Genomic DNA, 60,948 nt, shown 5'->3' on the forward strand with positions numbered 1-60,948 from the left:
CTAAGTATTCACCCGATCCGACCAGGGTCGCACGACGGCATACGACGCCAGTGCACCAAGGAGGAACCGAGCAGAGGGACCAGGTGCTACTCCAGGACAGACCCCGGACACGGCTGTTGACCCACACAGGGGAATACAGGAACAGGCTGGTAGGCTGGCACACAGACTGGTGGGTATAGGCAGGCACGACTGGTATGCAGACAAGGAGGCACTAGCAGGTAGGAACACAGGCGGGATAGGACCCAGTACACACCGGGACACAGGAACAATACAGGCAGAGGGTTACAGGCAAGCACAGCTAGAGTGCAGACAAGGCTGAGCAGGGAGGACAGGGCTCTGTTCACACGGAACAGACAGGAAGGGAAAGACAGAGCCAGATACTCACACAGTACTTGCAGAGACAACAAGCAGGAGTTAGGTACGAGTTCAGACTCTGCAGAAAAAGGAAGGGAACGGACATAGAGGCAAAACAGGTAAAGGACAGGAGAGAGTTCAGACTGGAACTGAGTGTACGGAGGAGACCGACACTGCAGAGGGATACAGGAGCGGGTCTGGGAATACGGCCCCAGAGAGGCGGAACGAACAGGCAAGGAGCGTGTTCAGACAGGACAGACCAGACGCAGGAGCGGGTCTAGGAAATCGGCCACTAGAAGGCGGAACGAACAGGCAAGGAGCGTGTTCAGACAGGACAGACCAGAGAACACAAAAAGGACACAGTTCAGACACGGGAGCTAATACCGCAGAGCAGGAGACATACAGGACTCAGTTCAGACACGGGAGCTGAAACCGCAAAGCAGGAGACATACAGGACTCAGTTCAGACACGGGAGCTGATACCGCAAAGCAGGAGACATACAGGACACAGTTCAGACACGGGAGCTGATACCGCAAAGCAGGAGACATACAGGACTCAGTTCAGACACAGGAACTGATACAAAAAGCAGGAGACGAGAGACGGGACCTGGCACCTTCAGAGTGCAAGCACACACTGAAGGAAACACTATGCTCAGGCAGGGATAGAAGGGAGCTGCTGAGCTATATACCAAGTGACAGACAGCAATAGGCTGAGGACGCACAAGGGGTGTGACCCACAGCAGGTACAAAAGGCAGGAAGTGATCGGGCGCCGCCCTTAAGCAGCAGAAACAGACACAAACAGACAGCATGGAGGGAAGCCAGAGAGACATTCTGGACAGGAGATCAAGTGCGCCCTCTTGCACAGTGGGAGATGGACCACCATGCAAGGACGCCGCCAGGTATGTTACAGGGCTTACCATGACAGAGCGGGACACTTCGGTTGGAAGAAACTGGAGTTCCTACTAAGAGGAAGGTTCTTTTGGGTCGGCATGAGAGGAGCTGTAGAAAAATGGTGCAGAAACTGTGGCCCTTGTCACCTAAGGAGGAAGGACCGTGCCAGCCAGAAGACACCCTTGAGGCCCATCGTCACCACGCAGCCTCTTGAGCTGGTAGCTCTGGACCACGTCAAATTGGCTCCAAGCCGGTCTGGATACATCTATGCCCTGACAATCGTGGACCACTATTCCCGTTTTCTAGTGGTGGTCCCGGTAAAGGACTTGACAGCCCAAACAGCGGCCAGAGCCTTCCAGCAATATTTCTGCCGTCCACACCGGTATCCGGAACAGGTCCTGACAGACCAGGGTCCAGCGTTCGAGGCTGAAATCTTCCAAGAGTTCTGCAACCTCTATGGCTGTAAGAAGATTCGTACAACGCCTTACCACCCCCAAACCAACGGGATGTGTGAGAAGATGAACAATATAGTCATTGATCTCCTGAAGACGTTGCCCCTGGAGGAACGCAGCCTGTGGCCAGAAAAACTGCCGGACCTGATAGACCTATACAACAATATCCCGGTGAATGCTACAAACTGCACCCCGGCTTACCTGATGCGAGCTAGACCAGGTAAGCTGCCCGTAGACCTGGAGATGGGAGTCCTAATACCTGAAGACACCTCCCCAGATGCGGACTGGGATACGGAAAGGCAACTGCAGTACAAGAAGGTACAGGAGAGTGTGGAGAAGAGCCTGGCCCAGGTGAGAGAGAGGCAAGAAAAACTCTTCAATCAGCACGCCCCTTCTGGTCCCCTAGAACCTGGTGAGCAAGTCCTGAAGCGGAAGAGAAGGCTACATAAGTTGGACGACCAGTGGGAAAGGGAACCCTACACCGTACTGCAGTCTGACCACGACAACCCAAAGGTGTGAGTAATCACCAAGGACGGAGGAGAAACCACTAGCACCGTCTCCAGAGACCACTGTTATGTTCTGCTACCAGAGCTAAGGAAAGAGAGGAGATCTGTCCCTACGATAGAACTCAGCTTTATCCCTACGATGTAACAGGAGACCTGATCCTGCGATCAGACCTGCTAAAGTCCTAAGCTAGTCTGTACGGAGACCTATAGATGTGGAGAAGGAATCCCTACAAGTACTAAGGACTGGGAGGAGAATGGACACCTCCTAACAGAAATAGCAGCAGACAGACGAACAAACAAAATATATAGAACACAGAGGTCCGTAGACCAAGCAAACTAACAGAGTTAGATACAGAGCACAGGCTAGCTAGAAAGTAGTTATACAATGAAGTCCAGCAAAGCCAGAAGGGCGGAGCAGGATTAAATAGGCCAACAAGGTCATGTGACCAGCAAAGGAAAAAACCTAAGAGCAAGGTTCTAACAGTACCCCACCTTCTAAGAGGATCCTCCGGATCCCCTAGGACCAGGCTTATCAGGAAATCTCCTGTGAAACGCTCTGATAAGTCTGGACGCGGAAACATCATCCGACCTCACCCAAGAGTTATCCTCGGGTCCGAAACTTTTCCAGGCCACAAGATACTGCAAACTACCTCTATACCGTCTAGAGTTAAGGATGCGAGAAATTTAATATTCCCCGTCCTCCACCACCGGAGGAACAGAGGCAGAGGCGTCACAATCCGATACAACAGCTTTTTTCAACAGAGAGACATGAAATACCGGATTAATTCTCCAGGAGGTAGGAACCTCCAACCTAACAGCAGATTGGTTGACAACCTGAAGCACCTTGAAGGGCCCTACAAACTTGGGACCCAATTTCTTAGAAGGAATCCTCAACCGCAGATTCCTAGAGGACAACCAAACCATGTCACCAACAGCGAACAAAACCTCCTGTCATTTCCTATCAAAGTAGTCTTTAGATTTTCTGTTGGCCTCCTGAAGATTACCACGCACATCCGTCCAAACTCTCTCCAAATCACCGGAAAAATTCTCCTCCTCAGGCACGGCAGATCCCAACTTGGAGAACGACCCAAACGACGGATGTCTCCCAGAACAACAAAAAAAAGGCGAACAACCAGCAGAAGAAGATGTATGATTGTTCAGAGCAAATTCAGCAAGTGGCAGAAACTCAGACCACCCCTCTTGATTGTCTGCCACAAAACAACGCAAGAACTGCTCAACATCCTGGTTTTTCCTTTCTGTCTGGCCATTAGATTCAAGATGATATCCGGACGAGAACGACAAATGAACTCCCAACCTGTCACAAAAGGCACGCCAAAAACGAGCCACGAACTAAGGACCCCTATCAGAAACAATGTCAGTAGGAACGCCATGAAGTCTGACAATTTCCTTGACAAAGGCCTTAGCGAGAGTTTTAGCGCAGGGCAGTTTGATGAAGGGAACCAAGTGACACATCTTGCTAAAACGGTCCACGACCACCCAGATGACAGTAAAACCCTCAGAGGGGGGAAGGTCAGTTATAAAGTCCATAGCCAAATGTGTCCAAGGAGCACTGGGAACCTCCAAAGGACAAAGCAACCCCGCAGCAGGAGTATGTGAGGACTTAGATCTAGCACATATAGTACATTGACGCACCCACTTAATGACTTCCTTCTGCCATCCAGGCCACCAAAAACTGCGACCCACCAGTCTCTTGGTCTCAGAGATTCGGGGATGACCTGCCAACCGAGATTCGTGACACTCAACAAACAAATCTCTCCTAAAGGTCCCAGGCACAAACAACCTCCCATGGGGAGTGTTAGATGGGGCATTCTCCTGTGCTTTAAGAATCTCATCTTCCAAAACGGAGTCCAAAGCAGCTATCACAACACCTTCTTGTAAAATGTTCTCCTCTTTCTCAGCACCGACTATGGGAGAAAAACTGCGAGACAAGGCATCCGCCTTAACATTCTTAGTACCAGGGATGTAAGTAACGGAGAAATTAAACCGCGAGAAAAACAGTGCCCACCTAGCCTGACGGGCATTCAGGCGCTTGGCAGCATCAAGATATATCAGATTTTTATGATCCGTAAGAACCTGAACGGGAAATTCCGCACCTTCCAAGAAGTGGCGCCAGTGTTCAAATGCGAGTTTAATAGCCAATAATTCCCGATTACCAATATCGTAATTCAGTTCAGTCTCCGAAAATTTTTTTGAAAAAAAGGCACAGGGATGTAATCCATCCCCGTTATCCTGAGACAATACTGCGCCAACCCCCACAGAGGAAGCATCCACCTCAACCAAAAACGGCTTAGTCACATCAGGCTGCATAAGGATGGGAGCAGAGGTGAACCTCTCCTTGAGATACACAAAAGCTTCAATGGCCTCAGAAGACCACTGAACCGCATCAGCACCTTTCCTGGTGAGATCGGTCAGAGGTTTGACAATACTAGAAATTTTTTTTATGAATTTTCTGTAATAATTGGCGAAACCTAAAAACCTCTGTATCGATTTCAAACCAATAGGCCTAGGCCATTCCTGTACAGCTTGAACTTTAACCGGGTCCATCTCAAAACCTTCGCTGGAGATAATGTAACCCAAAAAACTAATTCTCTGTACAGCGAACTCACATTTCTCCAGCTTAGCAAAAAGCGAATTGTCCATTAATAACTGTAATACCTCACGTACGCTCCGCCAATGAGACTCCAGATCCGGCGAATAAATCAAAATGTCATCCAAATACACAACCACATTTTTGCCGATCAAAGGTCTAAGGATGTCATTAATAAGATTCTGAAAAAATGCAGGAGCATTAGTAAGACCAAAAGGCATAACCAAATTCTCAAAATGACCCACAGGAGTGTTAAAAGCAGTCTTCCATTCGTCACCCTCCTTCATGCGCAACAGATTGTATGCCCCCCGAAGGTCAATTTTAGAGAACCACTTGGCCCCCACTAACTGGTTAAACAGATCAGGAATCAATGGCAGTGGGTAAGGATTGCGTACAGTAATTTTGTTAATCTCACGAAAATCCAGACAAGGACGTAAACCGCCGTCCTTTTTTTTTACAAAAAAAAAATCCAACCGCCACAGGAGACTTAGAGGGCCTAATGTGACCGGCGGCCAAACTTGTCTGTATATATTCCTCCAAAGCCTTTCTCTCAGGAATAGTAAGGTTAAATAAACGACTTTTAGGAAGAGTCGCTCCAGGGACAAATTCAATGGTACAATCATAGTCTCTATGGGGAGGCAAAACCTGTGATTCCTTCTCAGAAAAAACTCTCCAAAAATCCTGAATAGGAACAGGCAATTCCCCCCTATCCACAGCTGCAATACGCCCGTTACAACACTTGTCATAACATTTATGGCTCCAGGATTTAATTTCATTGGTAGACTAATCCAGTACAGGATTGTGCAATTTTAACCAGGGCAATCCCAACACCACCGGAGAAGGCAAGTTATTCAAAACTACCAAATCCAATTTCTCATGGTGAACACCATTAATAGTGAGGGGAAATTCACAGACCTTGAGAGTAACATTCTTCAAAGGGGAGCCATCCACAAAAACCACAGCAATGGGGGATGACAAAGGTTCGGGTTTTAAATTGAGTTTTTCCAAGAATCCCCCATCAATTACATTCAGAGTAGACCCACAATCGACAAGCACCCGAAATTCCATTAATTTTTCCTGAGCAATAGTGGAAGCAGCTAAAAATACACCCTTGGAATTTAAACAGGCAATACGGGCATGACTGACCATTTTTTTTTCTTTCTTCATACGAAGCACACAGCTTTTAATGAAATGACCAGAATTTCCGCAATAGAAACACAAACCTTCAGAAAATCTGCGGTCTTTTTCTTGAGAGCGAGGTGCCATCGCTCCAATCTCCATCGGCTCTCCACTGTTAGTACTCACATTTATATGACCAGAAACTGACATAGCAGAGGATTTGCTCTCATTAACCCTTGCACGCAGTCTCCTATCCACCCGTATAGCTAATTGCATAGCCTGTTGCAAATCTTCAGGTGTGGGATAAGCAATTAACAGGTCTTTAACCCTTTCACTAAGCCCTGCCAGAAACAGACTCTTCAGAGCAGAATCGTTCCACCCTATTTGAGTAGACCACCGACGGAAATGAGTACAATATTTTTCCACATTACCTGATCCCTGTCTCAAACGTCTCAACTCAGTCTCAGCAGATGAGACACGGTCAGGATCATCATATAATAGCCCCAAAGCAGAAAAAAAACTATCCACTGATCTAAGGCATGTATCACTAGGTAGCAAAGAAAAGGCCCACTCCTGAGGTTCTTTGCACAAAAGTGACATTATGAACCCTACGCGCTGGGATTCATCCCCAGAGGACCTGGGTCTCAAACGAAAATACAATAAGCAAGCATTTTTAAATGAAAAAAATTCTTGGTGTTCACCAAAAAATAAATCAGGCAAACATACCTTAGGCTCCAAGAAATGTGCTCCAGAACAGTTACTCACGTGCTGATGGCGCTCGGCCACCTCCAGAGAGAGTCCCTGCAGGCATTTAGCCAAATCCTGAACCGACACCATGATGGAACAGAAAAATCTTTCCTTAGAGAATTTGCGGGCTGGACTTACTGTTATGTTCTGCTACCAGAGCTAAGGAAAGAGAGGAGATCTGTCCCTACGATAGAACTCAGCTTGATCCCTACGATGTAACAGGGGACCTGATCCTGCGATCAGACCTGCTAAAGTCCTCAGCTAGTCTGTACGGAGACCTATAGATGTGGGGAAGGAATCCCTACAAGTACTAGGGAGCAAAATGGACACCTCCTAACAGAAATAGTAGCAGACAGACGAACAAATAATATATATAGAACACAGAGGTCCGAAGACCAAGCAAACTAACGGAGTTAGATACTGAGCACCGGCTAGCTAAAGAGTAGTAATACAATGAAGTCCAGCAAAGCCAGAAGGGCGGAGCAGGACTAAATAGGCCAACAAGGTCATGTGACCAGCAATAGAAAAAACCTAAGAGCAAGGTTCTAACACTAGGTCGTCGAGTTTTCTCTAACCCTGCCCCCAGTTCCAGCTTTTATAGGGGCAGCCAGCTCCCCCTGCTGGCCTGGGACAGGAGGTGCTGTATGCTAATTGTCCCTAACCAGGGGACCTCCCTCCTGCTTTCAGAAACAGATTATTGTTTGTGGCATCCAGGCCTGGGGTGACACACACACACTGCTCTATATTTAGTATGATGCCCCCACTCCTCCATATATATAGCATGATGGTCCCACTGCTCCATATACAGGTGCATCTCACTAAATTAGAATATCATCAAAAAGTTAATTTATTTCAGTTCTTCAATACAAAAAGCTGTCTTTCAGCTCATCTGCATTGTTGGGTCTGGTGTCTCTCATCTTCCTCTTGACAATACCCCATAGATTCTCTATAATAGATTCTCTATGGGGTTAAGGTCAGGCGAGTTTGCTGCCAATCAAGCACAGTGATACTGTTGTGTGTAAACCAGGTATTGGTACTTTTGGCCGTGTGGACAGGGGCCAAGTCCTGCTGGAGAATGACATTTCCATCTCCAAAAAGCTTGTCGGCAGAGGGAAGCATGAAGTGCTGTAAAATGTCCTGGTAGACGGCTGTGCTGACTTTGGTCTTGATAAAACACAGTGGACCTACACCAGCAGATGACATGGCTGCCTAAACCATCACTGATTGTGGAGCCTTCACACTAGACCTCAAGCAGCTTGGATTGTGGACTCTCCACTCTTCCTCCAGACTCTGGGACCTTGATTTCCAAATGAAAATTGGAACTCTAGGACCTTGTGGAGTGTGTCAATGACTGCCTTCTGGACATCTGTCAAGTCAGCAGTCTTCCTCATGATTGTGGAGCATACTGAAACAGTATTGAAGAACTGGAATAAATTAACTTTTTGAAGATATTCTAATTTAGTGAGATGCACCTGTATATACTATGATGGTCCCACTGCCCCACATACATATAGTATAATGGCCCCACTACTCCATATGTAGTATGATGGACCCACTACTCCAGATATATAGTAGGATGGCTCCACTGCCCGATCATTTAAAAAAATAAAGTTTATTCTCACTTAATCCTGATTCCCTAAATCACGGCCTCTGTCTCCTCTTCCATGGCGGGACTGCAGAGCAGAGCGATGCAATGATGTCATCGAGCCACCTACGTGAGTATGCTGACATCTCGTTAACCGCAGGCCTATGGCGATCTGTGGCATATGAAAGAGATAGTGATAGGGCAGGGAGCTTGTGTCCCACTGCTTTATCATGCGACGCCTCTGCATAAGAGACATTAGGGCTACATTAGCTACGTCACAGAAGACACTGGAGCTGGAGTATATAGAATAGGAGACACTGGGGCTGGCGTATATTCATCACAGGATACATTGGGGCTAGAGCATATACATCACAGAAGAAGCTAGAGTATATAGAATAGGAGACACTGGGGCTGGCGTATATTCATCACAGGATACATTGGGGCTAGAGCATATACATCACAGAAGAAGCTGGAGTATATAGAATAGGAGACACTGGGGCTGGAGTATATAGAATAGGAGACACTGGGGCTGGCGCATATACAGTTCTGCTCAAAAGTTTACATACCCCGGCAGAATTTTTCCTTTCTTGGCCTTGTTTCAGAGAAAATGAATGATAACAAAAACACTTTTTCTCCACTCATGGTTATTGGTTGGGGGAAGCCATTTACTGTCACATTTCTGTGTTTTCTCTTTTTAAATCTTAATGACAACTAGTGATGAGCGAGCATGCTCGCTACTGCTCGGTGCTTGCCCGAGTATCTCACTGCTCGAGATGCTCTGCGCTCACCGAGTATTTCCGGGTTGGTCGGGCGGGAAGTCGGGTCCACTCCCTGCATGTTTGGCGCTCTTTACAGAGCCAATGAACATGCAGGGATTGCCTGCCATGCACTGTAATGCCATAGCCATGTTGGTTGTGGGCATTACAGTGATTGGCTGGCCGCACAGCGTCATCAGGTGTATATCTGACCTGGCGCCGCCATGCTCATCACAGTCACTCCGGATCAGACAGTGTAGGGAGAGCTGCTGCTGCGTTAGGGAGAGATTTGATCGTGCATTAGGTAGTGTAGTGAGAAAAACCGCACATTGCACATATCCATCCTAACAAACAGTTCTTCTGAGGACTAATCCATCTGCAGAGATATCAGGCAGGCAGTGTATATAGGCAGGCAGGCAGGGTATATAGCAGACTGCAGTGCATATAGCACAAGAGGCTCCATTCCAATTCTGCCTTCTGCTGCTGTTAGATATTTCTATACAAAGGCCCAGGTCTCAGGGGCCAGGAATACTTTTCTTTGGATCTTAATCCTCATTATTTGCTTATAAAGCAATCCAGAGAACACCGTTTTTCTGCGCCATTTGCTTGTTGGCACTGCAGAATACAGCCAGGTCCTTTCCATATTAGAGCGCTAGAAATCCAGCTATTTAAAACTGTGTTTTCTCCGTCACACGGATCACATATACGTTGTCAGAAAATACTGCCATTTCTGGCCTCCATTTTTTCAGTGTGTCAGTGAAGCAATTCACAGCAGTTTGCTGTTCACACTACTTACCTACAGGCCAGGTATTTAAAACTCTGTTTTCTCCATCACACCGATCACATATAACTTCGCTTCAAACTCAGTCATTTGTAGTGAGCGTGGAAGATACTATCCTCCATTTAAAATGGGCAAGGCACGTGGCAAGGGACGGGGAACTGGACGTGATGGTAATGGTGCATGCAGAGGCCGAGGACAAGGCCGTGGGCAAGCCGAAATTGTGCCACAACAAACACCCACATCTTCTCGTCTGACCTTCCTGTCCCAATTTCTAGGGGACCGCAGCACACCACTATTGAACCCAGATCAGTGTCAAAAGGTTGTTGGTTGGATAGCGGATAATGCTTCCAGTCACTTAGCCACCACCACCACCACCACCCTGTCTTCCACACGGTCAAGTCTCAGTAGCCATGAGTCTGGACCTCATATTCCTCACCCTGATCCTCCTTCCTCCCACCATGCCGAGTACCCAGAGACAACTGATCCCACACTTGGACAATCTGAAGAGCTGTTCACTTTTCCATTTATAGATTCGGGCCTCTCGCCCGGTCCACTTGAAGCGGGGCAAGAGGAGATCGCGTGTAGCGATGCCCAAATATTTGAGCAGCCACAGTCACATGAAGGCGACGGTGGGAAACTGTCACAAGAGGTGGACGATGATGAGACACAATTGGCAGAAAGTCAGGAATAGTACCAGGGTGCAGATGTGGGAGACGAGGTGGTGGATGATATAGTAACTGACCCAACATGGCAGGAGGACATGCAGAGCAAGGACAGCAGCACACAGGGGGAGGGAGGCAGAGCACCCCAACAGGCAGGAAGAAGCAGTGTGGTGGCCGCAGACAGAAGGCAGGCTACCGTTTCCCGTAACACCAACATGAAGGAAGTTGCCACTACAACTGTTAGGTCTTCCCGAGTCTGGTTGTTTTTTAAAGACTCTGCCGATAACTCCAAAAAGGCCATTTGCATCACGAGCCAGACCAGCATCAGCAGGGGTGGCAAAACGACCAGCCTGACCACCACCAGCATGATCAGGCACATGGCAGCAAAGCACTCGACTTTGTGGGCCGAACACCAGGGTCCAAGAACAGTGTCTACAGGTGGCACCATTGCTTCTTCTGCTGTTGTGCATGCAAGCCAATCCCCTGTCCATAGTGCATGAAAAGATGCCTCCTGCCCTGCACCTGTCATTGCACACTCTCAAGTAGCAGCATCAGGAAGCACGTCCATGTCCTTGTCCCAGCACAGCGTTCAGTTGTTCATACTCCAGTCCTTGGAATGCAAGCGCAAATATGCAGCCAACGTCCCACAGGCCACACTACTAAATTCTCACAATTCACGACTGCTTGGCTCGAAATGTTGCCTTTTAGGCTTGTGGAGACAGAAGCATTCCGCAACCTGATGGTGGCGGCCATCCCTCGGTACTCTGTCCCCAGCCGCCACTATTTCTCCCAGTGTGCCGTCCCCACATTACACAAGCACGTGTCCCAAAACATTAGCCGTGCCCTCAACAACGCAGTTACCGGTAAAGTCCACCTAACCACGGACACGTGGACAAGTGCTTGTGGGCAGGGACGGTACATCTCGCTGATGGCACACTGGGTTAACATAGTGGAAGCTGGGACCCAGTCGGACCTTGGGACGGAACACGTCCTCCCGACGACAAGGATTGCAGGCCCTAGGTCAATCAGGGTTGCCCCCACGGTCTACAGCTCCTGCACCTCATGCTCCTCAGCCTCCTCCTCCTCAGCCTCCATCTCTGAAATGACCACATCAGTCACAAGCTGGAAGCACTGCAGCACTGCCTCGGCCAAGCGGCAACAGGCTGTGCTGAAGCTAATATGCTTAGGTGAAAAACCACACAATGCTGAAGAGTTATGGACAGCTCTGAAAGAGCAGGCAGATCTGTGGCTCAAACCGCTGAACCTACAGCCAGGCATGGTCGTGTGTGACAATGGCCAGAACCTGGTGGCGGCTGTGAGGCGAGGCGAGCTCACACACGTACCATGCCTGGCCCATGTACTTAACCTCGTGGTTCAGCGGTTTCTCAAATCCTACCCGGAGCTGCCGGATCTGCTTGTTAAAGTATTCCGCCTGTGTGCCCATTTTAGAAAGTCACCTACAGCTTCCGCCGCCCTTGCAGTGTTTCAGCAGTGTTTGCAGCTTCTGGCTCACAGACTGGTGTGTGATGTCCCCACACGTTGGAACTCTACATTGCAGATGTTGGGAAGGATTTGTGAGCAGAAGAGGGCAGTTGTTGAGTACCAGCATCAAAAAGGCTATCGGTATTCAGTTCAGACTCCACACATAAGACCTCAGTAGTGGACGTGGATGTCAGACATATGTACCATCCTCCAAAACTTTGAGGACTCCACCAAGATGGTGAGCGGCGATGACGCCATAATTAGCCTCACCATCCCGCTTCTCTGTCTTCTGAAACGCTCTCTGCTCACAATCAAAGATGATGCATTGCAGGCAGAGCACGATAAGATGGAGCAATTAACCATACAGGGTGATTACACACAGCCAAGCCTCATCTCATCCCAACGTGGATTGGGTGACAATGAGGAAGAGGAGGAGGAGGAAGGACAGGAACTAGTTTCATGCACTATAGACGGTGCTATCTGCACAGCTGTCATACCGTCTGTTCAGCGTGGATGGCCAGAGGACAGAGAGGAGGAGGACGAGAGCATGGTCAGTCATCCTCTTGGTGAGGACACGGAAGTCTTGCCTGTTAGTAGTCTGGCACGCATGGCTGAGTTTATGTTATGCTGCCTTTCCCATGACCCTCGCATTCTCAAAATTTTAGGTCATTACTGGTTGGTGACACTTCTAGACCCACTCTACAAGGAGAACTTGATATCTCTTATTCCTGAGGCGGACAGGTGAACAAAAATGAGGCAGTACCAGAAGGCCCTTGTTGCGGAACTATTAAAAAAATTCCCATCTGAAAACGCTGGAGGCAGAGGGCACACTTCGTTCGACAACCAAGGAGTACAGGTGAGAGAGACACAACTTCAATCCAGCAGAGGCAGGGGAACACTGTCAATGTTCTGGGAGAGTTTCCTCAGACCCTCCCATCGCACAGGCCCTGAGGCGCAGGGTACTCTCACAAGGAGTGCAAAGTTTGGGAAGATGCTGAGGGAGTACCTTGCCGTACCGTACCAATGTCCTCCGTGATTCCTCTGTGCCTTATAAATATTGGGTATCCAAGCTAGATATGTGGAATGAACTGGCTCTCTATGCCTTGGAGGTCCTGGCCTTCCCTGCCGCCAGTGTTTTATCAGAGCGGGTTTTTAGTGCTGCTGGTGGAATTATAACTGATAAGTGCATCCTCCTGTCAACTGAAAATGCTGATGACGCGCCCCCTGGGCCTGTGCTGTGCAGGGGTTTACGCGGAGCCGGATCGCTGGGATACTGGGGGTTGTAGTCTCCGTGTGGCGGTGATCCGGTCCGTGCCCAGGATGGTCAAACCAGTGGCAGTCTATTTGTATTGTAATAAGTGTCCGACTACGCCACCCGTGGATTGCGGTCAGTGGGGACCGCCGCTGTGCTGCAGACCGCTGAGGCTGATGTTGTTTGCGCAGCCGAGTATGGGATGACTCCCCACGGGAGAAGTATTGCCTCAGGGCAGCTAATGTGGAAGATGATGGGAGTGATGGTGTGAGGGTCCCAGTGCTAAAGGTGCAGGAGCGGCAAGGAATCACAGAGACGTGAGGTGCAGTTCAGGGTCCTTACTGATGGTACAAGGCAGACCCTCCCGGGAGTACTGGCTAGTATAAGGGGCCTGGTCAGTCTGCGAGCAAGCAGGAGTTCCCCTGGCCAGGTGGAGTTGTAGGCCTCCCCGTTTATCTGCACTCTTCCTGGCTACCTTGCTGTCAGCGGTTACAAGTAGCCCACGTCCCTGAGTATACCGTGTGGTGCTCACCCGTATGGCTGGTGACTTGGGGCCTTCTGTTAGCCTCCGCTCCTGGATGGCGGCGCTGGTCCCTTCTTTGTGACTGAGCCTCCGGACTTCTATGGCCAGAGGACCTGGAATCCCCTGCCGGCTGGTTTCTGCTGTTGGGTGTATATCAGTCCCCACAGCCTCGGACTCCTGTGTCCGGCTTTAGTAACTTCTGCCAGGGTGAGCTATATCTCTGCTCACAGCCCCTGGCCTTCAGCTGCTGCTCCTACAGGGCTCCTGTTCTCACTTTCCCTTTCCAGGCTCTGACTGCTCTGCTTGTTCTGCAGGCTCTGTCTGACCTAATCCCGCCCCAGACCCAGTTTATAAGGGCAGATTCCTCCCCTCCCAGGTCTGGGTGGGCCGTGTTGCATGTTTAGGGCTCCTGACCAGAGAAACCTCCCACTTGCTCTCAGAGATAATATCTCTATTACTGTGGTAACCAGACCCCTGGGGTGCCACATTCCCCCCTAGTAAATTTTAGTACTCCGGGACTAAACACATTTTTAAAGAAACATAAATACAGGGTATAACAATAATACAATAACATATTTACAAGAAACTTTAGTCTGTAGAGGTCACGGCGTGTCCGTAACCGGGTGTCCATATCACCCAAGGTGAAGTTTGTAAAACAAGGGGGTGTCCATGTCACCCAAGGTGAAACTTTAAGCGAAGTAGGGGACCTGTCCAAAGCAAACCCCTTGCGTTGGCCTTGGGCGTGGCTGCAAGGATAGACTAACTACTTTGGGCCGCAAGGAGGCCACGCCAGACAGGTTTTCTCTTCCGCGGCCGTCTTCGCAAGAGGCACCAAGTTGCAACTATCTACAAAACTGTTCCGGTTATCCAGTGTCCATAACCTGTTAGTCCAAATAAATCTGCAGGGTAACTGAGAAACATAATTAGTAACAGGCAACAAACATAAACCATAAACAGTTAACAGATAAATTCACAGTGCATTAGTTTAGATTCTCCAGCGAGCGGGCATCTGACCTCTAGTGACTCTAGTGGACCTACGGAGCTCACTAACTGGTTCTGCACTACAGGGTGTAGGAGGTGTTATGGGCAAGCTGGGCAGCTGTCTGCGCACTCTGTGGCTCACTAGGGGCACGGCAGGCTCACTACTAGCAGAGGGTTGATTCTCCTGGTCTGCTGGTGTGGACTCTTCTACCTCTTGGGCCGGCTGCTCTTCCAGCTCTACCGGTTCCTCTGTAGGCACTTGCTGGGCTGGCTGGAGAAAGGTGAGGACGGGTACCACGACAGCGCCGTTTACTTGTGTCCAAGACCGGGGGAAGTCTCCGAGTATGGTACTGATCATTTCTTCCCTTTCCTCTGCGGGTTGAGGGTTTTCTTGATCTTCTTCAGGGCTTTGCAGCTGCTCGGGACACTTCTTCAGGTGGTCTCTGGAGACAATGGCTGTGGTTTCTCCTCCATCCTTACTGATTACGCAGATTTTTGGGTTCTCATGGCTTGATGGCAGTACGGTGTACGGGTCCTTCTCCCACTGGTCGTCCAACTTGTGGAGCCGCCTCTTCCTCTTCAAGACCTGCTCTCCAGGTACCAGGGGAACAGCGGGAGCATATTGGTTATAAGCCTTCTCTTGCCTTTCTCTAGCTTGAGACAGACTTCGCTCGACGCTCTCCTGCACTTTCCGATACTGCTGTTGCCGTTCTGTATCCCAGTCTGCCTCTGGCGAGGTGTCCTCAGGTGTCAGGACTCCCATATCCAGGTCAATAGGCAGCTTACCAGGTCTTGCTCTCATTAGGTAAGCCGGGGTACAGTTGGTGGAACCTACAGGGATGTGGTTATACAGGTCCACCAGATCGGGCAGTTTCTCAGGCCACAGACTGCGTTCTTCCAGGGGCAATGTTTTTAGCAGATCTATCACCACCTGATTCATCTTCTCGCAGAGTCCATTGGTTTGAGGGTGATAGGGCGTTGTTCTTATCTTCTTGCAGCCATACAGGTTGCAGAACTCCTGGAAGACCTCCGCTTCAAAGGCTGGTCCTTGGTCTGTCAGCACTTGGTCCGGGTACCCGTGTGGACGGCAGAAGTGCTGCTGGAAGGCTCTAGCTGCTGTTTGAGCCGTTAAGTCCTTGACCGGGACCACCACCAGGAACCGGGAGTAATGATCTACGATTGTGAGGGCGTAGACATACCCAGATCTGCTTGGAGCCAGTTTCACATGGTCCAGGGCTACCAGTTCCAGTGGCTGTCTGGTGATGATGGGCTGTAGGGGAGTCTTCTGGTTGGCACGGTCTTTTCTTCTCAGGTGGCACGGGCCACAGTCTCTGCACCACCTCTCGATGGCTCCTCTCATGCCTACCCAGTAGAACCGTTCACGCAACAAGAACTCCAGCTTCTTCCATCCGAAGTGTCCTGCTCCGTTGTGGTATGCCTCCAGAACCATAGCCGCGTCTCGTCTAGGGACCACTACCTGCCAGGTCAACTCATGTGTTCGAGAGTTAACCATTCTCCGGCACAGCTTCTCCCTGTAGAGGAACAGCTTACTTTTCTCCTTCCACAGTTGCTTGGTCTCCTCCGGAGCGTCTGGGTCAAGACTGGCATTGGCTTGGGTCAGCATTTCCTTCACCAAATGGACTGCGGGATCACTGTCTTGCGTCTCCGCCCAGTTGTAGTGGGGCAAGGGATTGAACGTCACGGAGCGCCTGTCCTTCACACGGTGGGAATACAGGGTAATCCCATGACGGTGGAACGCAGGGAGCTCAACTTCTTCCAGATCTTCTGGATCTTCCCCCACGTCCGGTAAGTTCGGCATTCTAGACAGGGCATCCGCGTTGGCATTCGAGCGCCCTGCCCGGTATTTGATGGTGAATTCAAAGTTGGACAGGCGGGTCATCCATCTCTGTTCCAGGGCACCGAGCCTTGCAGTGTCCAGGTGTGTCAACGGGTTGTTATCCGTGTACACGGTGAATTTGGTGGAGGCAAGGTAATGCTTGAAACGTTCGGTCACTGCCCACACTACTGCCAGGAACTCCAGCTTGAATGAGCTATAATTCTCAGCGTTCCTCTCCGTGGGCTGTAGTTTTCGGCTGGCGTAAGCGATTACCCGTTCTTTCCCTTGCTGGATCTGGGACAGTACGGCTCCTAGCCCGATGTTGCTTGCGTCCGTGTGGAGGATAAAGGGCTGGCTGTAGTCTGGATATGCCAGGATTTCATCCCCCGTGAGGGCCATCTTCAGCTGGCAAAAGGACTCCTCTTCCAGCTTTTCCCACCTGAAGGGCAGCTTCTGGTTTTTGGCTTTCCGAGATTGACCTATCAGGAGGTCCTGCATAGGGGCTGCCATTTTGGTGAAACGGGGAATGAATCTTCGGTAGTAGCCTACCAACCCGAGGAACTGCCGCACTTCCTTTATGCTGGAGGGTCTTGGCCAGTCCTTAATCACGGTGATCTTATCAGGGTCGGGAGCCACTCCGTCAGCACTCACCACATGTCCCAGGTACTGCACCTTTGGTTTCAGGAGGTGACACTTGGAGGGTTTCACTTTTAGGCTGTAGTTTGCCAGAGCTTCAAACACTTCTGCCAGGTGTTTCAGGTGGTCCTCGTAGGTCTTGGAATAGACGATGACATCGTCCAGGTACCACAGGACTGTCTCGAAGTTCCGGTGTCCCAGACAGCATTCCATCAACCGTTGGAAGGTTCCTGGTGCGTTGCAGAGCCCGAACGGCATACAGTTAAATTCGCTGAGACCCATCGGGGTGGTGAATGCGGTCTTCTCCCGGTCTGCCTCTGCTACAGGAACCTGCCAGTACCCGCTAGTGAGATCCAAAGTAGAGAAGAAGTTAGCAGATTTTAATGCAGCTAAGGACTCTTCTATCCTTGGTAACGGGTACGCATCTTTGTGTGTGATACAGTTGACCTTCCTGTAGTCTACACACATCCTCATGGTGTTGTCTTTCTTTTTCACTAAGACTAGTGGAGCTGCCCAGGGGCTACAGCTGTCCCTAATTACCCCAGCCTCCTTCATGTCTTTTAGCATCCCCTTGGCGTGTTGGTAGTGTGCAGGGGGTACGGGTCGGTATCTCTCCTTTATGGGAGGATGGTCTCCCGTGGGGATGTGATGTTCTACCCCCGTTACTCGCCCGAAGTCCAGCGGGTGTTTACTAAACACTCTCTCGTACTCTTGAACCACCCGATAGACTCCCTGTTTCTGGTGTGAGGGAGTGGAGTCAGTACCCAAATGCAGTTGCTGACACCAGTCCTCCATTGGTTTCTTAGAGCCGTTACCTTCCTCTGGTTGAGATGGAGGCAAGGGTTCCACGGCCTGTACAGAATTCTGGTTTATGGTGAACAATTTGGCTAGCGTGGCATACCGGGGCAGGTGTACTTCTCTCTCCCCGATATTTATGATGCGAACGGGCACCCTCCCATGGCGTACATCGACCACCCCCCGTGCTGTCAAAATGGTGGGCCTACTGTCTGAGTAGACGGGTTCTACCATTGCTTGGTAGTCTCTACCTCTTAGACCAATAGCTGCCCGGCACCAAATCATCATCTCACTTTTTGGGAGCATGGCAATAGGGAACGGGTCACACATTCTCACGCTACCTATCTCACCACCAGATAGTTCCACCTGTTGCCGCTTCATCAGTGCCCGGATCTCTTTTTGGAGCACACGCTGCTGGCCGGAACTGGCGTTCTTGGCAACCTGCTGTAAAATGAGAATCACCTCTGCAAGACAATTTTCAATCACATTAGTTCCCAAGGTTATTCTAGGGTGACTCTCATGACGGTCTATGTCCACTATAATCAGTCCTTGTGCCGCCAGTTCGACTTTACCGATCTTAATGGTCACCTCTTTGAATCCCACCTGCGGCACGGGCTGACCATTGCTGGCGATGATACTCAGGTCGTCATCTGGGCAGCGGGTTATGTCCGAGTCATTCCAGTACTGCTTAAAGAGCACGTACGAGATGGTGGTCACCTGTGACCCAGTGTCTAGTAGGGCACTCATAGTAATGCCATCCAGTACCACAGGCAAGATTGGATGTCCCCCTACGTATTTATCACGCCAGTTTGATGGGCCTGATGATCTTATGCCTGGGGGTTGGCCCTCTACCCCAGGTTGTGCCCGTTTAAATGACAGTACCTTGCCACATGTCCGGGTTGATTGCAGCGGCGGCAGATGGGTCGTCCGTCCTCATTGTATCTGTCGCTGGGTCTTCCTCTGGCCGGTGGGGTCCTCCTCAGTCGGCGCCACAGGACGTCCTCCGGTCCGGATGCCAGCTGGATCTTTCCTGGAGAAGAGACCTGTAAAGACTGCACAGTTCTGGTTTGCGCGGCAACGCTCTTAGTCAGCTCTTGGACCTGATGGTGCAGGTCTGTAGCCGGGTCACTGTTTAAAGCCTGCGCATCAGCTCCCACAGGCCCTGCAGACAAGGGCGCCGTCTACTGGTGGTAAGTGATAGCAGGGCGCCTGTGGGTCACAGCGCCACCTGGTGCCGGTTCTCGGAGCACCCGGATGGCTCTGTCCTTGAACTGTGCAAAGTCCAGGTCAGGGTCCTGTAAGGCCATTGCCCGCAACTGGGTTCGGTGGGCATTGCACAGTAGACCCTCAATAAATTGTTCAGTCAACAGCTTATCTTCATTTCCCACGCTGTCAGGGTCTGCCTGCTTAATGGCTCTCAGGGCCTCTTGTAGGTTTAGAGCATAGTCTCTTATACTTTCATGTGCCCGCTGTTTGCACCCATAAAATCTTAGTTTTATCTCAGCTGAGGTGCGGGTGTCAAACGTGTCTTTCAGCCGGGCTAGTATCTCTCTGACAGTCCTCTTCCTCCCAGGTGGCCAGGACTTTACCTCCCTTTGGGCTGCCCCGATTAATTGGGCCACCAGGATGCTCACTTTTTGCTCTTCTGTGAGGGGGTACACCTGAAAGAGGCTATCCAGTCTTTCTCTAAAGTCATTTAGAGTATGTGACTCCCCTGAGTACTGGGGTAGCCAGGTTGCCCCCGGGATATAGGGCATGGTGAATGGCATGACTGCTGCAGCGATTGCGCTGGCGGTGGCTGTGGCAGTGGAGCTCCCCTCGGTGTCCGGCATCCTCCTTCCCCCCTAGTGGACCGTGGCCTACCTTGCGATGCTCTTCTTCCGTAGGCCGCGGCTCCGCAGTCGATCGTCGGGGTTGAGGACCTGGCGTCGCGCTCCGATGACGTCAGCGTAACTCTTCCTCCCTTCCAGGACCTTGCGCAGCGTCAGAGCGTGGGGCGGAGCGTGGGGCGGAGCTTCGGATCTCTCGCACTTTCGGCGTCCACGCCCCTCTTCTTCCTGTACGGCGTCCCGAAGATGGCGTCCGAAGGCGGGAAGCAGCTGCGGATGGCGGGAAGAAGGCAGAAGACGGCGGGAAACGGTCCAAGATGGCGTCTGATGGCGGGAATCGGCTCCGGATGGCGGGAAACGACTCCGGACGGCGGGAAACTTCACCACAGGTGAGTTCAAAAGTCTTTTTCAGGCACGCAGTACCCGGTGGTTGCAGGCACGAAATCCTGCCGACTACGCCAAAGTTGACGCGCCCCCTGGGCCTGTGCTGTTCAGGGGGATACCCGGAGCCGGATCGCTGGGATACTGGGGGTTGTAGTCTCCGTGTGGCGGTGACCCGGTCCGTGCCCAGGATGGTCAAACCAGTGGCAGTCTATTTGTATTGTAATAAGTGTCCAACTACGCCACCCGTGGATTGCGGTCAGTGGGGACCGCCGCTGCGCTGCAGACCGCTGAGGCTGATGTTGTTTGCGCAGCCGAGTATGGGATGACTCCCCACGGGAGAAGTATTGCTTCAGGGCAGCTAATGTGGAAGATGATGGGAGTGATGGTGTGAGGGTCCCAGTGCTAATGGTGCAGGAGCGGCAAGGAATCACAGAGACGTGAGGTGCAGTTCAGGGTCTTTACTGATGGTACAAGGCAGACCCTCCCGGGAGTACTGGCTAGTATAAGGGGCCTGGTCAGTCTGCGAGCAAGCAGGAGTTCCCCTGGCCAGGTGGAGTTGTAGGCCTCCCCGTTTATCTGCACTCTTCCTGGCTACCTTGCTGTCAGCGGTTACAAGTAGCCCACGTCCCTGAGTATACCGTGTGGTGCTCACCCGTATGGCTGGTGACTTGGGGCCTTCTGTTAGCCTCCGCTCCTGGATGGCGGCACTGGTCCCTTCTTTGTGACTGAGCCTCCGGGCTTCTATGGCCAGAGGACCTGGAATCCCCTGCCGGCTGGTTTCTGCTGCTGGGTGTATATCAGTCCCCACAGCCTCGGACTCCTGTGTCCGGCTTTAGTAACTTCAGCCAGGGCGAGCTATATCTCTGCTCACAGCTAGTGTTGAGCGATACCTTCCGATATCAGGAAATATCGTATCGGATTGGATCGGGCCGATACCCAAAAAGTATCGGATATCGCCGATTCCGATACCGGAAACCAATGCAAGTCAATGGGACACAAATATCGGAATGAAAATAAACCCTTTCTTTCCTTGTAGGTTAATTCTACATGAAGTAAAACAACTAAGAATAATGTAGAATGACATGAAAAGCCGGCAATTCATCAGCGGCATACACCGGTACCCGACAATTTACAACAGAAAGAATAGAGCTTCACACATAGATTAGATAGATAGAAACATGTCAGTCACATATATATGAAGTACAGTGACAGTGTTGCTTACTGTACTTGTCATTTAGTGTAAAGGATTTATTAAAAAAAATATTAGTGTTTTCGTGCACCGTCTCTTTAAAAAAGCCGGCCGGCAATTCAGCAGCGGTACCCGACAATTTATAACAGACAGAATAGAGCTTCACACATAGATTAGATAGATAGAAACATGTCAGCCACATATATAAGAAGTACAGTGACAGTGTTGCTTACTGTACTTGTCATTTAGTGTAAAGGATTTATTTAAAAAAATAATAGTGTTTTCATGCACCGTCTCTTTAAGAAAGCCGGCCGGCAATTCAGCATCTGTACCCGACAATTTAGAATAGAAAGAATAGAGAATCACACATAGATTAGATAGATAGAAACATGTCAGTCACATATATATGAAGTACAGTGACAGTGTTGCTTACTGTACTTGTCATTTAGTGTAAAGGATTTATTTAAAAAAATAATAGTGTTTTCATGCACCGTCTCTTTAAGAAAGCCGGCCGGCAATTCAGCATCTGTACCCGACAATTTAGAATAGAAAGAATAGAGAATCACACATAGATTAGATAGATAGAAACATGTCAGTCACATATATATGAAGTACAGTGACAGTGTTGATTACTGTACTTGTCATTTAGTGTTAAAATAAAGGATTTATTTAAAAAAAAATTGGCGTGGGGTTCCCCTTAATTTTAGGCTCTAGCGGAGGTTAAGCAGACAGCTGGGGCAAATGTTTGAAGCCTGGGAAGGGGGTAATACCCACGGAGCTTCCCAGGCTACTAATATCAGCCCCCAGCTGAATACCTAGCCTTTACTAGCTATTAAAATGGGGGAACCCCCCAAAAAAAATAACGTGGGGTCCCCCCTAATTTAATAGCTAGCACAGGCTAGGCAGACAGCTGGGGGCTGATATTAATAGCCCAGGAAGGGTGCCATGAATATTGGCCCCCTCCCAGGCTAGAAACACCAGCCGTCAGCCGCCCCAGAACGGGCTGCCCCCAACCACCAGCTGCCTATTTGTACCTAGCCGGACACAACAATATAGGGAAGCCCTTTTTTTCTTAATTATTCCATGAATTTCATGAATTTAAAAAAAAAAAACGTGGAGCTTCGCCCTATTTTTGTGTCCAGCCAGGTACAACTAGGCAGCTGGGGGCTGGAATCTGCAGCGCAGGGAGGCCCAAGCTTTCTGGGCCCCACCCGCTGCAAATTGCAGTCCGCAGCCGCCCCGGAAAATGGCGCGTTCATAGAAGCGCCATCTTCTGGCGCTGTACCCAACTCATCCAGGGCCCTGGTGCGGTGGCTCACTGGGTAATAAAGGGGTTAAGGCCAGCTTGGCATTATCAGCTGGCCCTAAGCCCGAAATTCATGGGGTCACGCCAATATTAGACATGACCACCATGAATTTCTAGTAAAGTATTTAAAAAAAACACAAACACCCAGAAAAAAGTCCTTTAATTGAAATAAACACACAATTCTTTATTGTTCTAAATTAAACCATACTTACCATCACGCCCATTCCAGCTGAAGCCAACGATCTCCTGCAATAAAAGAAAAATAATAAAGCAACCTCATCCTTACCTTTCCATGGCTCCCACGACGGCTCCAGCTCTGCTACATCGAGATGACAGGCTGGACCGCAGCAGAACGCTGCCATCCAGCCTGTCATCCCGCAGACACTGAGAAGCGCAGGCATACTTCCACTCCTCAGTGTCTGGCTGTGACGCCATCCAGATGAGCCGACAATGAACTCGGCTCACCTCATGTACGTCACTGACAGCGTGGGAGAATTCTCCTGCACTCAGCGCTTCAGCGTGAGAATTTTCCCACGCTGTCAGTGACGTGCATGAGGTGAGGTCATGTCCAATGAACTCGGCGCACCTCATGCACGTCACTGACAGCGTGGGAAAATTCTCACGCTGAAGCGCTGAGTGCAGGAGAATTTTCCCACGCTGTCAGTGACGTGCATGAGGTGAGCTGAGTTCATTGGACATGACCTCCGCTCATCTGGATGCCGTCACAGCGAGACACTGAGGAGCGCAAGCATGCCTGCGCTTCTCAGTGTCTGCGGGATGACAGGCTGGATGGCAGCGTTCTGCTGCGGTCCAGCCTGTCATCTCGATGTAGCAGAGCTGAAGCTGTCCTGGGAACCATGGAAAGGTAAGGATGAGGTTGCTTTATTATTTTACTTTTATTGCAGGAGATCGTTGGCTTCAGCTGGAATGGGCGTGACTGTAAGTATGGTTTAATTTAGAACAATAAAGAATTGTGTCTTTATTTCAATTAAAGGACTTTTTTCTGGGTGTTTGTGTTTTTTTTAAATACTTTACTAGAAATTCATGGTGGTCATGTCTAATATTGGCGTGACCCCATGAATTTCGGGCTTAGGGCCAGCTGATAATGCCAAGCTGGCCTTAACCCCTTTATTACCCAGTGAGCCACCGCACCAGGGCCCTGGATGAGTTGGGTACAGCGCCAGAAGATGGCGCTTCTATGAACGCGCCATTTTCCGGGGCGGCTGCGGACTGCAATTTGCAGCGGGTGGGGCCCAGAAAGCTTGGGCCTCCCTGCGCTGTGGATTCAAGCCCCCAGCTGCCTTGTTGTACCTGGCTGGACACAAAAATAGGGCGAAGCCCAACGTATTTTTTTTTTTAAATTATTTCATGAAATTCATGGAATAATTAAGAAAAAAAGGGCTTCCCTATATTGTTGTGTCCGGCTAGGTACAAATAGGCAGCTGGTGGTTGGGGGCAGCCCGTTCCTGCCTGCTGTACCTGACTGGACACAAATATAGGGCGAAGCCCCACATAATTTTTTTTTAATTATTTCATGAATTTCCTGAAATAATTAAAAAAAAATTGACGTGGGGCTTTGCACTATATTTGGGTCCAGCCAGGTACAGCAGGCAGGAACGGGCTGCCCCCAACCACCAGCTGCCTATTTGTACCTGGTTGGACACAACAATATAGGGAAGCCCTTTTTTTCTTAATTATTCCATGAATTTCATGAAATAATTAAAAAAAAAAAAACGTGGAGCTTCTCCCTATTTTTGTGTCCAGCCAGGTACAACTAGGCAGCTGGGGGATGGAATCTGCAGCGCAGGGAGGCCCAAGCTTTCTGCCCCCTGCTGAAAATTGCAGTCCGCAGCCGCCCCGGAAAATGGCGCGTTCATAGAAGCTGGATGCTGTACCTGGCTGGCATACAAAAATATGGCGAAGCCCACGTCAAAAGTTTTGGGAAAAATTAATTAAAAAATAAATAATAATTTAGGGACTGCATCTTTATTAACTGCTCAAATGTCATTTAGTGTTAAAATAATGGATTTATTTTAAAAAAAAATGGCGTGGGATCCCCCATAATTTTAGTCTCTAGCGGAGGTTAAGCAGACGGCTGGGGCAGATGTTTGAAGCCTGGGAAGGGGGTAAAACCCACGGAGCTTCCCAGGCTACTAATATCAGCCCCCAGCTGAATACCTAGCCTTTACTAGCTATTAAAATGGGGGACCCCCCCAAAAAAAATGACGTGGGGTCCCCCCTATTTTAATAGCTAGCAAAGGCTAGGCAGACAGCTGGGGGCTGATATTAATAGCCCAGGAAGGGTGCCATGAATATTGGCCCCCTCCCAGGCTAGAAACACCAGTCGTCAGCCGCCCCAGAAATGGCGCATCCATAGGATGCGCCAACTCTGGCACTTAGCCTCGCTCTTCCACGCTGCCCTGGTGCGGTGGCAGGGGGTAATAGTGGTGGGGTTCATGTCAGCGCCAGCTGCCATGAAGCCCAGGTTAGTAATGATGGGCGTCTATAAGACACCCCCATTACTAACCTACAAAGTGTTAAAAAGAAAAAACACACTACACCCAGAAAAAAATAATTTATTTGAAATAAAACACACAATTTTATTTAATTCTTAGTTTACTAAAAATAATAGTTACCTGTCCACGTTCCTGCGCTGATCTCCCATGCACAGCTGTCACATCTGGAGATGGTGACAGCTGTGCATGGCTGCTGTAAGCTCACGCTGCCGGGAACACGTCCGCTCCCGGCAGCGGGAGCCACTGACTGAGGTCACCGGAGTGCATTCAGGCAGCGCAGCTCCGGAGACCTCCTTTACGGCACTGCTGTACCGTGGGAATTTCTCACGATACAGCAGGGCCGTAAAGGAGCTAACCGGAGCAGCGCTGCCTGAACTCCGGTGAACCCTTACGGCCCCGTCATTCTAGCGGCGGCAGCGGTTCAGAGCGGTCACATTCTATGTGGCTGCTCTGAACTGGAGATCTTCGTGGGACACTCGTGGACTGCTACGGAGGGGTAAGGATAAGGTTGTGGTTTATTATTTTATATTTTATTACAGGAGATCGATGGCTTCGGGGAATTAGGTGTCTTGGTGAGTATAGGTGTAGTTTTTTATTTTTTACTTTATTTTAGGTGGCGATCGGCGGGGACAGGTAATGTATGAACTAATTTCTTTTAGGTAACCACTGGCCACCAATGACATGTATTTAACATTTATTGGGGACACAGTAGGGCAATTTAAATAGCAGGATCAGGCTGATGGGAACTACTGCTCCCATCGAGCTGATCCTGCTGGCAGGAGTGGACGGGGGACAGACATAGGCCGATGGGAGTAGTAGTGTCACATCGGCCTATGTCTGCCTGCACGCACACACCCGCACACACACCGCACACACCCGCACACATCGCACAGACACCGCGCACACCCGCACAAACATCGCGCACACACCCCGCACACACACTAATCATGACGGGTCTGGGAGGTGAGGCTGACCTGTGCGGCCGTGGGAAAGTTCATGTGAGTTCATGCAGTCAAGCATGAACTCACATGAACCCTCTGAGGGCAACGCGGCGACTTCAAATGAACAGCTGATCGGCATCACCTGATACCTCAGCTGTTCATTTGAAATAACCGGCGGGAAAGCGCAGCACAGAACGGGAAAGCCGGCGGTGAAGTCTTTTCACTGCCGGCTTCCCCGCCCGGGTCCTTCACTCCCCGCTCCTTGGAGCTGCGCTCCCCGCCCGGTCCTAACTTACGATCGGGATGGGAGGTGGCGAGGGGAGCGGAGGATCGGGGTGGGAGGCTGCGGGGAAGCAGTATGGGGCTGTGTGATTGTTTAAAAGCCGGCTGCTTTATACCGCCCGCCGGCTTTTAAACAATCAGGAGAATTCTCCCCCGCTGGGATGGCATTCTGATGACAGGCTGGATCGCGCTGCCATCCAACTTGTCATCCTTCACAGACACTGCAGAGCGCAGGCATTATGGGAACTTCCGATTCCGGTATCCGATATTGTAAAAGTATCGGAATTAAGTATCGGAATTCCGATACCGCGAATATCGGCCGATACCCGATATTACAGTATCGGAATGCTCAACACTACTCACAGCCCCTGGCCTTCAGCTGCTGCTCCTACAGAGCTCCTGTTCTCACTTTCCCTTTCCAGGCTCTGACTGCTCTGCTTGTTCTGCAGGCTCTGTCTGACCTAATCCCGCCCCAGACCCAGTTTATAAGGGCAGATTCCTCCCCTCCCAGGTCTGGGTGGGCCGTGTTGCATGTTTAGGGCTCCTGACCAGAGAAACCTCCCACTTGCTCTCAGACATAATATCTCTATTACTGTGGTAACCAGACCCCTGGGGTGCCACACTGACAGGCTGACTCTTATAAAAATGAACAAGGGCTGGATTGGGTTAGACTTCTCAACACCACCGAATGATAGCAGCGTAACATAAACTCAAATCCAGTGTCTTTTCTTGGGAGGTGTATTCCCATGCACCTTTTCACACCCACACATGGGTATACGCTTCCTGATTTTGGCTATTTGCTCTTCTCCTCCTCCTTCTCCTCATCCTCCACCACCATATCACCAGGGTGACCGCGGTCCATGATGCAACACCCACATAATTTTTTTAAAGGGTGTTTGACTCGCCCCTGGGCCGTGGGGCACTCGGAGCCGGGCAATAGGGAGACGGTGGGGGTAGCAGTGGCGACCCGGTTCCGTGGCTCAGGGTGGTCAGACCAGTGGTAGTCCTTTAGCAGTCCTAAGTGATGTCCGACTACGCCACCCGTGGATTGCGGTTATTATGAACCGCCGCTGCAAGGCAGACCGCTGGGGCTGATGATGTATGCAGCTGAGGTAGTGTGACTCCCCACGGGAAGAGTGCAGCCCCAGGGCAGTGTAGTGGATGGTGGGGGTGATGGTGCAGAGAGTCCCAGTGCCGTTAGTGCTGGAGGAGCGAAAGAGTACACAGACAACGTACTGCAGTCCAATGTCTTTTACTCACATTTCATGTACGCCGGGTCACTTCTGTCAGCAATGACCGCCCGAGCCATGCTGCGTCCACCAGGTGAGGGGCTCGGTCAAACCCAGGCAGTTCAGGAGCATGGCACAGGACCCCCTTCAATCCTTTCTCTGGCCTGCCTCACCAGTGACCCACTTTTGTCCAGCTGCCGCGGACTTGTGCGGGTAAACGTGGTTCCCGTTCCCCGCTGTCCTATATGGTGCCTTCCTAGCAGGTTTGATGAGGTGTCGCACCAATAAATGATCACGACCTCCGGTCTTTGGCTGAGGGCTGTTTCTCCTCCACCAACTTGGGATCCGGTACCCTTAATCTGCCTGACCCTTCACCCTGTATTCTCGTGGGTTCTTAGGGTCCCTTCTGCCGTCTTGTTCCTAAGCCCTTCTGTTTCTCTCTTTCTCTTCTGTTCCTTTCTGTTCTTGTTCCTTTCTGTTCCTGGCCTTCACTCTAGGCCTGCCTCGTGGAGCTGGGCCCAGACTGAGCCACAGCTCCCTGTCAGCCCTCTCTGGCTGAACTCCTTCTCTTACTCCACTCACTGATCTTCTCTTCTTCTCTTCTCTCTGTGCTGGCTGGGCCTCAGAGGCTAGGCCCGCCTACGGAGAAGAGCCCCTTGCAGAGGCCCCCACTCCGTCACTTCTTCTCTCTGACTGAACACTGTTCTAAGATGGTGCCCACCTTTTATACCTCCCTCTAGAACATGAGCCCAGGTGACCAGCAACCAATGGGCTCCTATCTACGCTCAGGAACCAACCCCTAACTGCTCCTACATCACTGGGTATTCCTACCCCCTCCCCACTCCAGCCAGGGGCATGGTCTGTTGTGCCTGCATTTCTGTCTAATGGGAGCACCGTTGAGCTGTCCCTCGGAAATGGGGTGACTGTGCTGTATGCAGCTAACTGAACCCTGGTCCATACTCCATCCTTACCCGGGAGTGGAATATCACACCTCTGGCAGAGGTGCAATACCCCTGTAGCGGCCGAGCCCTTGGGGCGCTACATTTTTATGATGCCCGTAAAAAAAACATTTTATACAGTATGTTCATGTATACCCCCCAGGAGTAAATGTTTGTCAGCCCATACACTTAGTGCATGGCATTACAAGTATAGGAGGCCCGCTCCTTTCTAATGGTAAAAAATTTTTATGATGCGCTCCTCCACGTCTCTTCCAAGGGCCATTGAAGTGCCTCCAAATTTTTGGCAGCCCTTGCAGTCACTGCATAGTCCAACACTATGGGAGATTCTCTCCTTTCTAATGGGAATTTGTCATTACTGTGGCCTGGTCTATGTGTCTTTAAATTCTTAGTGGGTTTTTTCCTAAACTTGGTCAGCCGTTGGACTCACTGCATACCCTATAACTGTATAGCAGACCCTCTCCTTTCTAATGGGAACATGTCATATCTTGTTACTGTGGCCCTGCTCTGTGTGTCTTTAAATTCTTAGTGGGGATTTTCCTAAAATCTGTCAGCCGTTGGACTCACTGCATACCCTATAACAGTATAGCGACCCTATCATTTCTAATGGGAATTTGTCGTACCTTGTTACTGTGGCCCTGCTCTGTGTGTCTTTAAATTCTTATTGGGGTTTTTCATTAAAATTTGTCAGCCGTTGGATTCACTGCATACCCTATAACTGTATAGCAGACCCTCTACTTTCTAATGGGAACATGTCGTACCTTGTTACTGTGGCCCTGCTCTGTGTGTCCTTAAATTCTTAGTGGGGTTTTTCCTAAAATCTGTCAGCCGTTTGACTCACTGCATACCCTATAACAGTATAGCCGACCCTATCATTTCTAATGGGAATTTGTCGTTACTGTGGCCCTGCTCTATGTGTCTTTAAATTCTTAGTGGGTTTTTTCCTAAAATTGGTCAGCTGTTGGACTCACTGCATACCCTATAACTGTATAGCAGACCCTGTCCTTTCTAATGGGAGCATGTCGTACCTTGTTACTGTGGCCCTGCTCTATGTGTCTTTAAATTCTTATTGGGGTTTTTCATTAAAATTTGTCAGCCGTTGGATTCACTGCATACCCTATAACTGTATAGCAGACCCTCTACTTTCTAATGGGAACATGTCGTACCTTGTTACTGTGGCGCTGCTCTGTGTGTCCTTAAATTCTTAGTGGGGTTTTTCCTAAAATCTGTCAGCCGTTGGACTCACTGCATACCCTATAACAGTATAGCCGACCCTATCATTTCTAATGGGAATTTGTCGTTACTGTGGCCCTGCTCTATGTGTCTTTAAATTCTTAGTGGGTTTTTTCCTAAAATTGGTCAGCTGTTGGACTCACTGCATACCCTATAACTGTATAGCAGACCCTGTCCTTTCAAATGGGAGCATGTCGTACCTTGTTACTGTGGCCCTGCTCTTTGTGTCTTTAAATTGTTAGTGGTTTTTTTCAAAAATTTTGGCCACCCTTGCAGTCACAGCATGGGCATAAACACTATAGAAGACCCGCTCCTTTATAATGGGAACATTTTTTTTACTGAGACCCTCCTCTATGTCTCTTCAAAGGGGTATTAGGTTGCGTCCAAATTTTTGACAACCCTTGCAGTCACTGGATGTGCAATAACAGTATAGGAGACCCACTTGTTAATAATGGGAACAACAAAGCATAGCCCTCTGATGGCTCTCTAACAATAGCTAGGGCCGACTGCTGGCCTTTTAAGAATAGTAAGGGCCGTCTGATATCCCTATAAAAATAGGCTTTATGACTTTCAGAGTCCCTCCATCATAAATAAAACAGGATGTGTCTGATGTCACCACATTGCCAGATGAGGTTGTAAAATGTTAAAATGACATTTCCCGGTGAATGAATTTGTCATAAAAAAAAAACATAAAAAAACATAACAATAGGATCTTTCTTTAGTATAAAAAACAGCATCACCAATTTAACCTCAATGTAATCACATTGTTCAGCTCATGCACCTCCTCCTCCATCTCCGAAATGACCACATCAGTCACAAGCTGACAGCACTGCAGCACTGCCTTGGCCAAACAGCAACAGGCTGTGCTGAAGATAACATGCTTAATGCTTAATTGACAAACCGCCCAGCGCTGCATAGTTGTTGAAAGCTGTAACACAGCAGCTTGATCTGTGGCTCTCACCGCTGAACATACAGCCAGGCATGGTCGTGTGTTACAATGGGCGGAACCTGGTGACGGAGAAATGACAACCGGGGTAGATACGGTTTCCCTCTATGCCAGTCCTTTCACAGAGCTAAAGAATATGGCTGTGGTGAAATACAACTCCCACTGAGAAGCTGTTTCAGATTGAAAAACATTGTGCCCACCAGAGGATTTGTTTCTGAGGGCTAACCTTTCTCACCCGCTCAAGAGCCCCATAGCAGCTGCAAAGTTAGCGCTATCATGAACTCTCCTGAGGTAGAAGCCAAGGCACACCAGAGAATTCTCTGGTGGGACTGTCCAACCCTGCCGAGAAGCAGTCCTGGCTAAGAAAAGTGTGTGGGAAGATTCCAGGACACTCTATTTTTACTGAGGAGGAAACACACGCAAACATGGGGAGAACATACAAATTTCATGCAGATGTTGTCCTTGCTGGGATTTGAACCCAGGATCCCAGTGCTGCAAGACTTCAGTGCTAACCACTGATCCAATGTGCTGCCGTTCACCCTCTAATATCTAACAGGCTGGAGAAACTTGAACCTACTGCCACTCTATCATCAGCTCCTTTGTGAGAAAATGTATTTGGGCAGCCACTCAGTCTACCAAATAAAATTCCAGAGAAGGAAATTGAGGATGGCTTCGCTACTGGTACTGGGGGCAGTGCTAATACCATGGTGTTGTACCATAGTTTGCTGGAAATATTCCAGGCTGGTAGGAGGCAAGAAAATTCCCACAGAAAAGTACCAGCAGTAATGTTCAGGCCACATTTCAAGTGCAAGCAGCTTTAGAGGACTTCCTGGGAGAAATGACACGCAGGGTAGATACGGTTTCCCTCTATGCCAGTCCTTTCACTGAGCTAAATACAACTCTTATCAAAAAAAGTTGTGGACTGGCTCCGTACCGTCCCTGGCCACATTCACCTGTCCACGTGTTTGTGGTTAGGCAGTCCTTCTTAGTAAGTGCACTGGGTAGGGCATGGGTAATGTTGTGGGACCCGTGCTTGTGGAAGGCGGAGGCGATACCGGGAAAAATACTGGCGGCTGGGGACTAGTGTTGAGCCACCCCCGTAGTGTTCGAGTTCGGTTCGGTTCGTCGAACACCCGTGTGTTCGCCGAACTGTTCGTCGAACTGTTCGTTGAACACCTTCGAACACCGTTAAAACCAATGGCAGGCAAACAAAAACACATAGAAACACATAGAAAACACCTTCAAAGGTGTCCAAAAGCTGACAAACTGTTCAGAAGACACAACTAACACATGGAAAAGTGACAAGTACATATAGTCATGCGAAAAGAAAAGAGGTGGAGGAGTAAAAGGAGGGGGAGACACAGATATAGGCATGTCATGCCCTTCTAAAATCCAAAAAGTGAGAAGCCGACACGTTCAGTCCGCTCCTGCCCGTGCCACCTCCGTGTCGCCGGGTTTGTGCCAGAGCCGCGGTGAACCCTGACGGACAGCCCCCCTCTCCCAATACTGGTGCCTGTCCGCTGGTGGGTCGAGCGAGCCCCCCTGTGGTGGAGGCAGCTCTAAGCTTTTTAATTTAAATTGTCTCTCTAATTTGAATAAATACACTTTAAATCCATTTACAAGGATCTATTGGAGGGCAAGTCTCATGCCAGCAGCCGCGTAATTCCAGCTCCAGTAGCGTCCACTAAAGCTGCTGCAGTTAAAAAGCTTTTATAAGGATCGAGCTCGGCTGTCCACCGCAAGGCATCCTACTGCCAGTCCGAGCCCCTATGCCTTGGGGTGCCTCCTGATGCTCTTCACTGAGTATCCCATGGTCCCGAAGCATTTCCTTTGAAAAAATGAAGTGTCCAAACTACAGGTGGTGTAGCTTGCTTAACAGCCGGGATAATCCGCTGACTAGCAGACCCTGCTACTAGGCACAAAGTATTTCCTGGGCTAGATGCAGTTAAAAATTTGTAATTAGATACTCTCGTTGGATGCTGAGAAAGCATTCCATAGAGTCTCCTGGCACGCCATATATGATTCTCTTAAAAAGCTTGGGGTAGGGGTCTAGGGGACCCTTTTATAGCCAAAATCACGGCCCTGTATCGCAATACGTCACCTAGGCTGAAGATAAATGGAACTGTAGCACCCTGAGGGCTCGGTTGCTACAGAGGTATTGCACCTCACCCAGAGGTGTGATATCTCACTCTCAGGTAAGGATGTAGTGTGGATCAGGACCCGACACCTGCATGCATTACACCACATTGCCGTGGGGCAGGGCGACCAATATGCCCCTGAGATGGGCACGACAGTCCCTGTCCCTGGCTGGAGTGGGGGGAGGGAACACTGAGGAAGGGGAACCCTGTAGTGCAGGAGCAGGGAGGAAGCAGTTCCTGGGTGCATTGAGAAGGGAGTATAAAAGGTGGGCACCATCTTAGTTCAGTGCAGAGAAGTCTGAGCAGAAGTGGCAGGGAGCAGGGGCTCTGCATGAGCTCTGCTCCGGCGGAGGCGGGCCTAGTAACAGAGGCCCAGGCCTGGAAGAGGGAGAAGGAAGGAAGAGGAGCGGAGAAGGCTCCAGGAACGAGGAACGAAGGGATCTCAGGGGTGCGGACGGGCGAGTCGCCACCGCACGCCCGAATCCATCTGCGTGGAGGGGTCAGGCCAAAGGGGGAGACCGGTCCCCGAAACTAGTGGAGGCAGGAAACGACCCTCAGCTAGAAACAGGAGGCTGTGACATTTTATGTGACGCAGCCCCTCGCTACACCCGCTAGGAAGGCACCACATAGGGTCAGGGAAACTGGCGCCAAGTTTACCAAGAGGAGGCCCGAGGCAGCCGGACAGAAGGGTTGGTAAGAAAGGCCAGACAAAGGACACACAAAGGGGGTCCTGTGAAGCACTCCAAAGTTATCTGGGAGTTGTCTGAGCCCCTCACCTGGTGAGCACAGTACGACGTGGGCAGCCGTTACCTGCAGACGTGGTCTGGATAATAAGAACTGTGATTAAAGGCCCTGGACTGCATCACTGACTCCGTGTCATTACTGCTGCTGCCCTGCACCATCACCCCCATCCTCCGCATACACTGCCCTGAGGCTATACTCCTCCCGTGGGGAGTTATGCTACGCTCTGCTGCACCCACAACACCAGCCTCAGCGGTCTGCCCTGGAGCGGCGGTTCACTCTGACCGCAATCCACGGGTGGCGTAGTCGGACATTTAAACATCAAAACCACATAAATAGTTCCGCCACTGGTTTGACCGCCCTGAGCCACGGAACCGGGTTGCCGCCACGGAGACTACAACCACCAGCATCCACCAAAAAGGGTCCGGCTCCGGGTGTCCCAAGGCCCAGGGGGCGCGTCAGAACATTTTCATCACCTTTCACAATCACCAATGGGACAAGGCAGGGATGTTCTCTGTCCCCTCTCTTATACATCCTAGTGATGGAGCACCTGCTCTCATCAATTCGCCATAACCCCAATATTAGGTGGATTGAGGTGGGAGGCACCGAGTACAAGTGCTCTCTGTTTGCTGATGATGTCCTAGTATATATCACTCAATCACATATATCCATCCATGCTGTTATGGCTGAAATAGATCACTTTGTTACATGGTCAAATTTTAAAATCAATGCAGCGAAGTCTGAGGCCCTCGATGTCTCCCTCCCCAAATCCATATAGGATTCCATCCAGTCCAACTTTCCCTTTGCCTGGCCCTCACAGGGTATCAAATACTTAGGAATTCCTATTCATAGAGACCTCTCACATCTATGTTATCTTAATTTTGGGCCCTTTATTGAACAACTCCATACAGACCACGGTTGGCAAGTTAGAACTGTAAGATTCACTACGTGAACCACTGGTGTTTTGTGGAAAAGCACATGTACACTGTGTTCCAAATTATTATGCAAAAAGTGTTTAGGAGTGATAAGGGAAGAATTTGTTTGTTTGTCAGTTAAACTCATTGATGGTGATGTGTGTCAGGGCTCTTTATATCACTGTAAGCAATTGCAGACACCTGTGCTAATTAGTTTGGCAGGTGTGTCCAATGAAAGGCAAGACTACTTAAGAAGGCTGTCTCACATTATTAAGCAGCCTACATTTTCTGCCAAAATGGGAAAGAAAAAGGATGTGTCGGCTGCTGAGAAGCAACAAATTGTGGAGTGTTTAGGTCAAGGCATGACTACAATCAACATTGTGCGATGATCAGGATGAAGTGTCTTGGCAATCAAGAAGTATGTAGCTGATTCACAGTACACACGTGTGCGTGCTGATAAGGGCAAATTGAGGACTCTTTCCTACAGGCAATTACGTCAGGTTGAAAGAGCAGCGGCAAAAAAGCCTTGTCATAGCAGCAGACAAGTTTTTGAAGCTGCTTGTGCCTCCAACGTCCCCCGAACAACAAGATGCAGGGTCCTTCAGAGGTTTGCAGCTGTGCATACGCCATCCTGTCGACCTCCTCTATCCACTTCACACAAGCAGAAACGGCTCCAGTGGGCCAAACATTACATGAAGACTGATTTCAAAACTGTTTTGTTCACGGATGAGTGCCGTGCAGCGCTCGATGGTCCAGATGGATGGAGTGGAGGATGGCTGGTTGATGGACACCCCACGCAAACACGGCTACAGCGCCAACAAGGAGGAGGTGGAGTAATGTTTTGGGCTGGAATCATGGGGAGAGAGATTGTCGGCCCCTTTAGGATCCCTGAAGGCGCTAAAGATGAACTCCATAATGTATGTGGATTTTCTCAAACAGCACTTCCTGCCATGGTTCAAGAAGAAGAACCGTGTATTTCACAGCAAGATCATTTTTCTGCATGATAATGCACCATCTCATGCTGCACATAAAACATCTGCATCTCTGGCTGATATGGGCATAAAAGGGGACAAACTTATGGTGTGACCCCCATGCTCCCCTGACCTCTACCCCATTCAGAACCTTTGGAGCATCATTAAAAGGAGTGTCTATGATGGCGGGAGGCAGTTCACATCTAAGCAACAGCTCTGGGAGGGTATTCTGTCCTCATGCAAAACAATTGAAGCAGAAACCATCCAAAACCTGACAAATTCAATGGACGAGAGAGTTCAGAAGCTCCTTTCGAACAAGGGGTCCTATGTGAAAATGTAACATCACCTAGAATAAAGTTTTGAGTTGAAAACTGTTTGATTTCAGTTTCTAACAACCTGCTAATGCTTATAATTTCAAAAATGACCATTTTTTTGGTCTTTATTAAAATGAAAAGGTTGATCGAAAAGTTTGGGGGATCTAAGAGTGTGGCAACCCAGTAGTCATGATTACTTCGAATTCTGACAATATGAGGGTCATGCTGCAGGTAGTGCAGCAAGAAGGCACTTATGTGTCTTGCGCATCTCGGAGCCCCAAAATTATTTTCCGGGCTAGATGCAGCTAAAAATTATTATTAATTTTAAATCTGGTGAAGCTTTAGTATAGATGGCCTAATAGGATCAGTGCTGCACACTGCTACAAAGCCCAAATTATTTTCCAGTCAAGATACAGATAAACATGATTAGTAATTTTAAATCTGGTGGAGCTTATTATAGATGGCCTAATAGAATCAGTGCTGCACACTGCTACAAAGCCCAAATTATTTTCCAGCCAAGATACAGATAAACATGATTAGTAATTTGAAAGCTTAAAACGGTTGGTAGGGTGATTTTAACCAATCATCAAGCTTTTACTCTCCCCAGGATGACACAGGGGTAGAAAAGTCGTTTCGGATCCATGATTTGTTCATCTTTATGAACGTGAGTCTGTCTACATTATCAGTGGAGAGCCGCGTGCGCTTATCTGTCAGCACACCACCAGCAGCGCTGAACACACGTTCAGACAGAACGCTGGCTGCGGGGCATGACAAGATCTCCAAGGCGTAAGTGGCTAGCTCCGGCCATTTATCCAGATTGGAAGCCCAAAAAGAGCAAGGGTCCAGTGACACAGTCATGGCTTCAATGTTTACTTGGAGATACTCCTGTACCATCGTCTCTAGGCGTTGACTATGTGTCAGCCTTCTTGTCTCCTGTGGCCTTGCAAAGGATGGGCTAAAAAATGGTGAAATGATTCCGCAAAATTGATGTTACCAGCAGATACTGTGGTTCTGTTACGGTTTGAGTGCTGAACACTTGACGGTCCCACGGTTGGCAAGTTGGAACTGTGAGATTCACTACGTGCACCACTGGTATTTTGTGGAAAAGCACATGTAAGATTCTGCAACAGTCTCTGCTGATACTCCTGCATGCGTGCATCCCTTTCTATGGCAGGAATAATTTCTGCAAATTTACTTTTGTACCGGGGATCTAACAGTGTGGCAACCCAGTAGTCAGGATTATTTCTAATTCTCACAATTCGAGGGTCATGTTGCAGGTAGTGCAGCAAGAAGGCACTCATGTGTGTTGCGCATCCAGGAGCACCAAGTCCCTGTTGTGTTGGTGGCGAGGTAACAATCATGCTTCCTTCCTCTGTCCTCTCCCCCCAACCTCGCACAACAGAAATGTGATCAAGGTCTCCCTCATCTGATGAGTCTTCCATCAGTTCGTCCTCCACTTCTTCCTGGGCTCCTGCACCTTCCTCACTAGTTTGGCTGCTACCATGCGCCCTGGTAAAACCATCTCCCCCACCCTCACATGCCTGCTGCCTTGGTGCTGCCGACCGTCTGGACCTTGCAGATGTTAGCCCTTCCGCATACAACTCCTCCTCCTCTACTTCCTCCACCTCCTCTTGTGCCACCACCTGACTCCGAATTCTGTTTAACATGTGCTCCAGCATGTAAATCACCGGAATAGTCATGCTGATAATGGCATCGTCAGCACTAAACATCTTCGTCGCCATTTCAAAACTGTGCAGAAGGGTGCATAGGTCCCTGATCTGAGACCACTCCTCCAGCGTGATTTGCCCCACCTCTGGATCTCGTTGGCCCAGGCTATACGTCAGAACGTATTGCACCAGGGCTTGTCGGTGCTGCCACAGTCGCTGCAACATGTGCAGAGTTGAATTCCACCGGGTAGGCACATCGCATTTTAGCCGGTGAAGTGGCAGGCCCAACGACTTCTGTAGAGATGTAAGTCGCTGAGCTGCGGGATGCGAACGGCGAAAGTGAGCACACAGCGACCGTGCCCTCTGCAGAAGGCCATCTAGTCTGGGACAGTGGGCTAAAAATTGCTGGACAACCAGGTTCAACACGTGAGCCATACAAGGCACGTGTGTGACATTGCCCCGGCGAAGGGCCGCACCCAGGTTTGCAGCATTGTCGCACACGGCCTTCCCTGGTTTCAGGTCCAGTGGAGACAACCATTCATGAAATTGGTTCTCCAGAGCTGACCACAACTCCTCAGCTGTGTGACTCACATTTCCCAGACATTTCAATGTAAAAACCGCCTGATGACGTTGAGCCCTACTGCCAGCATAGTAAGGAGGTGTGCAGGATCCCTTCTGCGCAGTTAGAAAGCTTGTGGCATGACCAGACAGGCGTTGGGTGCAGGTGGAAGACCGAGAGGAGGTTGAGGAGGCAGAAGCAGTGGAGGAACTTTGACATAAAGAGGATTGACGCACAACTCGTGGGAACGGCAAGACTTGGACAGCAGCCCCTTGTCCTGCTGTCACCATAGTTACCCAGTGCCCAGTCAGCGACATGTAACGCCCCTGTCCATGCCTACTCGTCCAAGTGTCTGTGGTGAAATGCACCCTGTCACACACAGAGTTTCTCAAAGAAGCGGTGATGTTGTGTGCGACATGCCGGTGGAGCGCAGGCACACCTTTCTTTGAGAAGTAGTGCCGACTGGGCATCTGGTACTAGGGCACTGCGATGGACATAAGGTCTCGAAAATCCTCTGTGTCCACCAGGCGGAAAGGCAGCATTTCTGTAGCCAAGAGCTTGCAGATGGTGAAATTCAACCTCTTAGCTTTCTCATGGCTAGGAGGAAATGGTCTTTTACTTGTCCACATCTGAGGGACCGAGGGCTGGCTATTGTGCTTAGACGGGGTTGATAAGGGTGTCCCCGGCAAACTGCCGGTCTGTGAGGAAGATGCAGGCGGACATGTTAGGTTGCCTTGATCCAAAGGTGGTGCTATCGATGTCGGACAGCGCTCAACACCAGCTGGTGTTACCACCTCCAAAGAAAATGATGACCTGCCAATCACGCTGGCTGTTGCGGGTAAAGAGGTGGCAGGTCTGCGCCCCAAAACAGGTGTGACTGCTGTCCCCCCAGTCACAGAGGATGAAGAGGCCGCGGATGCACAAGATATGGCAGATGGTGGTTGGCCCGGCCGGCTAGGCCGCATTGTAGCACACTGAGCTTCCCACTGCAACTTATGCTTCATGTCCATGTGCCGGTTCATGCATGAAGTACTCAAACTATGTATTTTTTGGCCTCTACTTAGCTTTTGCTGACAAATGTTACAGATAACACGAGTTGGGTCATCTTTATCGATCTGAAAAAATGCCCAGGCTATGCAAGGCTTAGCACCCATGCGACCTGAAGAGCCACCACGACTTGTGGTGAGAGGCAGAGTTGTGTTTGAGGATGCAGTTGTTGACGTGCTTCCAGTACTACGTCTCTGTCCAGGAAGGCGCAACCTGACCTCGTCGTCACTAGCATCTTCCTCCACCTCCTCTGCTGACCTCATCTCTTGGCTGACTGTGGGTTGACAGTAAGTGGGATCTCCAACCTCATCATCATCACCCTGTGCGTTATCACACCCGTCGTCCTCAGAGCCAACCTGTTCCTGCCCTGACAAAAAACTAAAGTTGTCGCTCCAATCAGGTATTTGAGTCTTATCATCGTCTTCCTCATTGTCCCCACCAACAGGAGTTACAGTTTGGGAATGAGGGTCTACATTATGGTCAGAACCTTCTGCGTCTGGTCCTGGATCCGACTCATAAAGATTCTGGGCATCAGTGCAGATCATTTCCTCGTCTGGATTCACAGAAGCGCTGGAGTCGACCTCTGATTCCCAGGCTATAGTATGAGTAAACAGCTCTGCAGACTCAACCATCTGTTCTACCTCATACTCAGACGGGCAGCTGGAGATTTGGGAGCTGTGAGGAAGCAAGTGCGATTGGGGTGACACCTTTGAGGACTGGAGTATTTGTGATGTTGAAGTTGATGTGGAGGAGAGCCCACTTAAAGGAGCACTTGATATCCGTTGAAGCACCTGCTGTTTTTGTGCCTCATCTGGAATTTGTAGCGATTGGCGTGGCCGTAAGAAAGGGATCTTATCACATTGACCGCTAAAAGAAGTAGACATTTTAGTTTGGCTGGAAGATGGTCTTTCTTCTGCAGATGTTACTGTTGCTTTAACACCTACCCCACGGACACAACCTTTTTCCCCTTCCCAACACGCCTATTCCCCTTTCCACCAGCAGCAGGCCTTTTTCCACTCATTTTGGTGGTTAACTAATTAACAACTCTGGAGTTGTTTGCACAAAAAAACAATGGATGGGAACCGAGCAGAGCTGAGTGGCCAAACTGTGGTATTAGGCCAAAACTATTGGCTGGGTTAGATGCAGAAAAAAATTATATTCAATTTGCAACCTGATGGAGGTCAGTATAGATGGACTAATAGAGAAAGTCCCACACACTGCTAGAAGGCCAAATATTTTTTCAGAGCTAGATGCAGAAAAAAATATATTCAGTTTGCAACCTGATGGAGGTCTGTATAGATGGATTAATAGAACAAGTCCCACACACAGCTAGAAGCCCAATATTTTTTTAGAGGTAGATGCAGAAAAAAATATATTCAGTTTGCAACCTGATGGAGGTCAGTATAGATGGACTAATACAACAAGTCCCACACACAGCTAGAAGCCCAATATTTTTTTAGAGGTAGATGCAGAAAAAAATATATTCAGTTTGCAACCTGATGGAGGTCTGTATAGATGGATTAATAGAACAAGTCCCACACACAGCTAGAAGCCCAATATTTTTTCAGAGGTAGATGCAGAAAAAAATATATTCAGTTTGCAACCTGATGGAGGTCTATATAGATGGATTAATAGAACAAGTCCCACACACAGCTAGAAGCCCAATATTTTTTCAGAGGTAGATGCAGAAAAAAATATATTCAGTTTGCAACCTGATGGAGGTCTGTATAGATGGATTAATAGAACAAGTCCCACACACAGCTAGAAGCCCAATATTTTTTCAGAGGTAGATGCAGAAAAAAATATATTCAGTTTGCAACCTGATGGAGGTCAGTATAGATGGATTAATAGAACAAGTCCCACACACAGCTAGAAGCCCAATATTTTTTCAGAGGTAGATGAAGAAAAAAATATATGCAGTTTGCAACCTGATGGAGGTCAGTATAGATGGCCTAATACAACAAGTCCCACACACAGCTAGAAGCCCAATATTTTTTCAGAGCTAGATGCAGAAAAAAATTATATTCAATTTGCAACCTGATGGAGGTCTGTATAGATGGATTAATAGAACAAGTCCCACACACAGCTAGAAGCCCAATATTTTTTTAGAGGTAGATGCAGAAAAAAATATATTCAGTTTGCAACCTGATGGAGGTCAGTATAGATGGACTAATACAACAAGTCCCACACACAGCTAGAAGCCCAATATTTTTTTAGAGGTAGATGCAGAAAAAAATATATTCAGTTTGCAACCTGATGGAGGTCTGTATAGATGGATTAATAGAACAAGTCCCACACACAGCTAGAAGCCCAATATTTTTTCAGAGGTAGATGCAGAAAAAAATATATTCAGTTTGCAACCTGATGGAGGTCAGTATAGATGGACTAATACAACAAGTCCCACACACAGCTAGAAGCCCAATATTTTTTCAGAGGTAGATGCAGAAAAAAAAATATTCAGTTTGCAACCTGATGGAGGTCAGTATAGATGGATTAATAGAACAAGTCCCACACACAGCTAGAAGCCCAATATTTTTTCAGAGGTAGATGAAGAAAAAAATATATGCAGTTTGCAACCTGATGGAGGTCAGTATAGATGGCCTAATACAACAAGTCCCACACACAGCTAGAAGCCCAATATTTTTTCAGAGCTAGATGCAGAAAAAAATTATATTCAATTTGCAACCTGATGGAGGTCTGTATAGATGGATTAATAGAACAAGTCACACACACAGCTAGATGCCCAATATTTTTTTAGAGGTAGATGCAGAAAAAAATATATTCAGTTTGCAACCTGATGGAGGTCAGTATAGATGGACTAATACAACAAGTCCCACACACAGCTAGAAGCCCAATATTTTTTTAGAGGTAGATGCAGAAAAAAATATATTCAGTTTGCAACCTGATGGAGGTCTGTATAGATGGATTAATAGAACAAGTCCCACACACAGCTAGAAGCCCAATATTTTTTCAGAGGTAGATGCAGAAAAAAATATATTCAGTTTGCAACCTGATGGAGGTCTGTATAGATGGATTAATAGAACAAGTCCCACACACAGCTAGAAGCCCAATATTTTTTCAGAGGTAGATGCAGAAAAAAATATATTCAGTTTGCAACCTGATGGAGGTCAGTATAGATGGACTAATACAACAAGTCCCACACACAGCTAGAAGCCCAATATTTTTTCAGAGGTAGATGCAGAAAAAAATATATTCAGTTTGCAACCTGATGGAGGTCAGTATAGATGGACTAATACAACAAGTCCCACACACAGCTAGAAGCCCAATATTTTTTCAGAGGTAGATGCAGAAAAAAATATATTCAGTTTGCAACCTGATGGAGGTCTGTATAGATGGATTAATAGAACAAGTCCCACACACAGCTAGAAGCCCAATATTTTTTCAGAGGTAGATGCAGAAAAAAATATATTCAGTTTGCAACCTGATGGAGGTCTGTATAGATGGATTAATAGAACAAGTCCCACACACAGCTAGAAGCCCAATATTTTTTCAGAGGTAGATGAAGAAAAAATATATGCAGTTTGCAACCTGATGGAGGTCAGTATAGATGGACTAATACAACAAGTCCCACACACAGCTAGAAGCCCAATATTTTTTCAGAGCTAGATGCAGAAAAAAATTATATTCAATTTGCAACCTGATGGAGGTCAGTATAGATGGACTAATAGAATGATGCTATGCCCAAAAGATTTTACTTCACTAGGTGCAGTAAAAAAATTGGTATTCTATACACAGGTGGTATATCTTGCAACACAGATAGGCTACTCCACTGACTAACACACTCTGCAATAGGCCAAAAAGGATTAGCTTTGCTAGATTCAGCCAAATGCTGTGAAAAAAACTTGCACAGCACTGGCACAGACCTGCCTGGCAAAAACTGATAGGAACTGATGTAACCTAGTCCTGAAAAGGACTGCAATTACAATTAGTCTTTACTCCCACAATCTATCTATTTAAGAGCACAGACCTGCCTGATAAAAGTCGTAGGAAATGCTGTAACCTAGTCCTTAAAAGGACTGCAATCACAACTATTCCCTACTCCCAAGCTATCTGTAGATTTGTGCGAAAATTGGCTTGAAATTAACAAGGTATAGCGCACACAGCAACAGCGGTGCCGTCTAACACGCAGCTGCAGCAGTGAGAAAATGGTGGCGACGGGGAAAATGGCTTGGTCTTATAGGGCAAGGACATGTGACATACACTGCCAATGACACATGCCCTTGCTTGTGTGAAAAAAAGCACTTCGCTCCGTGTGTGCGCTGCTGATAGGCTGACAGATTGCACCTCCCCACTGTAAATGCGGGAAAGAGAAAAAAAAAATGGAGATCTTCATTGTTCCTGCAGAGATCCATCCCCTGCCCCTCCCCCCGCCCCGCTGTACACTCAAACTGCGTATTAACATTAATTTTCATCATTACTGAGAAAAAATCCAGTTATGATTTTGGTGCACGAACAGTTATCGAACATAACCTCGAACAGCCGAATTTTTCTCAAATTGTTCGTGTTCGCCGAACGGCTCGAACACCGCCCAAAACAGCTCGAATTTGAGATTGGCGAACAGTTTGAGTAGAACAACGCTCATCTCTACTCAAGACCTGTAACTTTTTTCTGTGTGCGCATTTTTTGTCCATAGTTATTATTGTATATATTTCGCATTTATAGATCAATATTTTGAGAGATATTTTCTTATATCTGATTATGCATTTATACTATGATCTCATATAATCATGTTATACTTCATGCTTTTCTTAAAGATATACTATATTTATTTTGTCATGGTCAATTAACTTATTTATATATAACTCTGACTTATATATAATTGGCTATCGCCTATACCCCTTAGATATATATATACACATTTGGGATATGCTATTATTGACAGTTTACCCCATTATGCTAGTTTCTTTTTCTCTCCGGTTGTATTTGACTATATATGTCTGTGGACTGGGCGGTACGCATGGCTTCACTGTTCTCTGTGGTGTCCTCACTGACCGTATCAATATGTGCTCCATGACGCGCGGTCACGTGGTTCCCCACTTGCTTGCTGCGTCATGGATCACATGACGAGTTTGCCGTGGATGCGGCGGTGTAGTGGTGATTGCCATGTGTCATGCCACACCCTCCCCACACCCATTGGCGGAGAGACTACACACCCCCTTTTCTATTGGCTCAAGGGTTTCTAAACCCTACCCACCTTCATTGACGCCACCTCCTGACGAAGGCAGCCGTGCTGAAACGCGCATTAGAGTGAGTGCCATTGAGGACCGTGTTCACATCCACTGTGGCTGTAAGTATTCTATAGGATTCATGATACACTCTTTTTGCTGCCGTTCTTTAATCTTTTTTCCTACTTAGGTGCATTTTCTAGGCTTTAATATGTATTAGGATATACTTTTACCCTGTAGCCTAAGGGGTCAGGGCACTGATACCACTAATAAAGATCTGCTACCCCCGGTATGAGCTATCTATATTAGTAACTATATATAGACAGCGGTATGACTAACCTCTTATATAGCAACTGCTTCTGACCTACCTCATAAGCACCTGCACTTTCATTGAATGCTTCATTGCATTTTAACAATATATTCTTATTTTTTTGGTAGCCCAATTATGTATTTACATCAGAAAAGAATCATGTTAATTTGTCTCATGCTCATTAGTGCTCCTCCATTGTTTTACTATTAACTGTCTGTTTCAGCAATTCATATTTTTTTCCTGTATAAATTATAATTAATACAATTTTGTAATTTTTTCACTATTATATGGGATGCTGACTCAAAGTTTTTCCCTCTTGTTTCTTATGTATGGAGGACTATGTGGGGCCCATTATTCTGTATGGAGGACTATGTGGGGCCCATTATACTGTATGGAGGACTATGTAGGGTCCATTATTCTGTATGTAGGACTATGTGGGGCCCATTATACTGTATACTGGTTGGCCCACGACTTTGTCAAAGTTTTTCATTTTGGCCCTCTGCATGTTTTGAGCTTTACATCCCTGATGTAAAATCAGTATGGGTAAATGTACATGAAAATGGCAATAATGCAAAGATGCTAATTGGACTTTGCTACAAGCCTCCTAATATAGCTGAACACGTAGAGGATGATATGCTGCAACAAATTAAAAAGACAACAAAAACAAGTCATGGTCAAAAGTGTTGGATCCCTTGAAATTGTTCCAGAAAATGAAGTGATTCTCCCAGAAAATTATTGAAATTACACGTTTTGTTATACACGTTTATTTCCTTTGCATGTATTGGAACAACACAAGAAAACAGAGAAAAAAAGGGAAATTGAACATAATTTCACACAAAATAGGGCGGACAAAATTGTTGGCATCTTGCCAAAATTGTGGGTAAACAACTTTGTTTCAAGCATGTGAAGCTTGTTCAAACGCAATTGTGGCAAGTAATAGGTGTGGGCAATATGAAAATCACAACTAAAACCAGATAAAAATGGGAGAAATGGATTCAATCTTTGCATTGTGTACATATGTGTGGCACACTAAGCATGGAGAAAACAGAAAAAGGAGAAGAGAACTGTCTGAGGACTTGAGAACCAAAATTGTTGAAAAATATCAACAATTTCAAGGTTATAAGTCCATCTTTAGAGATCCACATGTTCCTTTGTCCAAGGTGCACAGATAATCAATAAATTTACAACCCATACAGTCAAATATGGTGGAGGTTTAAAGGTATTTTGGGGTTGCTTTGCAGCCTCTGACTGTGTGCAAGGCATCAGGAAATCTGAAGATCAGCAAAGGATTTTGGGTCACAATATAGTGCCTAGTGTCAGAAAGCTGAGTTTGCGTCCTAGGTCATGGGTCTTCCAGCATGAAAATGAGCCCAAACATACTTCAAGAAGCACCCAGAAAATGGATGGAAACAAAGTGCTGGAGAGTTCTGACCAGCAATGAGTCTGGATCTAAATCCCATTGAACACCTGTGGAGAGATCTTAAAATTGCTGTATGGAGAAAAATATTAAAATTTGAGAGTCCTCAGTGGTTGATACCATCTCTTCAGTTAGCCATTAGTCAGTAAGCTTTCGAGACTACTCAGGTCTCATCAGACAAAGTATAACACAAAATCTGAAGAGTCACATATTTATACATAACAGGGCACAGGAATAATGCAATAGATAAGACAAGTGATGTGAAGCAGAACTATCAGTTTCGGAAAAGGATAAGCAGTTGTGGCCGTAAAAATGTGTGGCCACAAGTAGATCTATTCTTTTTTTCTTTTTTTGTGTGGTGATGAGAATTCATCTAAGTTTTTGCCCCATCTCCCCTACATACAGACCCCCAGTTGGACATTTGCTACATATAATTAAGTACATTACATTAGATGTGATGCAGCTGAAAGTACCTGGGATCTTGTGGTCCTGATGTGAGTTGGGAATCTTTATCTTGTCCATGGTCATTATAAATGGACGAGTTTGACATATACAGTTGGTGAGGATGAATTTTGTACGTTTCACCACAAAGGTGAAACTATCCTACCGGTCAGTTTGCTTTTCCTCCCAGTACCTTTTCATTCTAACAATGTTAGGTTTCTGGGAGATTATACTTGTTCCTTTTATTTTTGGTTCTCCTTAGCTTGCCTTCTTTGCCCTATATGAATGTGTTTTTGTTTCTCATTCAGGGTTTTCGTATTTTACTTCATACTTTCCTTTCCCCTTGTTGATAATGTGTTGCGGCCTCCCCTCTGGTTCCTCAGGAGGTATGAGAAACTCCTCAACGACTTATTAGGGAGTTAGGTCTGTGGTGGCGTTTTTAGTTGTACAGCTAGGGCCTTTCTTGTCTGTAGAGACTAGTTGGGTGTAGTTGCGGCATTCTCCCCTGTGTGGGTTCTCCGGTGGTTATCAAGATGCGCTTTCTGTTTAAAACATTTCCCACATTTTGAACATAAAAAGGCTTCTCCCCTGTGTGAGTTCTCTGATGTTTATTAAGATATGATTTCTGTACAAAATATTTCCCACAATCTGAACATGAAAAAGGCTTCTCTCCTGTGTGAGTTCTCTGATGTTTGATAAGAGTAGATTTCGCTGTAAAATATTTCCCACATTCTGAACATGAAAATGGCTTCTCTCCTGTGTGTGTTCTCTGATGGTTGATAAGAGTTGATTTCTTTGCAAAACATTTCCCACATTCTGAACATGAAAATGGCTTCTCCCCTGTGTGAGTTCTCTGATGTATATTAAGATTTGATTTCTGTACAAAACATTTCCCACAATCTGAACATGAAAATGGCTTCTCTCCTGTGTGAGTTCTCTGATGTTTGATAAGAGTTGATTTCTCTGTAAAACATTTTCCACATTCTGAACATGGAAAAGGCTTGTCCCCTGTGTGAGTTCTCTGATGTTTGAAAAGATTTGATTTATGTACAAAACATTTCCCACAATCTGAACATGTAAATGGCTTCTCTCCTGTGTGAGTTCTCTGATGATTGATAAGAGTTGATTTCTCTGTAAAGCATTTCCCACATTCTGAACAGGAAAATGGCTTCTCTCCTGTGTGAGTTATCTGGTGCCTAGCAAGACTTGTTTTCTGATTAAAACATCTCCCACACTTGGAGCAAGAAAATCTATTCTTCGCTGTGTGAATTTTTTGATGTTTAAGAAAAGACTTTTTGAGAGGAAAACTATTTCTATATTCTGAATGTGAAAATGTCTTCTTTGCATTAGGAGCAGTTTGTTTTTTAATGCTTATTTTGTGACTTTGATTTTCCATAGTAGTCGGTAATGAATCAGAAGACAGGACCTGTTTCAGTGGATCAGATGACAGATCTTTGCTGTGAAGGGATGATGGTATATCTGGAGTAATGGCATTCACTTCAATTGTATCCTGTGGGATCTGAAAATTATCTGATTTGAAAATTGAAGGTGTCAGCTGTCCCTCTGATCTCCTGGTACAGTCATCTGCTAAGAATAAAACCAATTATTATTTTTTAATAAAAAAATCCTTGAATTTTATATTTTTGAACATTTCTACTTAAATTGTCTGTAAAAAAGGCAAGTTATATTAAAAAATTCACTTATTCACCAGGACAATGACTGTCTAATAGAAAACCTCATAGGATGTACCAGGAGCGTGGTGTTCAACTGTTTGTTCATTCTGCCTCCCAAATATGGAGTAAAAGGCGCAGGCTCTGTCCAGCTACTAAGATTAGGTTTGCTGGTACCTGTAGTACCATCGAGTCTGACAGTATGGGTGTATGTTCTGTCTAGCTGGATTAATCTGCTCCCTGCTTCAGCAATTTGGAAAGCACCGCACCCTACTAAAGCTGGAAGCATATTGCTGGAAGCTGCCAGATACAGCCTTGTTCTCCTCTGGTTCAGTCCTCTGTGCTCAGCTCCCGGCTTGTGTATTTGTTTCTGTTGTGACCTCGGCCCATTTACGGACTACTCTTGTGTCTTCTGATTTTGTATTTTCTCTATCCTCTTGGTTCTGACCCGGCTACCTGACTATTCTTCTTTCCATCTCAGTCCACCGAATAGCAGGTAACACTGTGGCTCAAGCCTAGGGGTCTCTGTGTAGGTCCAGATCCATGTAGAGGGGTTAAAGTAATTTGTGAAATCTGTAAACAGGGTAGATAGTGATAAGCCTGTTCATGGTAGCCATCTTTTGAGCATTCCTAATAGCTAAATGTCACTCCTTACCTTCTTAACCTGCCATGTGCTCAAACAGTAGTGTACAACCGTATATAGGGGATTGTCAGATTCAAAAATTCAAAAATAATTTGTAAGGTCCATTTGTTTCCTATTATCCTTTGTGAAGAATTCCAAAATTATCACCACATAAAGTGACACACGTCAGATTTGAAAAATGGGGCCTGATTAGAAACAAAATACTGGCTGCGGGAAGAGGTTAAATTAGAGGATTACTGAAGTCAAAAACTGTGACTATACACAATAACACATCTACTGAAATGATAAAACTGAACAGTCTCCATCAGAGAAAAATGAGTAACTAGTGGTGAAACCTCTCTGGGGTAATTAGAGTATGGGGCTCGGTGGCTCTTGGCAATCTAAACTATCGTAAGGGACAATATTTTCTGTCAGATGAAGGGAGAAATCCAACACTAAACTGGAGTCACATTCATTTATGGTTGACCATTTGGGCCGAACACGCCGGAACCACGAACACGAACCTGAATTTGAAATGGCGAACAAATTCGCTCAATACTATTTATGATGTGGAGTGAATCCATGAAACCAGGGCTGGAGCCATACCAACACATCTCCTGCAGGCGTGAATAAATGTATATTACAGCCATCAGCCACGCACAGCTTAGAGATATATCATGGCACAGGTGTAATGTTTTCTGTATAGTTTATCACAATCCTGTTTGAAGTTAGTTGGTTTTAAAAGAAATTGAAAAGTCAGGATAAAGGGAAACTCTGTTGTTATTGTACAGAAATTCACACGTGCCCCTCAGTGGACATTTAATGTTATCGATCAAAAAAGAGAAGTTTGGCCAGAAAGACTGGACCTGGTCTTGTAGGGACCATATGAGCACATTCAGCAGCACAGAAGGGAGAGAAGGGAGATTCATCCAATAAGATATCAGGGATCTAGGAAGACAACACCATCATTACCGTCTGCTTTCACATAGAGGCCCATCATAATAGTTTTCTTCAAGTGATTTTTTAATTTGTCAGCACAATCTACGTACGCTGACATTTGGCTTTATAGTTTACAGACCTGGGCAGGTAATGGTCAGCGTCTACTAATCCCAGGGGGTAGGTGGATCCTCCAGGTTGTAAGTTCTATAGAAAAGGGCTTTCACAATTTCCCAAAGTAATTTGAATATTTTCGGACGGAGGAGAATGTTGTGGTCTAGCGGCAAAATGGTGATCACACGATTGTGATACGACTACACCACTGATAAAGCAGCCACAGCCGGTGTCTGAAAAGAATCTGTGACTTCTGTGTATTCAGTGGTTACTACTCACCTGGGTAGTCATATGTAGGAATCTCCTCATTACACCACTCATCACCCCTCACATATGTCTCTGTAGTATTAATATGGGTCAGATCTTCACCCTGAAACAAATATTATAAAAGTCAAAGACAGATGGAAAAGTCACAAGTTTGATCGGCTCTAATCCTCTTATCTCCACCGTTCTCATGACACAAATATAAAACATAATAATGGTGGATAAAACAGAACTGAAGACATGACCTTTACAGCCGTCTACACATCATAGGGGAGATCTCATGACACCTTCTCTCCATCTACCTGAGGAACATTGGGATCTTCTTGTTTACAGTCCTGTGGAAGAAGAGGACGGGGACATCTCTCTGGTGTTGTCCTCTTACTAGATAGATCTGGAGGAAACACATACAGGGACTGTATTCATTCTTTACATACAGATAATTATAGGCCGTGTGTATTTAGTCCTATTACCTGGTGATGTGAGGGGCTGGGGAACCTCCATCATGATGTCCCTGTACAGATCTTTGTGTCCTTCTAAATACTCCCACTCCTCCATGGAGAAATAGACGGCGACATCCTGACACCTTATAGGAACCTGACACATACAATGATACCGTCATCCCCCAATCCCTTCATAGCGTTACTGTATAATGTCCCAGCATTCCCAGCAGTGTCACCTCTCCAGTCAGCAGCTCAATCATCTTGTAGGCGAGTTCTAGGATCTTCTGGTCATTGATGTCCTCATGTATCAGGGGGTGAGGTGGAGGCCCCGTGATTAATCTCTGGTTATGGAGAGACACATTAATAAATCTCACTACAGACATTTCCAGAGTCCTCACCTCTCCAGTTCTGTTCATCTGTTATTCCCATAGATAAGAATGATGTAATGGGACGTCATCAGAATCTCTCACCTCTCCAGTAAGCCGGAAGAGGATCTCTAGGGTGAGGTGTAATATCCTCTCCACCATCTTGTCCATCATTTTCCTGGATAAATCAGGAAAATTTTCTTATATAGACGATCGTCACTGAGAGGATCCGGTATTTTAGAGATCTGAATGAGAAAAAGATGAGCTGATGGACCATTTTTCTGCAAACGATGATGCGGAATCCAAAATGTACCACGAGTACCCTTTATCCCTTAATCTGGTGTTCAGGTCTATTGCCGGTATATTAAAATCTATGACATTCGAGCAGTACCTTCTCAACCATAAAAATTGTCCCTTGGGTTTTCCTCTTTTTATGGGGATGGGGGTGGTGGTTATCCCACTTCAATAGTTTATTAGTGCTTGAAGGTTTCTGGTAGATGAGTGTCCCTAGGGTCCCGTTACAATCCTTCTTGATCAGTACATACAGGAATGGCAACTGGTAATAATTGGTGTTGGTCTGCTCCTTTAAACAAAATGTACTTTTCAGGTTATATCCCCAGTACCCTCACTTTTCATCCCTTCTTTTGAGGCCCACACAGTCAGACTCTACCGGCCCTTCTCCCTGCGAGTGGCGGTTATGTATCGCCCTAGGGCCCCTCCTGTCAGTTTGTGGATCACTTTGCCACTTGGCTTCCAAACTTTCTATCCTATGACATCCCCACCCTCATCATGGGAGACTTTAACATCCCAATAGGCGATTCCCTCTCCCCATCTGCCACTCATCTTTTATCGCTAAATTCCTCCTTCGGCCTTTCACAGCTTACTAATTCTCCTACACATGAAGATGGAAATACTCTTTGACCTGATCTTCGCCCGGCTCTGTTCAATACATGACTTAACTAACTCTCCTCTTCTGCTCTCTGATCACAACCTTCTTTTATTCTCTGTCAAGAACTGTCACCCTGCTCAAGACACCTCCACTTTCCACACTTATAGAAATATACATGCCATTAACACCCAGAAATTTATGAAAAAGGTGCAATCATCATTGGCCCCAATCTCCTCCCTCTCATGCCCTGACTTTGCACTGAAGCATTATAACGAAACATTGCAATGAGCCCTGGATGAAGGCGCAGCTCCTACACATAGAACAACTCGGCACAGACGGCGACAATCCAGCAACACGCTGCAAACACGTTTTCTCCAGCGGGGCTCCAGGTGTGCCGAACGGCTGTGGACAAAATCTAATCTGGCCGAAGATTTCCTCCATTATAAATTTATGCTTAAAACTTATAACTCTGCCCTTCACCTCTCCAAACAAACCTACTTTAACAACCTCATCATCTCATGGTCCAATAATGCTAAACACCTGTTTGACACTTTTCATTCTCTCCTTAATCAAACAGCACAGGCCCCAACCACCAACCTCAGCACTGACGATCTGGCCAATTATTTCAAAGAAAAAATTGACCATATCCGACAGGAAATTTTCTCTCAATCCCCAAATGTTATGCATGCTCCTCCCTCCCACATTGTATCTTGCTCATTTTCTGACTTCGAACCAGTCACGGAAGAAGAAGTGACAAGGCTCCTTGCTTCCTCTCGCTCTACCACCTGCACCAGTGACCCTATTCCTTCACATCTCCTTCAGTCCCTTTCTCCAGCTGTCACCAGTCACCTAACTAAAATATTCAACCTCTACCTCTCATCTTGTATTTTTCCCTCCTTTTTTAAACACCCCAGCATACATCCATTACTTAAAAAAACATCCCTCGACCAGAACTGTGCTGCTAACTACAGACTTGTTTCCAATCTTCCCTTTATCTCTAAACTCCTGGAACGCCTGTTCCACTCCTGTCTAATAGCTATCTCTCAGATAACTCCCTTCTTGACCCTTTACAATCTGGTTTCTGCTCTTTACATTCTACTGAAACTGCACTCACTAAAGTTTCTAATGATCTACTAACAGCCAAATCGAATGGTCACTACTTCCTGCTGATTCTTCTGGATCTCTCTGCAGCATTCAACACTGTGGATCTACCTCTCTGACCGCTCCTTCACTGTGTCTTTTGCTGGCTCCTCTTCTTCTCCCCTCCCCCTTATTGTCGGGGTTCCTCAAGGATTAGTCCTAGACGCCCTTCTTTTCTACTTATATATCGCTCCTATTGGACAAACAATCAGCAAATTCGGTTTTCAGTACCATCTCTATGCTGATGACACCCAATTATACACCTTTTCTCCGGACATCACCCCTGGATTATTACAAAATACCAGTGATTGTCTTTCCGCTGTCTCTAACACTATGTCCTCCCTCTATCTAAAACTGAATCTGTCAAAAACTAAACTACTCCTATTTCCTACCTCCACTAACCTATCTATGCCCGATACTGCCATTTCCGTTTGTGGCTCCATCATTACTCGCCAGCAACATGCCCGCTGTCTTGGGGTCATACGTGATTCAGATCTTTCCTTCACTCCTCACATCAAATCACTCGCTCGCTCGTGTCATCTACACCTCAAAAACATCTCTAGAATCAGAAATTTTCTTACCTTTGACTCGGTAAAAACTCTTACTGTAGCTCTTATTCATTCTCGTCTGGACTATTGCAACTCTTTACTTATCGATTTCCCTCTTTCTGAACTTTCCCCTCTCCAATCCGTCCTGAACACAGCAGTCAGGGTCATATTCCTCGCCAACCGACACAACGATGCCTCTTCCCTGTGCCAGTCATTGCACTGATTGCTCATCCAATACAGAGTTCAATATAAACTTATCGCTCTTACCCACAAAGCTATCCACGATTCAGCACCACTCTACATCTCCTCCCTCGTCTCAGTCTACCACCCTACCCGTGCCCTCCATTCTGCTAATGACTTAAAACTAAAATCCTCCGTAATCCGAACCTCCCACTCCAGTCTCCAAGATTGCTCGCATGCTGCACCAATTCTTTGGAATGCACTACCCAGGACAATTTGATTAATTCCCAATACCCACAGTTTTAAGCGTGCCCTAAAAACCCATTTCTTTAGACTGGCCTATCACCTCAACACACTTATCTAACTGTCCCAGTTTGGCCCATATTAAAATTTTCTTCAAAATCATGCTCATACCATCCATGCACTGAATAGCCTCTGTCTGTACTGTACACATACTGGCTGGCGACCAGTTCATGTAGTGTTATGTACTTACCGTATTTAGTATATTAAGGCAGTATTATACAATATATGTACATTTTACCTTTTGTGTCTCCCCTATTTCTTTACAGACTGTAAGCTTGCGAGCAGGGCCCTCACTTCTTTTAATATCTGAGTTATGCTTATTCTGTAAAGTCTGTATTGTCTATATAAGTCCCCCCTAAAATTGTAAAGTGCTGTGGAATATGTTGTCGCTATAAAAATAAAAATTATTATTATAATAAATTCAGATGTAAATCTCAGGCCCACTCTACTGATGTTGAGTTCCCCGACAAATTAAAAAGATTGTTCACTTGTCCCTGACCAGATGATAAAAATGTAGTCAATATATTTGTACCATACCCCAATATATGGCTGCCACCACTTATAATCATGTCTGAATATTGTGGATTCCTCCCACCAGTCCAGGGATAGGTTAGCATATGAGGGGGCACAGGGGCTCCCCATCGCAGTACCCCTGAGCTGGTGGAAGTACTTCCTGTCAAAAAGAAAGACGTTATGAGTAAGAGTGAATTTTAGAAGATCCTCCATGAAGTCATTATGTCTGCTACACTCTATCGATCTCGATTTCAAGAAATGTCTTACTCCTCTGATACCATCCTCATGTGGTATATTACTGTACAAAGCCTCGATATCTAGTAATGTCTGCTCCCCTACATGCATGTATACATGCTCGAGGGTATATATGGAGGGGAGCAGGAAATGGAAAAACATTCTCCAGAGGGATTATTCCAAATACAGGACCTCAGGTGGTAGAGTGAGAACATTATACTGTGGGGGGCATAATATATACTGCATAAGGGGCATAATGGGGGCATTACACTGTGTGGGGGCATCATACATCCTGCATAAGGGGCATAATGGGGGCATTACACTGTGGGGGCATCATACATCCTGTATAAAGGGCATAATGGGGGCATTACACTGTGTGGGGGCATCATGCATACTGTATAAGGGGCATAATTGGGGCATTACACTGTGGGAGCAGTAAAGGGGTCCTGTACTATGAGAACAATACGTTTCCTCCCTTCCTGTCTCCATAGTTGGGTCGTATGTATCTATTACAGGAAACAGAACAAAAACCTTATGATTCATATAAAGGGGCAACACTAGACCCCAAAAGAGCCTTCGTGCTGAAGGGGTTAATGCCCCCTGCGCCCAGTAATGGGGTCTCCACATACCTCCACCTGCAGAGCCGCCACCACATATATGGCTGCTCTGTGCGCACAGGAGCTGTGATGAGGTCACAGGAGGGGAGGAGTCAGGGGTCACATGATCAGGGGCCTCAGTGGATGCAGGACTCTACTGTGCTGGTTGTCATGGTGCTGGATGAGCTGAAGTTTATGTGTGGGGTCAGGAGGGGTTTACAGTGTGGATGTAGCAGAGCCGCGTGTGTACGAGGTGTACGGAGCAGAGCCGCGCGTGTACGAGGTGTACGGAGCAGAGCCGCGTGTGTACGAGGTGTACGGAGCAGAGCCGCGTGTGTACGAGGTGTACGGAGCAGAGCCGCGTGTGTACGAGGTGTACGGAGCAGAGCCGCGTGTGTACGAGGTGTACGGAGCGGAGCCGCGTGTGTACGGGATGTACGGAGCAGAGCCGCGTGTGTACGAGGTGTACGGAGCAGAGCCGCGTGTGTACGAGGTGTACGGAGCAGAGCCGCGCGTGTACGAGGTGTACGGAGCAGAGCCGCGTGTGTACGAGGTGTACGGAGCGGAGCCGCTTGTGTACGGGATGTACGGAGCAGAGCCGTGTGTACGAGGTGTACGGAGCAGAGCCGTGTGTACGAGGTGTACGGAGCAGAGCCGTGTGTACGAGGTGTACGGAGCAGAGCCGCGTGTGTACGAGGTGTACGGAGCAGAGCCGCGTGTGTACGGAGCGGAGTCGTGTGTACGAGGTGTACGGAGCGGAGAAGCGCGTGTACGAGGTGTACGGAGCGGAGCCGCGCGTGTCCGAGGTGTACGGAGAGGAGCCGCGCGTGTACGAGGCGTACGGAGCGGAGCCGCGTGTGTACGAGGCGTACGGAGCGGAGCCGCGTGTGTACGAGGCGTACAGAGCGGAGTCGGGCGTGTACGAGGCGTGCGGAGCGGAGCCGGGCGTGTACGAGGCATGTGGAGCGGAGCCGGGCGTGTACGAGGCGTGCGGAGCGGAGCCGCGTGTGTACGAGGCGTGCGGAGCGGAGCCGCGCGTGTACGAGGCGTACGGAGCGGAGCCGGGCGTGTACGAGGTGTACGGAGCCGCGCGTGTACGAGGTGTACGAAGCTGAGCGTGTACGAGGTGTACGGAGCGGAGCCGGGCGTGTACGAGGCGTGCGGAGCGGATGCTGCCCCTCTCCAGGAGCGATCACAGCAGCACGGCATGAGACTTTCTTGTACTACACTGACTGTCCTGACAGAACACAGCTCGTCAGGACGTAGCCCCGACCTCTAGCGACAGCCGGACAGTCCCATTGGATCGGGGACGGTTGGGAGGTTTCTGTATATAAGTTGTGTGTGATAATTGTAGAATTATTAATGTCTTAGCATAAAAGGATGTACCGGAGTATTTGTGCCGGGGTCCACATGCATGGAAGGGTTGAGGCGGTGCTGGCTGTATTATGCAGACGGCATCTGCCTGTAACAGTAGGAACCAGAAACTACTAGAAACTCTGCACCAAAATAAAGCAAATCCTTATTCTGGGGACTTCGCCTTGTACGTAACACCCCCGGATCCGGTACAAGCCGGGCAGATGTTCTCATTCATGTCACTTTCTGCTTAAGGTTCTGCGATTTTCTGGCCAACTATAAAAAAGAAAAAGCGTAAAACAATATTTGTTGCTGCTGCATTGACATAAGTACAATCTTTCATTACATATAAATCTATTACACGTCGGGTCAATGCTGTAAAGGACAGTAAAGTGCCATGGTTGTGGTTGTGGTTTTTGGGTCTCTCTACTTCCCTCCCAAAAATGCAATCAGAAACTTGTAACTACTGATCTCTCCACAAGAAAAAGCCGACAACTCCATCAATGGGATCATTCTATAAAATTAGGTCTTCGCAAGATGAAAATGGTCTCACAAACCACATTTTTTTTTAAATGTTCATAAAAAAACCCGAAACTAACAAAAATAATAACCTTACTTTGATTTTTTCCCCATTTTTCAATACTTTATGTGCTAAATTGAATGTTCTCATTCCAAACAACAACTAGTCCCACAAAACACAAGCCCCCCGTCTATGTGAATGAAAAAACAAAGTTATATTTTTTGGGAAAAAGGGGAGGAAAAAAACAAAAAAATGGTCTTGTCAGAATAATGTAATTGCTATATATATATTTTTTAAATTGAATAATTTTACCCCAAAATTGTGATCTGTTATAATATTCTCATTCTTCCTGCGAGATTAATCATTAGTCTGTAAATAAATCCAAACATCTGGAAGATGTAGAACAATATATCTGTGATTCTCTTCTGCCAGGATAAGCGCCTCCTTTCTGTCCTTTCTGTGATGGAGAAAACGCTTGAAAGATTCAGAAAGTCCGATGAGTTTTTGGAGCTTATTGTAAAGGGTCTTAATGACGACCTGGGAAAGAAACCACCAGAAACAAAGGATCCAACCAGGTAAGTTCTAATGATCCCGTCTGATAAAATGATCAACTTTATTTCCATGGGATTGTTCTGTAGAAGAGATGGGACCTGCAGCATTTTGATGCTGAACTTCACTATGTATAGATGTAGCAAAGCTTAATGTCACAATTCACACACCGCAGTGATAAATTGTCTCAGAAGGTTAGCTCTCATAACAGAATTAACATCACTTATAGTGGAACTAAACTTACAATTTATTTTCAGAATTGTGAAAATTATGGCACTTTGCAAAGCACTTCATTAGTTTCTTTGGCGTCATATCCATAAAATGATGATATTAAAGTGGCCTCCAGACCCTGCTTTTCCCCAGCGCAGGAGCGTTGCTGGGGTCCTAAGAGATCAGGGACCCCAGCCCCAAAGTACATGTTTCCCCATATAACCTCCCTGCCACTTAAAAGAGGATTTATACATATATAATTACAGTATACCACTGTTAGGCTGTGTGCCCACGTAGCGTTTTTCAAGCGTTTATGCTGCGGAATTTCCGCAGCGGAAACGCTTGTAAAACGCTAGGTAATCCGCACCCCATGGTCCCCAAAGGGATTCCGCATGTTCTATGCACATGCTGCGGATTTTTCCGCGGCGTTTATGCTACGTACAAAAATCCGCAGCATGTCATTTAATTTTGCGGAAGCGCAGCGGAACTCCCGCCATTGACTTGCATTGAGACGCATAGAAACCGCGACTGTACATTTGTACAAGCGGCTTCTATGCGTCTCTATGTGCGGATGGTACCCAGTTCTGGAGGAGAGAAGACTCTCATCCAGACCTGGGTACCATTGTACCTGTAAAAAAAGAATAAAATAACAAATAAAGTTTATACTCACCTGTCCGGCGTCTTCTCTCTGAATGCCAGCAGCGCTGAAGGACCTGCGGTGACGTCACAGTCATGTGACCGCAGGCCCTTCACCGCTCTGTCTCGCGATATGCCGGCAGCCGGGAACAATCCAGGAAGCAGCGCTGCAGCCACGCCGGGGCCTCGGGGGTGAGTATAGCTTTATTTGTTTTAATTTTTACGGTTCACACTGTATAAATCCATGCTGTTTGCATGGATTTATACAGTGTGACCTAGTTGTCAAGCACTTTCCAAGTGATGCTATCGCCTGGAAAGTGCTTGTCAATCTGCATGCGGAAACGCATGTGAACCCGCATGTGGATCCGCATGTATTCTGCAGGAAAAACGCATGCACAATCTGCATGCGTTTTTTTCTGCCAGGGAGATGCAGAAATGCTGCAGAAATTTTCTGCTTCATTTCTGCATCGTGGGCACATAGCCTTACTAATCTAAAATACACTATACAAAGACCAATATTCCCAAAATTACTACTATACAAGGCCAAAATGATCCTGCTACACAATGTCCTCTACCATCACCACCACACAGTGAGTCTATATATGAAAGAAAACCCCGCAGGGTAAAAGACCATCAAAGGAGTCCAGGAGTATAAAATCTATCATATTTATTCAGCAATAGAAAAATAGGACGATGGGGGAAGGGACACAACACATATGTGATTGTTAGACATGTAAGCGAAAAAAAAGCAAGGCACGCAAGGAAGGGGCCATTCCAGGTATAATGGCTGTCTATAGTATCATCATGGGTATACTAAAATATCCCAAAATAGACACCGCATATATTCCACTGGGGGCAACAGTCATCATATGCAGGTGCATCTCACTAAATTACAATATCATCAAAAAGTTAATTTATTTGAGTTCTTCAATGCAAAAAGTGAAACTCATATATTATATAGAGTCATTACAGACAGAGGGATCTATTTCAAGTGTTTATTTCTGTTAATGTTGACGATTATGGCTTACAGCCAATGAAAACACAAAAGTCATTATCTCAGTAAATTAGAATAATTAACAAAAAACACCTGCAACGGCTTCTTAAGTGTTTAAAAATGTCCCATAGTCTGTTTCAGTAGGCTCCACAATCATGGGGAAGACTGCTGACTTGACAAATGCCAAGAAGGCAGTCACTGACACCATCCACAAGGTCCCAGAGTTCCAATTTTCCTTTGGAAATCAAGGTCCCAGAGTCTGGAGGAAGAGTGGAGAGGCCACAATCCAAGCTGCTGGAGGTCTAGTGTGAAGTTTCCACAATCAGTGATGGTTTGGGGAGCCATGTCATCTGCTGGTGTAGGTCCACTGTGTTTTATCAACACCAAAGTCAGGGCAGCCATCTACCAGGAAATTTTACAGCACTTCATGCTTCCCTCTGCCGACAAGCTTTTTGGAGATGGAAATTTCATTCTCCAGCAGGACTTGGCACCTGTCCACACTGCCAAAAGTACCAATACCTGGTTTAAAAACAACAGTATCACTCTGCTTAATTGGTCAGCAAACTCACATGACCTTAACCCCATAGAGAATCTATTATGGAGAATCTATGGGGTATTGTCAAGAGGAAGATAAGAGACAGCAAACCTAAGAAAGCAGAGGAGCTGAAGGCTGCTATCAAAGCCACCTGGGCTTCCATAACACCTCAGCAGGGCCACAGGCTGATCGCCTCCATGCCACACCGCATTGATGCAGTAATTGATGCAAAAGGAGCCCTGACCAAGTATTGAGGGCATTTACTGAACATACATTTCAGTAGGCCAACATTTCGGATTTTAAAAACATTTTTCAAGCTGATGTTATAAAGTATTTTAATTTATTGAGATAATGACTTTTGTGATTTCATTGGCTGTAAGCCATAATCAATGGTGTACCGCCAATGGTGGCAGGCCACACCACTGCTATGGGGCCCGTGAGCCTCAGGGGAGCGAGGAGGATAGGTGAGTATTGGAGGGGTGGGAGGTTGCAGCGGCGGAGGAGCGGGCACACGCAGTAGCGGCTGCTGTAGCTACCACGTGTGCCCGCTGCTAAAGGGACATGAATATTCCCTCTTCTCCACATCCATGGGCGTGGAGAAGAGGGAATATTCATTCTCTTTAGTAGCGGGCACGGAGGAGCGCTGAGCTGTGGCTCCTGCTTACAGTGCCCGCTACCAAAGAGAATGCATATTCACGCTTGTCAACGCTCATAGTCCCGGCGTGGAGAGGAGTGAATATGCCGGCAGCAGCAGCAGCTCACCTCGGCAACTGAGAGCGCGCGCTGCTCAGATACCAACATGAGCTGCTGGCTGACAGAACACAGCAGCTCTGGAGCAGAGGTGAGGAAGGAAGG

General features: G+C 47.3%; 1 protein-coding gene across 2 annotated transcripts; it reads right to left on the minus strand.

The window, feature by feature from the left end:
- Nucleotides 1–45,372: 45,372 nt before the first annotated feature.
- On the minus strand, nt 45,373–55,394 carry LOC141182581 (uncharacterized). 2 transcript variants are annotated; one of them, XM_073660734.1, is made up of 7 exons: nt 55,330–55,394; nt 50,999–51,138; nt 50,765–50,869; nt 50,559–50,682; nt 50,391–50,479; nt 50,104–50,194; nt 45,373–48,066 (listed from the first exon to the last, which is right to left on the minus strand). In XM_073660734.1, exons 2-7 carry the CDS (start codon nt 51,065–51,067, stop codon nt 46,934–46,936), a joined length of 1,611 nt encoding a protein of 536 aa, XP_073516835.1. In that variant the 5' UTR covers nt 51,068–51,138; nt 55,330–55,394; the 3' UTR covers nt 45,373–46,933. The 2 variants fall into 2 exon arrangements, with proteins under 2 accessions (XP_073516835.1, XP_073516834.1); XM_073660733.1 differs by having other exon boundaries at nt 45,373–48,069.
- Nucleotides 55,395–60,948: the final 5,554 nt, after the last annotated feature.

This window comes from Phyllobates terribilis, unplaced genomic scaffold (genome assembly GCF_046119375.1).
Source record: "Phyllobates terribilis strain yellow unplaced genomic scaffold, ASM4611937v1 Scaffold_35__1_contigs__length_13245226, whole genome shotgun sequence".
NCBI lineage: Eukaryota > Metazoa > Chordata > Amphibia > Anura > Dendrobatidae > Phyllobates > Phyllobates terribilis.

Coding starts and splice junctions, on each gene's coding strand:
- LOC141182581 (XM_073660733.1), bottom strand. CDS start 51,067: ATGATGGACAAGATGGTGGAGAGGATATTACACCTCACCCTAGAGATC. Junction 50,195..50,390: donor AAGATCCCAATGTTCCTCAG/GTAGATGGAGAG, acceptor TATTTGTTTCAG/GGTGAAGATCTGACCCATAT. Junction 48,070..50,103: donor TCCTACATATGACTACCCAG/GTGAGTAGTAAC, acceptor TTTTATTCTTAG/CAGATGACTGTACCAGGAGA.